We start from the raw sequence: 72,089 nt of genomic DNA, 5'->3' as shown, positions 1-72,089 counted from the left end.
TTACTCATATTGCTTCATTAACTGTTTTCTTATTTCTCGCTAACATTTATGCCCATCACTTTATTCTGAAAACTCGAACAAGGTAATATTTATCCCTTCAAGGCTTCCAGTATCTATCTTTATAGTACTCATATCTAGCTGTACTATTTTAGAGTGCGCCACCTGGGTGTCTCACAAGGAGATCTATTAGCACATCTGAAATATCTTCCAGCAATGTCAACTAACCCAAACAATTCATTCACCATTTTAGGTTACTCTAACCCCAGCTGGATCTTAATGTTCCGTCCTTTTCTTAAATTACACCTGTTAGCCCCCATAGGGAATAATTGAGATGGGTACGGCCAATTATACATACCTTTGTTACTGTCGAATATAACTCAAAAAGTTTATATTCCTCTGCCTGAATTATAAACAGTGTTAACCTTCATTAACTGGGCGCCTCATACTCTTCTTCATCTTGCTTCTTTTGCTTATTGAAACTTGTATTTATCTTCTGAATCTCTCATTGTCCTTCACCATTAAGGTGGATAGGTATCTTGCCTTAAAGCTTCTTATCATGAAGCTTACATCTTTCAGTACGCCCATGATCTACCAAAGACCTCACATTTACTTATCGTAGGCATTATACAAAAATACAATTCCTCTGACTCAGCTCTTCCACAACTATCTCTCTTTCCAACCTTCTTTCTAGATGTAGGTCTCGTCTTATTACGAATAAAATAGAATTTCGGAATTTGAATTCCTATAAGTGAGCTCTACCACACGATCTAGAGTAAGAAGAAAGAGTGACAGTCCTAAATGCCCTGTAGCCTACTGCTTATAAATGTGGTGCACAACACACCCATAAACAAGACTCTACTAGACAAGACTTGTAGACAACCTAGGATAGAACTACTCTGATACCGCTTTTATCACGACCCAAATCGATGGGCCGCGATGGGCACCCGGTACCTTACTCAACCGAGTACCAATATAGCGTATCTTTTCATGTCGTACTATCATAGATAACTGAGCCGGAGTGGTTGTAATGCCGACTTATACATAAGACATATGGGCCTCTAAGACCAAAATAACTACTTGAATACTGAACATAGGCCGACAAGGCCATACAATCTTTTACGTACATGACATCTGTTGATAAACCTCTAAGAATACATAGTTTTCATAATTGACGGGACAGAGTCCCGCCATACCAAACAATACACATCAAACTCATACTAACCAAACAAGCAACTCCGAAGCAAATGGAGTGCGCCAACATCTTCCGCTGAGCTGATAGCCTATTTGGAGGGCTCTCGACCTGTCTATCATGACCTGCGGGCATGAAACGCAGCATCCCCAGACAAAATGGACGTTAGTACAAATAATGTACCGAGTATGTAAGGCACATAAATAAGTACATAACAGACATGGAAGAAAAATAGAGTAATTGACTCACCTATAAGTCTGGAAAACTTTGTAAATCATAAAATACTTATAGTGTCATGCATATGCGTATGAATGTCATGTCGTGCATAGGTACATGTTTCATAACATCATCATCCTCTGAGGGCATCCCATCATATCATCTCGGCCACTATGGGAAAAATCATCAACGTATATCAGCTGATCAGGTGGTGGTGCGTATATAATGCCATAACCTTTCCCATATCTCATATACATATATATACATATATATACACGTATATAACGCCATCTGGTCATGGGTCGTCATATGGTCATGGGTCAATGTACATGAATACAATGCTTGAAAAGTACATTAATAAAATCTTTCAGAATGTCATAAGACCATTTTGCCTTTGAGTATTATCATAAAGTAAACACTTTTCAACTTTCGTATTTTTCTAAGACCCATGAACAGATAATAAAATATTATGGCACATGAAAATTCAAGAACATAGATATCTCTAATACTTCTATGAATAGAGTCATTTATGGAATTTGTGCATTTGCATGTTTCGTTTGTGTCGTATAGATCATGCCAAAAGAAAAAGGATAGCCTTAACATGCCTGGAGTAGGGAAAAATCCATATAATATTCTTGAAAAGGGTCTACCGTACTCCTTTAGAACCACAAATTTTTACGTTTCTAAGGTGCTAATAATTCTTGTTGGAATTTTACATTGTCCTTTATGTTCAAAACGGGCAGAGGTTAGCGTTATAAATAGAGATGCATCACCAGCTCGTTATTTGTACAAGTTTGAATGTTTTTCTGTATCTTCAACGAATGCTATAAACAAATATGAATCAAGTGAGTCTTGCGGCTACAAATGGTACTGCTCATCATTAGCTTCTCAAATTTGTCCAAGCCATATTTTTTGTTGAAAGCTTAGGAAGTCTAATGTTTTGTGTAGTGCTATTGAAAATGAGATTTAGTTGAATCTCATCAGAATGGATAATGTCCCTTTGTCACTTTTGATAGTAATGTTTGATATGGAAAATACTTGTAAGGAAATGAATGTGTAATTGACACATTGTTGCCACCTAATAAAATTATATCAAGAGTCATATAGATAAAGAGTGGCTTGCTGCCACGTTACTCTTTCCCCATTTTTATCCAATTAGTTCTTTAATTGGATAATATCTCATTACCCAATAATTAACTAATTACCCGCAGAATTAAGAATTATCTCAAATTACATAAAATACTACTCACCTTTAACACACCTTATATACCTTACTATCATGGTCATGTAGTACCTTGTATGGCACTAGTCCATAAATACCGGGTATTAACGCTCGGCCCGTATATTACCCCAATATGCCAAACTTGGACGAAAATTTATTTTCTTTGACTTTCTTCCCCTCTCATCTTTAAGAATTTACTCATCACTTGTGAAATAGCATAATCCTTATAAACTCCGAATAATCTTTTCCTTGGACTGATGTCAATTACCTTACGACAAATTCAACGTACAATACTACAGGGTGCAATATCGTCGTAATTTTATACTACAAAGCGTAACATTTCCATAATGTAATACTGCAGGGTGCAATATTGTCGTAACTTATTACTGTGAAGCATAACATCATCGTAATATAATACTACAGGATGTAACATTGTCGTAATATTGCGGGGTGTAACACCCACTTGAAGTCCATATTGATTATTTTCCATTTCGAAGTCGGAATCTCCATAGCCTGTAATAATCCTTCGGGTTTTTGATGCTCAATCTTAACTTGCTGACAGTTAGGACACTGAGCAACAAATTCTGCTATATCCTTTTTTATCCCGTCCCACCAATATACTTCTCTGATATCATGATACATCTTTGTTGCTCCTGGATGGATAGAATAACGAGAATAGTGAGTTTCTCCCATAACCTGCCGATGCAGCCCTCCAACATTAGGTACACATAATCGCCCTTAATATCTGAGGTCTCGATCTTCTGTAATTTCAAATGGTGTCTTCTCCTTCTGAAGGGTGGTATCCCTATAATGAACTAATACAGAATCCTCGTACTAGTGTTCTTTTACTTTAGTTACTAAAGAGGATGTTGTCGTATCTTGAATAGTAATTCCAATATAACCTGAATCCAGTATCCGAAATCCAAGAATAGCTAGCTGATGAACCTCATGAGCTATTCTCCTCTTTTCTGGCTGTAAATACGCCAGGATACCCATAGATCTACGGCTGAGGGCATCGGCTACTACGTTCGCCTTCCCCGGATGGTATAAAATATCAACGTCATAGTCTTTAAGTAGCTCCGACCATCTCCTTTGACGTAGATTCAATCCCTTTTGCTTGAAGATATACTTGAGGCTCTTATGATATAGATATCAACATAAATTCCATACCAGTAGTGCCTCCACATCTTTAGTGCATGAATCACCGCGGCTAACACTAAATCGTGGATCGGGTAGTTCTTCTCGTGCTTTCTTAGTTGTATAGAAGCATAAGCCACAACCTTACCATGCTGCATCAATACACAACCCAATCAAATGCCTGAAGCGTCACAATAGATCACATAACCATTGGTCCCTTCTAGGAGCGTTAGAACCAGTGCTGAAGTTAATCTGTCCACTAATGCCTAGAAACTCTATTCGCAAGCATCAGTCCATTGAAACCTTTCTCCCTTCTGAGTCGACTTTGTTAAAGGTGCTTAAAGGGAAGAAAATACCTTTACAAATCTCCTGTAATAACCTGCCAAACCAAGAAAGCTACAAACCTCTGTCAGTGTTGTAGGTCTAGGCCAAGTCTTTGCTGTCTTAATCTTTTGTGTATCCACCCGGATGCTTTCACCCGAAACCTTATGCCCAAGGAAAGCTACAGAGTTTAACCAGAATCCACATTTAGAGAATTTTGCATACAATTTCCCTTTTTGTAGAGTTTTGAGCACAGTACGCAAATGATCTGCATGTTCAGCCTTTGAACGAGAATACACCAATATATCGTCGATAAATACAATTACGAACAGATCTAAAAAGGGCATGAACACACAGTTCATCAAATCCATGAATACTGCTGGGGCATTTGTCAAACCGAATGACATAACACGAAACTCAAGGTGCCCATATCATGTCCTCAATGCTATCTTCGAAATATCTTCATCCTTAACCCTTACCTGATGGTACCCGGACCTCAAGTCTATTTTTGAAAAACACCTGGCACCTTGCAACTGATCAAATAAATCATCAATCCTTTGGAGCGGGTACTTATTCTTGATCGTTACCTTATTCAGCTGGCTATGATCAATACGCATCCGTAAGGAACCATCTTTCTTCCTCACAAATAACACAGGTGCCCCCCATGGTGAAGTGCTAAGTCTGATAAACCCTTTTTCAAGCAAGTCCTTTAGTTGTTCTTTCAACTCTTTTAGCTCTGTGGGGGCCATTCTGTAGGGAGGCATAGATATTGGGTGAGTATCTGGTAGAAGGTCAATAGCAAACTCAATTTCTCGCTCTGGCGGGAGACCCAAAAGTTCATCGGGAAAAACATCAAGAAACTCATTAACCATTGGGATGGATTGAATGGTTGGTGACTCTAGTTCCATATCCTGAACCCGAACTAAGTAATAAATACAACCCTTATTGATCATCGTCCTTTCCTTGAGATAGGAAATAAATCTACCTCTCGGCGATACCGTATTAGCTTTTCACTCCAAAACAGGCTCCACTGGAAATTGAAATCGGACTATCTTTGATATACAATCAACGTTGGCATGATAGGAAGCCAACTAATGCATACCCATTATAACATCAAATTCTACCATCTAACTCGATTAAGTCTGCTACGGTAGATCGATCATGAACTACTATTATACTACCCCTATATACTTACTTAGCTATCACTGAGTCCCTAACAGGTGTAGACACCTCAAAAAGGTTTAACCAATTCAGGTTTTATTTCAAACTTACTAGCAACCAATGGAGTAACGTATGATAAGGTGGAACCTAGGTCAATCAGTGCATATACATCATATGAGGAGACTCAAAATATACCTGTAGCAACATCAGGCACTGACTCCTGGTCCCGTCGTCCTGCCAATGCATAAATGCAGTTTTGGGGATTGCTCGAATTAGATGCTTTGCCCCTGCGTCTACCACTACTCATTGATGCTTGTAGACCCTGCCTAGGGGGCGTACTGATAATGACGAACCAACTACAAATCCCGTTGGGTGAGCTATACTTGCATCACCTCTCATCGGACAATCCCTCATAACGTGGCCCGGATAACCACAAGTATAACACACATCTAATTCCATACGACACTATCCGGTTTGCTGCTTACCACATTAAGCACATTGTGGCAAGGGCGGCCTTATCTGATTTAACTTACCTCTATACTGAGAACCTAAGGCCCTAAAATTCTGACCAGACCCTGAATAAGAGTAACTATCAAATCTCTTACCGCCAAACTGAGGGGGTGCACTAGCCGATGGATAGGCTGGATACATCGGGTTCTATTGCCTCTGACCATCGTGAAACTTACTAGAAGGACCTGAAGACCTTGCTCTCTTATTCTGGGCCCTATCATGCTCATGATCAACCCTCTATATCTGTTTATGCTCCTCTACACCCTAAGTGTATGCCTGAATACGAGAAATATCCATGTCTTGCTGAAGTGAGGCCGACAAACAATCGTTAAGTAAGTGAGGCTCTAATCCCATCACGAATCAGTGAACCCGATCCTCCATCTTAGATACAATAGTAGGTGTATACCTAACCAACGAATCAAACTGAAAACTGTACTCCCGAACAGTCATGTTACCCTGCCGAAGGGTCAAAAACCTATCAACTTTGGCCCGTCTAAGCTCATGTGGCGGATAATGACGAAGAAAAGCCTCTGTAAACTACTGCCATACCATTGGAGGGGCATCCTCACCTCTGGACAATTCCCAAGACTCATACCTTTTAACTGCAACATCTCGGAGTCTATAGGAGGCTAGCTCAACTGACTCAGTCGCAGTGGCCTTCATTACTCTTAACGTCCTCTACATTCTATCAATAAATACCTGAGGGTCCTCGTTTGGATATGCTCCAATAAATATCGGATGGTCTAAATTAATGAAGTCAGGAACCCTCGCACTGACAGACCTATGTGCATGACCAATACCTATTTCTTGATGTTGATCCTACGCGGATACTAATATTGTTAATATCTTAATAGCATATCTCATCTCCTGACCCAGTGCATCCGGTTGAGGTGGTGAAAGTACAGGGGCGGGCGCTGGAGCTATTACCCCTCAGAGCTCTTCTAGAAAGGGAGGGGTATGTGAAGTCTGAGATGGAACCTTGCCATGAGACTCTCCCCGAGCCCTGGTAACTCGTGGCACTCGACTAGTAGTCTCACCATCTACAGACCTTCCCTTTTGGGCGGCTGTACTCTTCAGAGGCATCACTGAAAATATAACATATCGTTAGGAACATGAATTCTTGTATCGCACGATCTGAGATAAAAAGAGAGGATAACATCCTATATGTCCTGTAGCCTCCTGTTTATAAGTGTGGTGAACAACACACCCATAAACAAGACTCTACTAGACACGGTCTGTAGACAACCCTAGGACAGAACTGCTCTGATACCACTTTTGTCACGACCCAAACCGATAAACCGCGACAGGTGCCTGAGTCCTACCTGTCAAATACCCCTAAGCATGCGTCTAAGATATGAACCTGAATAACATTTGCTGAATTACGAAAATAACATACATGAAGGAGACCTGCCAACAAGGCATATGTACGTATACATGTAGAATACAGTGGGCGAGCCGGCAAGGCTGCTATAGACAACTATACATCCAACACTGAAAGCCGACAAGGCCATATACAACCCAACTAGACATACTGTCTACAGACCTCGAATGGAAACATAATTGTACAAAGACGGGACTGAGCCACATCATATATATATATATATCGTACCAAAATCAAAAGTTGTCCGGATCAAGTGGAGCACGCCAACTCTCGCTGATCAGAGATCCTAAGAAGGGGGACCGTCAACTTGCCTACCTGCACCTGTGGGCATGAACTGCAGGCCCCGTGAAATAGGGCATCAGTATGAAAAATGTACTGAGTATGTAAGGCATGAAAATTAGTACGTAAAAGACATAGATGGAACATGGAATATAGAAACACGTCTTTAAATCCAAATAAATTTGTAAATTCTAAAATATTTATAATTTCATGCACGTGCATATAAATGTCGTGCCATGCATAGGTATGGGCATACATTATATCATCAAGCCACAGAGGGCATCCCATCATATTGTCTCGACCACTGTGAGAAATATAATCAACATATACCAGCTGATCAGGTTGTGGTGCGTATATAACGTTGTAACCTTTTCCCATATCCCATATACATATATTTACATATATACGCGTATATAACTCCATTTGGTTTTGGGTCAATGCACATGTATAAATGGGTGAAATGCATAAAAATACGTAAAAATCACAATATTCCTTTCGGATAAACTTTTTTTAAACTGCATATTATTCTAAGACCCATGAACAGAAGATAATAATAATTCTCATGGGGAATCAAGAATATAGACACCCCAAGTAACTCTATGAATAGAGTAATTTATGGAAATTGTACGTTTGCTCGTTTCTTCAGTATTATTTGGATCATGCCCAAAAAAAATAAGGGGTGGCCTTAACATACCTAGAGTAGGGAAAACTCCGTATAATATTCCGTTGAAAATCTTCATGGATTGAACTTAGAACCCTAAAAATCGGATTAAGCTTCTGCTTTTTGAAATCCTTAAACAAATTTCGTTCCTGCTTCTTTGAACTTTATGATCAAAATTCTACTTTGGATTTTTGAAATTTTGGAACGAACTTGCTTCTGCCTCTAATGTTTTTTGAAGAAATATGATATATCACAAAAATGGGTTATGAGTATTCTTATCCTAACTAGGTAAGACTTATAATCAGGTCTTACTTGGTTAGGTTTTTAATAAACTCTTATGTGGCCACATGGCATAATGACTAAGAGTCATTTTTTGTCATGGTGGCTTTCTGCCACATTTTAGATGGGTATATTTTATAAATTTTTATCCACTTATTAGTTAACTGGGTAATGTTACGGTAATTAAATAATTACCCTCATAATTTAAAAATTGCCACAAATTAGTTAAAATTCTACTTATTTTTAATATACTTTATACATTACACTATCGTGGTCATATGGTACTTTGCATGGTACTAGTTTATAATTATCGGGTATTATCGATCGACCTGTATTTTATCCCAAATTGGCTATTTTCAACGAAACTCGTTTTCTTTAATTCGTGTACCCCTATATCATTCATAACACTTATTTATCGCTTGTTATAAATAACATAAATACGTTAACGTCAAGATGATCTCATCCCCAAGTCTACATTAATTAACTGAAGACGAAACTTTTGATGTACGAAAACGGAGATGTAACACCCAGTTCACTCTTCGCGTTCGCGAGTGTACCTTAGAGAATGAGAAGAAGGAAACACCAGAAACCAGCTGAAGCACAAAAAACCAAAATTTCTAAGTTTCAAAACATCCATCGCCTATCTGAAATTCACTCGAGCCCTCTGGTATCCAAACCAATGATGCACACATGTCCAAAAACCTCATACAAACTCACTCACGCTCACGCGCTCAAAAGACCAAAATAATGCCTCGAACTACGAATCAAACAACAAATCAAATGAAATTTTCAAGAAAACTTTAAAACTTCTATTTTAAAAACTGAACGTCTGAATCACGTCAAACCAACTCTGTTTCTCACCAAGTTTGACAGACAGGTCATAAATAAAGAAATGGACCTGTATCGGGATCCGAAACCAAAATACGGACCCTTCAACAAAATCAAGCATCGGTCAATTCTTAAAAATCATTAAACCTTTAAACTTTCAATCTTTGACAAAAAATTATAACTCAATCTAGGGACCTCCGAATTTGATTCCTGGCATACGCCTAGGTCCGTTATTACGATACGGACCCTCGGGGACCGTCAAAACACGGATCTGGATCTGTTTGCTTAAAATATTGACCGAAGTCAACTCAAATGGATTTTGAAGTAAAATTTCATATTTATTAGTTTTTAACATATACGCTTTTTGAAAAACACCCGGATTGCTCACCCAAATTGAGGAGGGATAAAATGAGGTATTTAAGACTTCGAAACACATAATTAGGTTGTAAAACATAAGATGAACTATCGGTTCATCACATTCTCCACCTCTAAAACAATTGTTCTTCCTCGAACGGACATAAAAAAGTACCTGGACTAGGATCAGAAACATCCAACCTCACAAAATGATTGGAGAAAGCCTGAACATCTAATGCAAGAGGTCTCTTGCCGACTGGAATGTACACAAGGCTTCCCATATTCACTGACTTTCTACTCAAGGCATCGACACCATATTGGCCTTCCCTGGACGACACAAGATGGTGATATCATGGTCTTTGAATAGCTCTAACCACCTCCTTTGCCTCAAATTGAGCTCATTTTGATTAAACAAATACTTCAAGCTCCGATGATTTGTGAATACCTCAACGATACACCGTAAAGATAGTGCCTCCAAATCTTCAGCACATAAATAATGGCTGCCAACTCTAAGTCATGAATAGGGTAATTCTTCTCATGATCCTTTACCTGCCCCGATGTATATGCAATCACCTTGCCATCCTACATCAATACCACACCAAGTCCAATACGATATGCATCACAATATACCCTGTAAGATCCTGAACCTGTAGGCAACACCAACACTGGTGCCATAGTCAAAGCAGTCTTGAGCTTCTAAAAGCTCACCTTACAATCATCTGATCATCGGAACGGGACACCCTTCTAGGTCAACCTGGTCAATGGGGCTGCAATAGAAGAAATCCCCTCCACAAAATAATGGTAATAACCCGCCAAACCCAAGAAACTCAAGATCTCCGTAGCTGAAGTGGGTTTAGGTCAGTTCTGAACTGCCTTATTCTTCCTAGGATCCACCTAAATGCCTCTGCTGCTACAACGTACCCCAAGAAAGCAACTGAGCCCAACCAAAACTCGCATTTTGAAAACTTAGCATATAACTAGCTGTCTCTTAGAGTCTGAAGTACGACCCAAAGATGCTGCTCATGCTCCTCTCAATTGCGGGAGTAGATCAAGATATCATCAATAAAAAAAATCACAAAGGAATCCAAATAGGGCTTGAACACCTGGTTCATCAAATCCATAAATGCTTCTAGGACATTTGTGAGCCCAAATGACATCACTAGAAACTCATAATGCCCATATTGAGTCTGAAAAGCTATCCTAGGGACATCAGATGCCCTAATCCTCAACTGATGGTAGCTAGAACTCAAATCAATCTTCGAAAAGACTTTGCACCCTGAAGCTAATCAAATAAGTCATCAATCCTTGGTAATAGATACTTGTTCTTGATTGTGACTTTGTTCAACTGCCAATAATCTATGCACATCTTCATCGATCCATCCTTCTTCTTCACAAACAACACAGACGCACCCAGGGCGAGACACTGGGTCTAATGAAGCCCTTATCAAGCAAAACTTGCAACTGCTCCTTCAATTATTTCAACTCTGACAGGGCCATACGGTATGGTGAAATAGAAATGGGCACTCAAAGCCAAATTAATACAGAAGTCAATATCTCTATCGGGTGGCAACCCCGGCAGAACTGCATCAAATACCTATGGAAACTCACGAACAACTGGTACTGAATCCATGGAAGGACCTCCACAATAGAATCACAGACATAAGCTAAATAAGCTAGACACCTCTTCTCAACCATATGCCAAGCCTTACATAAGAGATAACACTATTGGTAGAATGGCCAGGAGTCCCTCTCCACTCTAATCGAGGCAATCCTTCCAAGGCTAAGGTCACCGCCTTGGCGTGACAATCCAATATAGTATGATAAGGTGACATCCAATCCATACACAAAATGACATCAAAATCAACCATATCTAGAAGTAAAAGATCTACGCTAGTTTCAAGACTCCCATTTATAAACACTATATGCATGATCTACAACAATAAAATCTCTCATAGGTGTGGACACATACACAATAGCACTCAAAGAATCATGAGGCACAACCATATATGAAGCAAAATAGAATGACACATAGGAATACGTAGAGCCCGAATCAAATAGAACTGAAGCATCTCTATGGAAACTGGTACAATATCTGTGATGACAACATCTGATGACTCAGCCTCAGACTTGGCTGGAAAAGCATAACATCAGGGTTAGGCCCCACCACTGTGCCCCACCACCCTAGACTACATCTCTAGGACGGGCCCTAGCTGGCTAGCCTCCACCTCTAGGAACCTGACCTCCACCTCTAATAGCCTGACCACCACCTCTAGCTTCCTGACCCCTACCTCTAGCTGGCTAAGCGGGCACTGAAGCACCTTGTGCTGGAACCATGGAACGAGAAGCCTGAATCTAAGAACTGCTAGATGCACGAGGGAAAAATCTAGCAATGTGCCTCAGATCGCCACAAGTATAACAAGTCCATCCTGGTGTTATGGCTAGTGAAATTGATACTGACCCAAAAAAGATGGATAACCATGGTAATAACTTTGAATATGAGGTGCATTGATAGGAGCTGGCGGTGCACTATAGGTTGGCTGCCCAAAATGAGGCACATAAGGACCATGACTCCCTGAAGCACTATGGGAGCCTGAAGCACTGATTGATATGGCTTGGGAGGATGGACACTACCAAAAGTACCCTACATCCAGATGAGGCACCACTAAAACCACCGGAATGACGAGGCCTCTTATCAGACCCTTGCACTCTCTCCTTTGAAAGAACATCCTCAATCTGCCTGGCGACATTAGAAACCGTCTAAAAAGAAATCTCACCCCTTGTCTCCATGGACATCTGAAACTTGATAAGGTGAGTGAGTCCCTCAATAAACCTCCTCACCCTCTCTATCTCTCGGTAGGAAATAGAAGAATAACATGACAGGCTAGATCCAAGAAATGGGTCTCATACTGAGTGACTGACGTACTGCCCAGTTGGAGACATGTAAAGTGCCTGCGATAGCTCTCTTAGTGTGATAGTAAGGAACTTCTCAAAAAATAGCTGAGAGAACTGGTCCCAAGTAAGAGCAGGAGACCCTGATGGTCTGGTAGATACATAATCCTTCCAGCATTTCTTGGTGAGACCTGTCATCTGAAACACAGCAAAATTGACCCCATTTGTCTCAACTATACCCATGTTCCGCAGCACCTCATGGAAGCGGTCAAGATAACCTGGGGGTTCCTCTAAAAGTGCTCCACTGAAGTGATCTGGGAAAAGCTTGGCAAACTTTTCCAATCTTAATAAACCCTCAGAACACATGGCATGTCTATCACCAGACTGTGCCGCAACAATTGGCTGAACTACCCCAACTGACGGGGTTACTGGAGTCTAATATTGGGGAGCCATCTGCTCCGGAGTGTGAGTAGCGGGAGTTGGTGATCCTCCCGTAGCCTAGGAGATGGATGGTACCATAAGAAATGTATCGGCCTGGGCCACACTCTCCATAAGGCCCACCAAACTGACCAAAGCATCCTAAAGCACTGGGGGGTGGCGATGAACCCCTCCGGACCTAAGCTGGTCCGACAGGCACAATCTAGGCTGGAACCTACTCAACCAACTCCACCTGAGGCTCCCCCGCTGGCGCTACCGCTCGAGCTTTGGGCTGCGCTCATCCCCTACCTCGGCCTTTGGTGCGACCAAGGCCTCGACCTCTGCCCCTTGTAGGAGCAGTTGTTAGAGGCTCCGGCTGCTGTCCAACTGAAGATATGGTGTGTGTTCTTGCCCTCTACAAAAGAATAAAATAGATGGCTTCAATCCACAATGATAGAATAGAATCGTACGATAGAGAAAAATATAAGTGAAATTGTTCCTAACTCCATAGCCTCTGGATGATAACTACAGACGTCTCCGTAACGATCCTCCAGACTCTACTCAGTTTTCTCGTGACTCGTGAGACCTATGCAACCTAGTGCTCTGATACCAACCTGTCACAACACTAAAATCCCACCGCTAGGATCGTGATGGAGCCTAACATTTTACTTTCTAGGAAAGCCAATGTTAGAACAATCTATTATTTTTTTCACAGTTGAGATTAAATAAAGAGAAAGAACTTAAATAACTGGAGAAATCCAAAAAAATGTAGAAGCTAAACAGCCAAACGTCTGCTAAAATCCTTGGACCCGGTGTCACAAGTGCACGAGCTATTGGAGTAGTACATACAAGGGTTTAAAATAAATATAAAGATACCTGAAGGAATATACACAGTAAAATAAAGGGAGTGGGACTCCAGGAGCTGCAGGCGCTGAGTAGCTGCACCTCAAGTCTCTACAAAGTTGATCAATCCAAGCACGCTAATAGTTGCCACTAGGACCGACTCCAAAATATGCACAAGAAGTGCAGAGTGTAGTATGAGTATAACCGACAACATGTACTCTGTAAGTCCCAAGCCTAACCTTGACAAAGTAGTGATGAGTCTATGGCATGTCACCTATACTACAACCTGCACGTAGTATATAATATGACAGAAATGTAAATATGGAATGAAATAAGATAGTCAACTAATAAAAGTTTCAGCCTTAATAAATAAGTTAGTATCGTTCAAAACTACCAATCCTTAGAGTTCTAGATTAAAATACCGAAAACAAACATAGCTCATGGAATAAAACACATAGGTTATTGCGGCACACAACCCGATCCCACCGTACAACACAGAATCCTTCCTTATTTCATCGTAATAACTTCAATAATGGTGAATAATATATATATGTATGTATGTATTGGGGCACACAACCCCATACCATCATATATCAATATCAGTATCATAATTCACCCTTATTTCACTATATCAATCAACCCTTATTCCACCTATTGCGGTGTGTTGTAACGACCCAACTGGTCATTTTGAGCATTTGCACTTTGCTCGCAAGTTCTCAGGCATGAATATCCATGTGTGATATATTATGACTTATGTAAATTGTCGGTTCTGGTTTTTAGGATAATCGGAATAGATTCAGAAAAACAATTCTCAGTTTGAAGCTTTAAATTTGAAAGGTTTGACCAAGTTTTGACTTCTTAGTATTCGATCCCAGATTCGAATTTTTATAATTTGGTTAGCTATGTCGGTTGATTTTGGACTTAGGAGCACATCTGGAATGTAATTTGGATATCCGTGGATGATTTAGGCTTGAATTGGCAAAATGAGAATTTGGTATTTTCCGGTCAGCAGTTGAAATTTTGGTATCAGGGTCAGAATGGAATTTCGAAAGTTGGAGTAGGTTCATAGTGTCATTTGTGACGTGTGTGCAAATCTTCAGGTCATTTGGATGAAGTTTGATAAGTTTTAGTCGTTTGTGAAATTTGAAAGTTTATAAATCCTTAGGCTTGAATCCAATGGTGATTCGATATTTTGATGTTGTTTTGAGTGTTCTGAGGGTTGGAACAAGTTGGAATGATGTTGCGGGATATGTTGGCATATTTGGTTGAGGTCCCGAGGGCCCCGGGTGTGTTTCAGATGCTCTACGGGACATATTTGGACTTGAAGAGTTAGCAGATTTTTGCTGGTTTTATGTTGCAGAGGATTTGTTCTATGCGATCACCAACTTGGGTCTGCGATCACGGAGGTTTGTTAAGTTGGCTATCGCTAACGCGTGGCTGAGGTCGCATTCGGGTAGTGTTGGGTCTGATCTGAAGTTGATGGTTATCTCTTCATGTTCGCGAGGTTAGTTTCGCGAACGCGTAGTTCATTCAGCAATGTTTAACACGATCGCGAAAGGGATTAAGCGATCGCGTAGGGCATTATTCAGGAGCATCTTTTCTTCCTTTTCGTGATTGCGAAGGTGCTTCCGCAATCGTGATGAATGCGTATCTGGCCAGATTTAAAAGATTCAAATGAGGGTTCCGAGTTCATAACATAAAATGGAAGTGTGAGCTCGGTATAAGGCGATTTTTGAAGGGATTTTAGAGAAATGATTGGGGTAAGTGTTCTTCACTTAATTTTGGTTAAATTCCACGACTGTATCTTGATTTTATCATATAAATTGGAAATTTGGGGTGAAAATTAGAGGAAAAATGGAAGAGAATTGGAGAGATGAATTTGGGGATTTGAATAGGCATTTGATGTCGGATTTTGATGATTTTTGTATGTATAGACTCGTGAGAGGATAAGGATTTTATTGATGTGATTTTTATGGATTCCGAGACGTGGGTCTGGGGGTCGGGTTTGATCAATTTTGAGATTTTTGATATAATTTGATTATTTTCGCGTGGGCTTTGTTCCCTTAGTGTATATTGATGTTATGAATCTGATTTTGGATAGATTCGAGGTGAATTGAGGACGAGTCGAGAGGCAAGGGCACCACAGAGTAGGATTTTCATCCGGTTTGAGGTAAGTAATGATTGTAAATATTGTCTCGAGGGTATGAAACCCCGGATTTTACATTGTTGTGCTACTTTGAGATGACATACACGCTAGATGACAAGCGTGAGTTCGTGCACCATTGGGGATTGTGACTTGGTCCGTCCCGTATGACTATTAAGTCGCATATTTGATTGAAAACTATTTGATGCAATTGTGTTTTGGAAAGTATTATTATATTTTGTGCTGAATGCCATATTAGGGCCTCGTGCCAACTGTTTGGACCCGTATGGGCTTTTTCTACTACTATTCATCACTATTTTGACTTAATATTTGTACTCAGTCATGCTGTATTTTACTAATTCCATAACTCAATGTATTTACTCAGTTTGATACTATAAATGATATTTTGGGCAGAACGCCCTATTTTACTGATAGTTCGAGTGGCTTGTGAGGTTAATGGTGAGAGAGGCCGAGGGCCTGACTATGAGGTTGATGACTGAGAGAGGATGAGGGCCTGATTGTGAGGTTAATGACTGAGAGAGGCCGAGGGCCTGGTTGTGAGGATTTTATATTTATGGATCTGGCTGCACGCCACATCGATATATATGTATGGATCGGGCTGCATGTCGCAGTGAAAGCAGTCGACTATATGTATGGATCGGGCTGCACGCCGCATCGGTTATTATATGGTACCTATTGAGCGTGAGTGCTGAGTGTGAGCACTGATTGATGAGAGTTAAGTCATGAGTGAGGGAGAGGCTTGACCAAGGGGCTATATATATATATAAGTGATGCCTTGTCCGAGGGGCTTGTTTACATGAAATTCCAGGTTTTCACTCCTCTTCATACTGAGCCTCTGTTGATAATGTTGAACAAGTGCTTTTTAAACAACTTTCATTTAAATTGGAGTTTTACGAGACGTTCAGAATTTAATAACTGATTTGGTTTCATTATTTCCACTGAGATTTTTATAGTACGAGATGTTTATGATTCCTGTTTGCCCGAGGGGCTGTATACGAACTATGTTTTGCTCGAGGGGCCGATTATGATTTTTATCACTATTACTACAAATTGTATTGAACCTCAATTGAAACTATTAGAAAGTATCTTCAAATGATTTTTACCAAAAATTGGATTTAAAATGAGACGATTGACTTATATTCTGATTGAAAGCTGGTTGTGCTTACTGAGTTTATCTTGATGTGGATTTATCGTTTCCTACTGCTCGGTCTTTATTTACTTTTATTACTTACTGAGTTAGCCTACTCACATTACCCCCTGCACCTTGTTTGTAGATTCATGTATTTTTGAGCTTTCAGCAGCTTCTGTGTATTTTTCGGAGTTAGCAAGGTAGTTGCACGGCGTTCGCAGCCCTGCCCTTCCCCTTCCTTTCCTAGTACCTTATATTTCGGACTTATTTTGTATTAAGCAGACAGTGTTGAGTTGTACTTAGTGGCTCATGACTAGTGACACCATATTTGGGCTGTGTTGATGTATTTTCGTACTTGTTTCTGCGTATTTCTCTTGATATTTTAAAATGTAGGAATTGAGATTTAATCTGTTTAGAAAAATAAATTTTACAAAAGATCTTTCATATGGTTCGTGTTGTTTCGGCTGGCCTAGTACTGTGATAGGTGCCATCACGACCGGGGTATTTGGGGTCGTGACACATGCAACCCGATCCTACCGTATAGTACAAATCAACCCTTATTCATCATATCAATCCATCCTTATTTCACCTATTGCAGCGTGCAACCCGATCCCAACATATCAGTACGAAATACTTAATGTGCGTAGTCAAATTAACAACTCAAACCATGAAAACCTTTACGATCAATAAATACCAAACTGAACCAAAAAGGAAACCTTGTACAACATAGGAATCTACATAAGTAATACTACACAGCGAGACAAGTCTAGTAATTGATAATTAGAAGGTGCAAGTAAGTCAGTTTAAGCAAATATCAGCGAATCATAAAGCTATGAAAATATCCAATATCATTAATAGGAGAAGACATTGATTAATAGGTAGGAAAAAACATGGAAAGAATTTGGGACATATAACATTTCAGAAAGGGAAGGAGATAATTAAAGAACAACGGGAAATCAGGGAAAACAAGTAATTCGGCGGCGTATAAGCACTCGTCACCTTGCATATACGCCACTCACATGAAATTCACATAGCACATAGTCCGAGGGTTCCTAATTAACTCATGTCAAGGTTAAACTCAACACTTACCTCACTCTGCAGTCCATCCAGAGCTCTACCAGGGCCTTTCCCCTAGAATCCACCTCCAAACCACTCGTATCTAGCCATAATTGACTCAATAATATCAAATATTGCTAAACGAAACAATTACAAGGCATAAATTTAGAATTTTCATACTTTCCCCCAAAAAGTCAAAAAACGAACCCGACCCCACTTGGTCAAAACCCGAGGTTCAGACCAAAATGTCACGACCCTAAAGCCGACCCTATCGTGATAGCGCCTATTGTGAAACTAGGCCAGCCGACACAACTTCCGAATTAACTATTTAATCAATATCAATCATTTTTAAACCTTTAAATAATTAGATATATCATAATGTAAGTCTAAATGAACAATGCGGAATAAATACACAAGTCCGACATCGGGGTGTCATAAGTCACGAGCATCTACTAAGGTCTGAATACAATAAAGAGTCTAAAAATGTACTAGATACAGTCTAAGGAAGACAAGAGGGAGAAAAGCAATGCTGCGAACGGCGGGCAGCTACTTCACCAACTCTGATGACTCCTCCACTAAGCAATCAACGCCAGCTACCAGGTTCAGAAATGCCTAAATCTGCGCACAAGGTGCAGGGAGTAATGTGAATACACCAACTCAGTAAGTAATAAAAGTAAATGAAAGCTGAGTAGTAAGAAAACACGTAAAACACAGCATAACGCTACAGCAAATGCAGTACCTTTCCAAAACAGTACAGAAATCGTTTTCTTCGTAAATCAAGCTTAGTTTCAGTTAAACCTTTTTTTAAACAAATTTCAATAGTTTCAAACGAGTGATAAAAATTATGAGTAAAACGATAGAAACATAAACAGCCCCTCGAGCAAAATATGTACCATAAACTGCCCCTCGGGCATAATATCAATAGAACCAGCCCCTTGGGCTACCTCACAATCACTCGTAATTAGCCCCTCGGGCATAACATGAATCAATAACCGACCTTCTGGCAAACATGGAACAAGAACAGCCCCTCGGGCATCAATATGAAATAACAACAGACCATTGGGCATCAATATGAAACAACAACAGCCCCTCAAGCTACGACATATCACTCAAACTGGGTACCCGCGCTCACTGGGGTTGTACAGACTCCGGGAGGGGCCCCTTACAGCCCAAGCGCAATAACAAGCCATCTCGTGGCATAATCAAACAGGCTCTCGGCCTCATATCAAGCCACTTCGTGGCATAACAAATTAGGCCCTTCGCCTCATAATCATAAATCAGTACTACATTGCCCCGACGTGCAGCCTGATCCCATAATATCCTCACAACACAGGCCCTTGGCCTCACTTAGTCAGAAATCTCTCATGTCATTCGGGCAACAGTAAAACATGATGCTCAGCCCAAAATATAATTTAAAATATCAAAATGGAGTAAATGTGGTTGAGTTATGAAAACAGTAGAATATAGCATAACTGAGTACAAATATGAAGTAAAAATAGTGAGAAATAGTAGTACAAATCCCCTAAGGGTCCAAAACAATTGGCACGAAGCCCAAATATGGCATTCAGCCCAAAACATGGTAATAATTTCCAAACACAATGATATCAAACAATTTTCCAAATACGTGACTTAACAGTCATACGGGATAGACTAAGTTACAATCCACAACGGTGCATGACCCCACGCTCGTCATCTAGCATGTGCATCACCTCATAGCAGCACAATGATGTGAAATCCAAGATTTCATACCCTCAGGACAAACATTTACAATCATTACTTACCTCTATCCGGTCCAAAATCTAGCCCGCGATGCCTTTGCCTCTCGAATTAGCCTCCAAATGCTCCAAATTTAACCAAAATCAGTATATTATCATCAATATACGCTAAAGGAACAAAGCTCAAGCGAAAATAATCAAATTAGCTCAAAAATCTCGAAATTGGCTCAAACCCGGCCCCCAAGCCCACGTCTCGAAATCCGATAAAAATCACAAAACTGGAAAACCCATTCTCTCACGAGTCTACCCATATCAAATTCACCAAACTCCGACATCAAATGGCCATCCAAATCCCTAAAATCAACTCTCCAAACCTTCTTCCATTATTCCCAATTTTCACCACAAATTCCCAAATTAAATGATAAGAATCAAGACATAATCATGAGATTTAACCAAATTTGAGTGAAGAACCCTTACCCTAATCAATCCTATGAAAATCCCTTCAAAAATCGCCTCAATCCGAGCTCCATAGCTCCAAAAATACAAAATTGGCCGAAATCCTCGAAATAGAGTACTTTATAATCTTCCCAGGCATTTACCCTATGATATCGCGGACAAACTAATCCAATAGCAAAGTACAAAATTGTTCATCCCTTCTTTTACCCTATGCAATCGCGGCCATTCCCCCGCGATCGCGTAGAACAAAATTTTCCAATAACCTTCTCCAACTCTTCCAAATAACCTCTAGTATGATAGTCATAATTTTTTGTACAAACCTCCAAAATACAATTGGTTTAACTTTCTGAAAACTAGACATCAAGGGCTACAACTTTTATTTTTGGATCTTCTTTAAATTCCTTATAGATTGTGAGATATAAGCTTCCAAAGTTGGGTTAGTGCAGCAGAGATTTTACTCTATGCAATCGCGGGACGACTTACGTGATCGCATAGCACAACTCCATTTTTCCAAATTTTCTCTATGCTAACGCGATCAGATATATGCTAACGCACTGTACACCCCTGAAGCCAAAAACCAGCAACTACAAATGCCGTAGAAATGGTCCGAAACTACCCTGAAACACACCTGAGGCCCTCGGGACCTCAACCAAACATGCCAACACATCCCATAATATCATTAAATCTTGTTCCAACCGTCCTAACGCTCAAAACAACAACAAAACATCTAATCACCCTTGGATTCAAGCATAAGTATTCCAAAATTTCCGAATTCTGAATTCGATCAAATGGTCTATCAAACCTCATCCGAATGACCTGAAATTTTGCACACACATCAAAAATGACACAATGGATCTACTCCAATTTCCGGAATTTCATTCCGACCTCGATAAAATTTCCACTGTCGACCGAAAAATGCCAAATTTCCAATATCGCCAATTCAAGCCTAAATCTACCACGGACTTCCATAATACATTTCGGACGTGTTCCCAAGTCAAAAATCACATAACGGAGCTAACCAAATCATAAAAATCCAAATCTGAGATTGAATACAAAAAAGTCAAAACTTGGTCAAACCTTTCAAATTTAAAGCTTTAAATTGAGAATTGTTCTTCCAAATCTATTCTGATTATCCTGAAAACCAAAACCGATGATTTACATAAGTCATAATACAACACACGGGGCTAGTCATGCCCGAGAATTGGCAGCAAAATGCAAAAGCTCAAAACGACAGGTCGGGTCGTTACTTCCTCCCCCACTTAAACATATGTTCGTACGCGAACGTGCCTATAGTTGTTCCTAAAACCATTAAATCACTGTGAAACCTTACCATGCACATACTCGGGGGTGATCCCACGTCACCCTATCTCATATAGGTCCGATAACACAATGTAATTGAAATTTCGCAATCCAACCTAGCCCATAAACCTTGAAACCACATTTCCACTTCTGAAATCATCTACAAGATCAGAATCTCACATCTATACTATGAATAAGTCCGAACCAGCTGAAACAAACTATACCTGCAGCCTCAAATGCAATTACATGATATACCAGATAGCTCAAACTCTCGTAGCGATAACTTCTGATCACAACAGTTGCTCAGAACAACCGAATATCAATAATAAACCTCTTATAAAATAAAACATCATTCCAACACTTCCGTATACTTCTAATGATAAATGAAACACGTAGAAAGTCATAACCATTCCTCAGATCAACCATTCGTGAAGCCACTTCTCCTTTGGCAAGGACCATAGCAAATTTCTGAGCTGAACATCGATATTATCCTTCCAACACACTGATACCAAATCTGTTCGTATTTTCTCTAGATCCCAACTATTTCATATAATCCCACACAACTACTCTGGTGACATGACACATCAATACAATCTAAAGCCACAACTCGCGCAATCCGCGCACCAATAAGCAACAATCCGATCATACTCAAATCATGAAAATGACTCAAATGAGAGATATGTACCGCAAGCTCACCAGTACCACCACATACAATGTTGAGAAACCGTCACACATCGTAGAAACAGAACATACAAATCTAACCCGAGGGATCATTCCTCTACATAACTTTGCTGCAATGCGCGACCCTATCCAAATACTGGTCCACATGAAATACCTCAAGTCATTATGCTCAAAATCGACAACCACACGCAATTTGATGTCTAGAACCAAAGCAAATCATCATAACCACGGCGAAGCAATTGACATAAAATTACACAAACCCGAAAGGACACAAACGATACGCCACCCGCCGAGCAATACCCAATACTCTTCCCGCTCGAATTCCACTGAGAGACCCTAATTAAAACCGCAACACATGTGCCTATAACCAACAAATCCCAACCCCTCGCAAGATGTAAAGGTAACTCATAGATCTCCACAGGTCACTAATAAGCTCAACAACAATCGAATCAACACATCCCTCAACAATACAACTCAGAGTCAACTAAGCCGACTCAAGTTAGAACAGATATCCACATTAGCTTACCAATGAACCCCTTATCAAGGAGTCCCTGAAGTTTCTCATTTAACTCCTTTAACTCTGCCGGTGCCATTCGATACGGTGCCCGACACCCAATCAATACCAAAATCAACAACCCTGTCTGGCAACATGCCCGATAGTAGGAAACACGTCCGGAAGAATCCCTCATCACCGGAATTGAATCAATGGTATAAGTCTCTGCAGTGACATCCATCACGAAGGCCAGATAAGAAAAACAACCCTTTCCAGCCATTCGCTGGGTCCTCAAAAATGAAACCATCATACTAAAAACATAATCCGTCGAATATCGCCACCCAATCCATGGCATTCCCAGCATAGCCAACGTTGCCACCCTAACGCAACAACCCAGAATAACACAACACTGAGACAACTAGTCTATACCCAATATCACACCAAAATCTAGCATACTAAGCAACAAGGATCCACTCGGGCCTCCAAACCTCTAATAGTTACCACACAAGACCGATATACGTGGTCCACAACCATGACCTAACCTGTTTATGAGAACTCTCAGTCTCCAAATCCATACCGCACGCGAATCACCATATCCGATCCCAACTCCACCGTCCGAATATATAACACACCTCTAATATCCAATCATCCCACGAGAGGTACTCCTACAATTCTTATGTGCCACCAAGCAAACTGGAATATCAGCAGTCGATCCAATAAGAGAGTGCCGCAATACTAATGAAGTATCATTAACTCAATCACGTTGGCCTTTTTCTGAGACATATACCCTCATCAAGCCACACCAATTAGTAATATCATTTCCAAACCATCTAAAGCTGCCCGTGCCACCTAAGAATTTTATGACCCTCCTTTCAGAACTAAACCGTGACCTTACACATGCAAATCTCAATCTTACACAACATACCACATATACCATACCATCATAGGATAGACATGAGAACTTCATATCCTTTCTGAGCCACAAGCAACTACATACTCAACTAGCCAAGAACTTTCCATTGATCCCACTAGAAGAAAATCGCTATACATCCCAGGCTCCCCACGCTCGTAGAAAATATACATCTATAACTGTGGTAGAAACCATTAGGAACTCTCCAAATTCTATTTGCACAAAACTAAACCGTTAGGACTAAGTCCTTCTAACTCAACCAAGCTACGCAGGCCACTAAAACCCAAGAGCATTGCCGCGAAACACCTGCAAAAACTCATTACATCGTAATCATCCAAAGACCTAATCATATCATTACCATGCCGATCCGGCCAACTACCAAGCTATCCTATTAATCCTAGTTCCTTCTAAATTACCTTCAAATTGATACTTCTCCTTGCCATAATACTGCAATTCCTCAACCCAGACTCATCACACGAGAACCAAGCATAAAACCACACCGTCTAAGGCTCACAAGCCACTGAATACACTCTCAAATATCCCCAAAAGCACCACATTTGAAATGCTTACCTTGAAGAGACTTCATGAAATCTAAAGCCATTGCCTTCACCTTCCTGATACCGATGTGTAGAATCCATGATGATATAGAAATTCCACAAGCCTTATCACCCTCCAATGTAAACCCCCGTTCCTAGCCAAATATATATCCTGAAGATTCCAAATTACTACATGTATATCTTGAATCCTTCAAAACCATTCTCGAGAGTCATCCACTCTGCTCAAACCTCAATTATACTAACCAAATGAACCGGTCAATCTGTGCATCATTAGTGTAGTAACACCTAAATAAGTAACCCCACTATAATGCAACCAAACAAATTTCTGCTCTATGCACCGTACATCCTTTACCAATAACAACTCAAGTCATTCCATGATTCTCATACACCCATAAAGCATAACATAACCTTTATTGAAATTTCCTTTACTCGAGCCATCCCCGGTCTCAACCTCCATAAGCCATAACTGATTCAACCGTACGCCTCAAACTGGAACCAACATAGAACATAACCATGCAATCAACTAATCAATAGTAGACTCCCCCACTTGGCTCAAAGCCATAGATCAAAACACACAATAACTCATAATGCATATACTATATTATTGTCATAATACCATAGTGAGATTAAACTCAATCCTTCATAAGCGCATGCAACACAGACCATCTGATACTTCAAATCTTCTGCAAATCTCGCGTTCACCCTTGTAACAGTCAAACCCACTCTCTTAAGCGACCTAAATTTAAATTGCAACATATATATTTCACTTGTAAAAGAGATCTTCCAACAGACAACATAAGGATCGCACAAAGTTCAGAACACCCGAAAGAGATAACCCACCTGCTTCTCCTCAAACTAACATCTCTTTATACCCATCCACCATCATAAACATTACACGGTCACTTAAAATTCCTGAGTCTGAACTCATATCGCAACATGAAATTTACTTCGCTCCCCAACTAGAAAACATGAAAAGATTCTTCGCACTCCCATAACTCGGGGCTATACATCAAATCAAGATGGAAACAAGCACCAAATAATTCTTTCTATCCTCAGACAGACCTTTCTCGTCTCATTCAATTCATATGAACACATCTAGCAGTCATATCAGACTCATCACGTAGCTATCTGGTCATCACTCCCACTAATAGGGACACTATCGGACATATAGATCCAAAAGCATATGCTAACACGATCAACGCCTCAAAGCTCAAACTATAGGCAAAATCCATCCTCAAGTCCTCTAGACTGGCCCAACATCACGACACCGAGATCACATCTCACCCCTCGATAAAGGAATCACAAGACGTTAATGCACAACTAATACCGAGTGCTCATGCGTGCATACGAACGCATGGAAGGAATTCAAAGAGTTATATGTCAAGCTGAATTAAGGACGCACGATAAGAATTCAAGAAGGTAAAGTTTTTCCTAAGGGTTGTGCAGCCTCCCGAGGATAAGTACAGACATCACCGTACCGATCCGCAAGACTCTACTAAACCTGCTCATGACCCGTGAGATGTATGTAACCTAGACTTTGATACCAACTTGTCACGATCCTAAAATTGACCCGGTCGTGATGGCGCCTATTATGAAACTAGGCCAGCCGACAAAACTTCTAAATTAACCATTTAATCAATAACAATCACTTTTAAGCCTTTTATTAATCAGATATATGATAATGTAAGTTTAAATGAACAATGCAGAATAAATACACAAGCCCCACATCGGGGTGTCACAAGTCACGAGCATCTACTAAAGTCTGAATACAACAAAGAGTCTAAAAATGTACTAGATACAGTCTAAGAAAGACAAGAGGGAGAAAAGCAGTGCTGCGAACGTCGGGTAGCTACCTCGCCAACTCTGATGACTCTGCCACTGAGCAATCAACACCCGTTACCGGGTTTAGGAATGCCTAAATCTACACACAAGGTGCAGGGATTAATGTGAGTACGCCAACTCAGTAAGTAATAAAGTAAATGAAAGCTGAGCAGTAAGAAAACACGTAAAACACAGCATAACGCTACAGCAAATGCATTACCTTTCCAAAACAGTACAAAAATCATTTTCTTCGTAAATCAAGCTCAGTTTCAGTAAAACCCTTTTTAAACAAATTTCAATAGTGTCAAATGAGTGATAAAAATCATGAGTAAAAATGATAGAAACGTAAACAACCCCTCGGGCAAAATATGTACCATAAACTACCCCTCAAGCATAATATCAACGGAACCAGCCCCTCGGGCTACCTCACAATCAATCGTAATCAGCCCTTCGGGCATAACATGAATTAAGTATCGCCCCTCGGGCAAACATAGATCAAGAATAGCCCCTCAAGCTTCAATATGAAACAACAAATTCCCCTCGGGCATCAATATCAAATAACAACAGCCCCTTGGGCTACAACATATCACTCACACTAGGTACTCGCGCTCACTGGGGGTGTACAGACTCCGGGAGGGGCCCCTTACGGCCCAAGTGCAATAACAAGTCATCTCGTGGCATAATCAAACAGGCTCTCAGGTTCATATCAAGTCAACTCGTGGCGTAACAAATCAGACCCTCTGTCTCATAATCATAAATCAGTATCACACTACTGCGGCGCATAGCCCGATCCCATAATATCCTCACAACATAGGCCCTCGGCCTCACACAGTCAGAAATCTCTCATGTCACTCGGGCAATAGTAAAACATGATGCTCAGCGCAAAATATCATTTAAAATATCAAAATGGAGTAAATATGGGTGAGTTATGAAAATAGTAGAAGACAGCACGACTGAGTACAAATATGAAGTAAAAACAATGAGGAATAGAAGTAAACAATTGGCACAAATCCCAAATATGGCATTCAACCCAAAACATGGTAATAATTTCCAAACACAATGATATCAAACAATTTTCCAAATACGTGACTTAACAGTCATACGGGACGGACTAAGTCACAATCCTCAACGGTGCACGACCTTACACTCATCATCTAGCGTGTGTGTCACCTCATAACAGCACAACGATGTGAAATCCGGGGTGTCATACCCTCAGGAAAAAAATTAACAATCATTACTTACCTCTATCCGGTCCAAACTCTAGCATGTGATGCATCTGCCTCTCGAATCAGCCTCCAAATGCTCCAAATCTAACCATAATCAGTTTATTATCATCAATATATGCTAAAGAAACAAAGCTCAAGCAAAAATAATCCAATTAACTCAAAATTCCCGAAATTGGCTCAAACCCGGCCCCCAAGCGCACATCTCGGAATCTAATAAAAATTACAAAACTGAAAAACCCATTCGCTCACGAGTCTACCCATATCAAATTCACCAAAATCCGACATCAAATCGCCATCCAAATCCCTAAAATCAACTCTCCAAACCTTCTTCTATTTTTTCCAATTTTCACCCCAAATTCCCAAATTAAATGATAAGAATCAAGACATAATCATGAGATTTAACCAAATTTGAGTGAAGAACACTTACCCCAATCAATCCTCTGAAAATTCCTTCAAAATCGCCTCAATCCGAGCTCCATAGCTCCAAAAATGAAAAATGGCCGAAATCCTCGAAATAAAGTACTTTATAATTTGCCCAGGCATTTAACCTATACTATCGCGGACAAACTAATGCGATAGCAAAGCATAAAAATTTTCAGCCCTTCTTTTACCTTATGCGATCGCTGCCATTCCCCTATGATCGCGTAGAACAAATTTTTCCAACAGCCTTCTCCAACTCTTCCGGACAACCTCTAGTATAATAGTCATAACTTTTTGTACAAAACTACAAATTACAGTTGGTTTAACTTTCTGAAAACTAGACATCAAGCGCTACAACTTTCATTTGTGGATCATCTTCAAATTCCCTATAGATTGTGAGATATAAGCTTCCAAAGTCAGGTCAGTGCAGCAGAGATTTTACTCTATGCGATCGTGGGACAACTTATGCGATCGCACAGCACAACTCCATTTTTCCAATTTTTTTCTATGCTAACGCACTGTACACCCCTGAAGACAAAAACCAGCAAGTAGAAATGGCCTAGAAATGGTCCGAAACCACCCCAAAACTCACCCGAGGCCCTCGGCACCTCAACCAAACATGCCAACACATCCCATAACATCATTCAAACTTGTTCCATCCTTCGGAACGCTCAAAACAACATCAAAACATCGAATTACCCATGGATTCAAGCATAAGAATTCCAAAACTTTCGAATTCTGAATTCGATCAAAAAGTCTATCAAACCTCGTCCGAATGACTTGAAATTTTGTACACACGTCACAAATGACACAACGGACCTACTCCAATTTTCGGACTTTCATTCCAACCCCGATATCAAAATTTCCACTACCGACCGGAAAATGCCAAATTTCTAATTTCGCCAATTCAAGCCTAAATCTACCACGGACCTTCAAAATACATTCTGGACGCGCTCCCAAGTCCAAAATCACCTAACGGAGCTAACCAAATCATAAAAATCTAAATCTGAGATAGAATACTAAAAAGTCAAAATTTGGTCAAACCTCTCATATTTAAAGCTTCAAACTGAGAATTGTTCTTCCAAATCTATTCTGATTATCCTGAAAACCAAAACTCGTGATTTACATAAGTCATAATATAACACACAGAGCTAGTCATGCCCGAGAATTGGCGAGCAAAATGTAAAAGCTCAAAACGACCGGTCGGGTCGTTACACAAAATCTATTTACCCATTCACCCGCGAGCCCAATTATGTAATTTATTTCGATATCCGACCTCAAATTGATGTCTAAATCCCCAATTTGCAAAACCCACCCCCAACCCCCCCAATTATTCCTAAATCCATTATTTTCTACCATGGAAGAATAAAGATTTGGGCTAGGAATTATTGGGTGATGTTAGAAATAGAAGAAAATGAGTTTAAGTGTACCAACCTATGAATTGATGTTGAGTTTTCTCTCCAAAATCGCTCCTAGGCTGAGCTCTAATGGAAGGGTTATGAAAAATGGGAGGAATCCCGTTTTTGAAAATGTTTTAAGGTCTGGGAGTCAGGTTTTCTTTGCGTTAGTGAAGGGCCTGCCGCGTTCGCGATATGCAGCAACCCTTGTGGCTTTCACGTTCGCGAGTCCTTCTTCGCATTCTTTAAGGCCCCTATTGCTTCGCGTTCGCGTGCGTTCGAAAATTCACCAAGCTCCAGTGAATTCTTCGCTTTCGCGAGAGTACCTTCGTGAATGCAAAGAAAGAAACACCAGAAACCGGTTGTAGCACAAAAAAGAAAAAGATTTTCTAAGTTTCAAAACATTCGTAGCCTATCCGAAATTCACTCGATCTCTCGGGACACCAAACCAATTATGCACACAACTGCAAAAATCTCATACAAACTTGCTAAAGCAATAAAAATAAAAAAATAACGCCTAGAACTACGAATCAAACCCTAAATCAAGTGAAATTTTTAAGAAAACTTTAAAACTTCTATTTTAACTGTCAAAGTTCTGAATCACGTCAAACCAACTCTGTTTCTCACCTAATTTGACAAACATGTCATAAATATAATAATGGATCTATAACGGGCTCCGAAACCAAAATACGAACCCGATATCACCAAAATCAAACATCGGTCAATTCTTAAAAACATTAAACCTTTAAAGATTCAATTTTTCACAAAAAATAATATATCGAGCTAGGGACCTCCGAATTCGATTCCGGCCAAATGCCCAGGTCCTAATTACAATACAGACCAACCGAGACCGTCAAAATACAGATCCGAGTCCGTTTGCTCAATGTGGACCGAAGTCAACTAAAATAGATTTTTGTAGCAAAGTTTTATATTTTATCAGTTTTAACATAAAAGCTTTCTGGAAAAACATGTGAACTGCACATGCAAATCGAGGAGGGGTAAAACGAGGTATTTGAGTCTTTGAAACATAGAATTAAGTTCTAAAACATAAAATGACCTATCGGTCATCTCAGTCTTGATCCTAGGATCTTGTTTCCCTAGGTATAGCTATAAACAGCAGGCTTAGCAGCCATTGAAACAGACAAGAATCTTGGAAAAACATTTGTTGTATTTCATTTTTGCTTTCAATTAAACAACTTTATTTGCTCATTTACGTTGCTCTTATTTCTGTCCTCGGAGACACTACTTTCGGAGCTAGGTTTGTCATCTTGTTCAATTTGAATTGCTATGTCTTACTTTTAATCTTATGTCCATATCATTTTGGATCAAATCATTTTGCTTATCAATAAAACCACGTAATAAACTCAACTCTATTGTTTTACGAATAAGCACCATCCTACATTTAGCTGCATGCATAAATATGATCTACAACTGATACAGATGATTGTGGTTCAACTAATTGTGGTAATTTTATGAATGATTTACTTCGTACTTTATTTCATTTGATTTTGGAATGAATGTTATGTTAGTAAGACACATTGTGATATTTTATTCACTACTAGAAAATGTCAGATTTTTTACCGAAATTTTCCTTCCGACTGAAAATTATAGATGGAAATTTCCGACCGCTTCGGCCGAAATATCAAAAAAAATAATGTAAAATAATTTTTTTTTCATATTTTGACCATGTTCCGAAAAGTTAGTCACAAGATTTTGACAGAAAAACTAAGAAAAATTATTTGAATTCGATTCAATAAGTACTTGAAAGTCAATGGTATTGCCCTTGACTACTTTTCGTTTTTTGACGAAAATGGTCAAAAAATATAAAATTATATTAATTTTTTTAAAAATTTACCGACCGATTTGGTCGAAAAAATGCGCATTTTTGAAATCTAATTTTGTTTTAGACCGAATCGTTCGAAAATGTTATTTATATCCTAGCCCCGACCCCTTTCTTCTTTTTTTATTCTCTTTCTCTTTTCTTTCTCTTATCTTAGCCCCCTTCACTCTCTTTGCCCACTTGTTCATCCCACGTCGTCGTTGCCGAATTGCCCGACGGTATATATCTCTTTTTCCCTTCCTCCCTCTCCGCCTCATCTCTGTCAAGGCCAACTCCCCTTCTAACCCCTCTTTTTTTCTTTTTCAGGTAGTGTTTATATCTTTTCCGGCAACGTGAGTCTTCTCCGGCAGCATGCATCTTCTCTGGCGAGGTAAGTCCTTCCATCATCTTTCTCTGGACTTGAATGTTAATATATTTGTTCTTTTTATTTGTATTGCTATTAAAATTTGAATTGTAGATTTTTTTGTTTGATATGATTAGAATTGAAATTAGAGTTGAAATGAAGAATAATTTAATTTTGACTTTGAATAACTATTGTTTAGATCCTTGAGTAACATTAAAAGTAATCTTCTTTTGAATAAAAAAATTAGAAGTGAATTAACCTTGAGTAACATTAAAATTAATCTTCTTTTGAAAGTTGAGATATATATTCTTCTTCAATAGGAGTAATCTTCGAAAGGTATGGTAAATTATATATGTTATAAAATTAGGAATAAAACTATTCAATTTTGACTTTATTTTCACATTGTAATGTATATATGTTATTCAGTTACCATTAAGTAGTGTGTTGAATAATTATAGCATTAATTTTGATTCATCTTTCAAAGGGATTTAATTGTATTTTATATTATTTATGTTATGTAGCTTCTATACTTTAAACAATAGTGAAGTAAATATACAAAATAATTGTAAGATTAAAGTTTATTAAATATAATAATCTCATTGGTTTGAAATTGTATTAAGCTAAGGTTTTTTGAATATAATGTTTAACGCTTGTTGTTGCTTTTGAGTTTACCAATGAGTATGGATGAATGCAAAAACCTTTTTAGCTTGAATAAATTCATTGGCTTGAAATATCAAATTACACTAAAATATATAATTAAACTATTTAGATAAGTAACCTTTGAAGAATAAAATTTATTGATTAAGGCAAATAACATAAATATTTCAATTTCTAATTTTCTTCTATGTGTAGATGGAATTTACACATCGTAGATGGTTGTACAATAGGAATCATGCGAATCGTAACGGTTTGCGGGAAGAATTTATAGAAGTGGTTGCTGGCTTTATTGGTAAAGAAAAGACATTTGATGATTTCCTTATTGAAGGGACGATTAGGTGTCCTTGTGTGAAATGCAAGTGAGTTAAGTTATTGGCTTCCGACATTATTACTGTTCATCTATATAAGAAGGGGTGTATGGTAAATTATTATGAGTGGACTATTTATGAGCAGAGTCATGCTAGTGTAAATGATATTGATTTTCAAAATTCTTTTGGTGGAGAAGACGATAGTCCCATAGCGGGGAATAATAATGTAAAAAAATTTCGATTCAATGAAATGATGAGGGATGCTTTTGAGATGTTCCCAGGGGCTCAATCTAAACCAAATGATGAGGCTAAGAGCTTCTTCAAGTAGTTAGAGGAAGCTAGTTGTCCTCTTTATGAAGGCGCAATGTATTCCAAATTGTTTGTTGCAGTTAGATTACTAAGTATTAAATCAGATAATTCTATTTCTCAAGTGACATGGATTCTATCATTGGCCTTATGAATGAACTTAATCCGACAAAGATTTACCTGCCCAAAGATTTTTACACGGCAAAGAAATTAGTTTCCAAGTTGAGTCTTTCATCGAAGAGGATTGATTGTTGTAATAAAGGTTGCATGTTATTCTATAAGGATGATGAAGCTTTAGAAAATAATACATTTTTTAACCTGCCTTATTTCAATGATGTCACAAATGCTAAATAGAAGAAGGTTCCATTGAAGTTGATGCACTACTTACCCCTTATACTAAGGTTAAAGAGGTATTATACATCAATGAGTTCCGCTCCTCATATGAGATAGCGCTATGAATATAGAAGGCTAGATGGTGTGCTGCACCAGCCGTCTGATGGAGAAGCACAGAAGCATTTTGATAGATTGTTCCAAGACTTTGCCAGTGAAACTGTCATGACCCTAGTTCATCCTCCATGAACTTTCGTGACGGCACCTAGTCTCTACAACTAGGTAAGCCTAACAAATTTTGAAAAAAGGAAATGAAATACAAAACTGGCAAGTTACGAGTAAAAACATAAGTAAAGAGTTTGAAAATGCCGCTCGGTATATACAATACGTTATCTCAAAACCGAATCAAAATCCCAAAACCCGGAATCTCATGAAATCACAAGCTGTAGAAAAACTATATAGTGTTCTAACTCCAGAATATCTAATCAAAAGTAAATACAGAATGTCTAAAGCTAGAGGGGAGAATAGAGATGGACTTCTGGATCTGCGGATGCGGCAGATATGCCTTGAAATCTCTGATATCGCTTGCCTCACTAGTAGAACGGCTGAGCAGAAGAACCTGGATCTGCACACAAAAAATATGTGGAGGAAAGGGCATGAGTACACTACAACGATACACACTAAGTGTCAAGCCTAACCTCGGTCGAGTAGTGACGAGGAAGGTCAGGGCCCTATTGGTTATATACATATAAAACAAGGTAAAATAGTATGAAGTGCTACGGTATAATTAAAAATACTAACAATTGATAAAGAGTAAAATCACAGACATAATATACTCAGTACATAGAGATAGCAACAAGGGATCTCCGAGGATATCGTCCCATAATTCCTAATGTAATTGTGTAGAGGATCTCCTATGATATCGTCTCGTAGCCCGAATCATAAATATGTAGGAGAATCTCCCGGAATACCAATCCGTAGGCCCAAAGTAAATATCTAGTACAGGAGAATCTTCCGGGTATTGTCCCGTAGTCCCAAATGTAAACGTGCAGGGGGATCTCTCAGAATACCGATCTGTAGTCCCAAAGTAAACATGCAGGGGCATCTCCCGGGATATCGTCCCGTAGTCCCAAAGTAAACAAACAACAGTCTCAAGAAAGAACCTACAATTCTATTCGAAAATAAATAGGAATTCTACTCTAAACATGTTTCACAAAATACAAGTAAGCAGATAAAGCAAGTAAGACAATTAGATCACATGAGCATGCTTTTCCTAAACTAAACAAGAGGCTTCAAGTACAAGAATTTCTCAATTAGAAGAAAACGCAGATATTTACTTAATGAAAATGGAGTTTTTCAACAATTAGCACGTTTACACACTCGTCACCTCACGTATACGACACTCATATAACAACAATACCAAAATTCTAAGGAGAGTCACCCCACACAAGGTTAGGCAAACCACTTACCTCGAACCAACTCAAAATAAATCTGAAATCACGCTCTTGCAACGATTATCCAACTCTTAGTGGGCCAAATCTAATTAAATAAATTTAATAATGTAAATATAACAAACAACAAATTTAGCTAAAGGAATCGAAGCTAAGGTAAGGAAATAGAAAAACGCCCGACAATCCTCCCCAGGCCCAAGCCTCGGAATCGGGTAAAAGTCAGAAATTATGAACACCCATTCACTCACGAGCACACTCAAACAAAAATCATCAAAATCCGACTCCAAATCTTACTCAAAACTCGAATTTTCAATTGGGGAACTTGTCCCCCAAATCCCCATTCTTCCACTCAAATTCTTAGATTAAATGTGTAAAACAACAATAGATTGATAAAATATAAACGAAATAGGGTTAGGAATCGTTACCCACTGATTTCCTCTTCAAAACCCTCTCAAAATCGCCTTCTCCCGAGCTAAAATCAAATTTAATGTTATGAACTTCAAACTCTCAAAAGTTCTATATCTGCCGAGCGATTACCGCATATGCGTCAGGGGGGACGCACCTGCGGAAAAGGCATCGCAGGTGCGAAATTCACTTAACCGGGCTGGGGACGCATTTGCGGTCACTTGGCCGCATCTGTGGTTCCGCATTTGCGGTCAGCCAGCCGCACCTGCGATTCCTGAAGCCCTAGCCTAAATCTGCTTCTACGATCATCAAGCCGCTTCTGCAGTCCCGCACTTGCCGTCCCACATACGCAGGTGCGGTTATGATAGATTCAGCAATATCAGAAAATGCCTAAGTCCAAATCTAATTCCATTAAACACCCGAAACTCACGTGAGGCCCTTGGGACCTCAACCAAACATGCCAACCAATCCTAAAACATCATACAAATTTAATCCAACCTCAGATCACATCAAACAACGCTAAAACCATGATTCACCCTCCAATCCATGCCTAATGAACTTGAAATCTCAAGAATTCTACAACCGATGCTGAAACCAACTAAACCATGTCTGATTGACCCCAAATTTTGCACACAAGTCACATTCAACACTACAGAGCTATTCCAACTTTCGGAATTGGATTCTGACCCCGATATAAAAATCTCACTATCAATCTGAATACTTCAAAAATTCAACTTTCAGCATTTCAAGCCTAAATAAGCCACAGACCTCCAAAACACAATCCGAACACGCCCTTAATCCCGAAATCACTTAACGAAGCTAACAGAATCTACGAATTCCACTTCGAGGACGTCGTCACACTGCTCCGACTACGGTCCAAATTCTAAAGCTTAAGATCTCATTGAGGGACTACGTGTCCCAAAACACTTCGAAACTCAAAACTTCCCGGCAACTCACAATAGCAACAATAAACCCGGGGAAAGCAGTTAATAGGGGATCAAGGCGTTAATTCTCAAAAAAACTGGCCGGATCGTTACATCCTCCCCCGCTTAAAACATTCGTTCGTACTCGAACGAGCATAGAAACATATCTGAAGTAGTGAAAAGAAGAGGGTAATGACTGCGCTATCCCGTTCGGTCTCCCAAGTCGCCTAATCGACCGGCTGACCCCGCCACTGAACCTTCATTGATGCAATGTTCTTTGACCTCAACTTTCGATCTTGCCTACCCAATATCGCCACTGGATCCTCCACATAAGATAAATCCTTGTCCAACTGGAATGAACTGAAATCCAACACATGTGACGGATCACCGTGATACTTTCTAAGCATCGAAATATGAAATATCGGATGAACTCCTGCCAAGCTGGGAGGTAAGGCAAGCTCATAAGAAACCTCCCCAACACGTCATAATACCTCAAAAGGACAAATAAAAGCCGGACTCAATTTCCCCATCTTCCCAAATATCATGACGCCCTTCATAGGCGAAACCCGAAGCAAGACCTGCTCTCCAACCATATAGGAAACATCACGAACCTTCTGGTCCGCATAACTCTTCTATCTGGACCGGGATGTGCGAAGTCTATCCTATATCACCTTAACCTTCTCCAAGGCGTCTTGAACCAAGTATGTGCCTAATAATCTAGCCTCACCTGGCTCAAACCAACCCGCCGGGGATCTAGACCGCCTACCATACAAGGCCTCATACGGTGCCATCTGAATGTTGGACTAATAACAGTTTTTGTAGGCAAACTCCACTAGTGGCAAGAACTGATCCCAAGAACCTCCAAACTCCATCACACACGCACGACGCATACCCTTAAAAATCTGAATTGTGCGCTCGGACTGTCAGTCTGTCTGGGGGTGAAATGCTATGCTCAACTCCACCGAAGTATCCAATTCATGTTGTACGGCCCTCCAGAACCGTGATGTAAACTAAGTACCTCTATCTAAAATGATGGAAACTGGAATACCATGCAGACAAATAGCCTTCTGGATATAAATCACCGCCAACCGTTCCGAAGAGTAGGTGGTACACAAAGGATGAAATGCACAAACTTGGTCAGCCGATCCATAATCACCCAAATGGCATCGAACTTTCTCAAAGTTTGTGAGAGTCCAACTACGAAATCCGTGGTGATCCGCTGCCACTTCCACTCCAGAATATCTATCTGCTGAAGCAAACCACCTGGTCTCTGGTGCTCATACTTTACCTGATGACAATTGAGGCACCTAGCTACAAATCCAATTATATCATTCTTTATCCGCCTCCACCAATAGTGATGTCTCAAATTTTGGTACATCTTTGCGGCACCCAGATGGATGGAATACCGCAAACAGTGGGCTTCCTCTAGAATCAACTCTTGAAGCCCATCAACATTGGGTGCACATACTCGACCTTGCATCTTCAATACACCATCATCACCAATGGTCACATCTCTAGCATCACCATGCAGAACCTTGTCTATGAGGATAAGCAAATGAGGGTCATCATACTGAAGTTGTCTTGAGCTTCTGGAAGATCTCCTCACACTCTTCCGTCCACTGGAACGGAGCACCCTTCTGGGTCAGTTTGGTCATAGGTGCTACAATAGATGAAAATCCCTAAACAAATCGATGGTAATAACCCGCCAAGCCAAGAAAACTACGGATCTCTATAGTTGAGGATGGTCTGGGCCAACTCTATACCGCCTCCACCTTCTTTGTATCCACCTTGATCCCTTCATTCGATACCACGTGATCGAAGAATTTCGCGGAATCCAACTAAAACTTACATTTTGAGAAATTTGCATATAATTTCTTTTCTCTCAAAGTCTGAAGCGTTGTCCTCAGGTGCTGCTCATGATCCTCCCGACTCTAGGAGTATACCAGAATGTCATCAATAAAGACAATGATGAACGAGTCAAGATATGGCAGAAAATGTTGTGTATCAAATGCATAAAGGCTGCTGGGGCATTGGTCAGCCCAAATGACATAACAAGGAACTCGTAATGACCATACCGAGTCTTGAAAGCAGTCTTCGGGATATCTGGCTCTCGAATCTTCAACTAATGATAACCTGAACGCAAGTCAATCTTATAAAACACTCGAGCACCTTATAACTGGTCAAACAAATCATCAATACGAGTCAAAGGATACTGGTTCTTCACTGTAACTTTGTTCAACTGGCGATAATCAATGCACATACGCATAGAACCATCCTTTTTCTTCACAAACAAGACAAGAGCACCCCAAGGTGACTGGGCTGAATAAAACACTTATCGAGCAATTCCTGTAACTTATCCTTCAACTCCTTTAACTCAGGAGGGGCCATATGATAAGGAGGAATGAAAATAGGCTGAGTGACCGACAACAAATCAATGCCGAAATCAATATCGCTGTCGGGTGGCATACCCGGAAGATCAGTTGGAAACACATCAAGGAAATCCCATACTACTGGGACTCAATCAACTATAGGGGTATAAATACTGATATCTGTCACGTAAGCTAGATATGCGCCACAACCCTTGTCAACCATTCGCTGAGACTTAAGGAATGAAAAAACTCTACTGGGAGTGTGATCTAAGGTACCCCTTGACTCTACTCGCAGTACATTTGGCATAGCCAATGTCAAGGTTTTGGCGAGACAAGCAAGAATAGCATAATAGGGTGACAACCGGTCCATGCCCTAGATAACATCTAAATCTACCATGGTGAGCAATAATAGATCGGCTCTAGTCTCAAAACCACTAAGAGCAATCGAACATGACTGATAAACGTGGTCCTCAATAAGAGAATCTCCCACGGGAGTAGAAACATAAACAGGGGAACTCAAAAAATTCCGAGGTACGCCCAAATACGAGGCAAAATAAGAGGACACATAAGAATAAGTGGAGCCTAGATCGAATAAAACTGATGCATCTATATGATAAACCAGTACAATACATGTGATGACAGAATTGGAGGCGACAACCTCAGTATGGGCAGGAATGGCATAATATCTAGCTTGGCCTCCCCCTCTAGGGAGACCTCTACCTCCCCGACCTCCCCTCTATCTGGTTGGGTAGGTGGGGCAACAACTAGTGCTGTAATCATAGCATGAGAACTCTACGAAGCATGTTATGGCTCAGAAGTCTGTGGAGGTGCACCCCTCCTAAGTCTGGGGCAATCTCTCACCTTATGGTGTGTGTCACCACACTCAAAACAAGCTCTGGGAGGAAGTGGCGGCTGTGACTGGCTCGCTCAAGTTCTGCTGGACTAACCACTGAAAGCACCCCATGTAGGAGGCCTAGATACTGGAGGTTCATAATAAGGCTCTTTGGGTCTAGGAGGAGCTGGAATACCACTGGCTGCTAGAAGAGCTGAATAAACAGGGCGACTCATATAACCCCTACCATGATGAACTGCAACTGGGGCACGGGCACCAGAATAATGACCCGACCCTCGAGACCTCTTGGCTTCCCTATCCTCTCTATCCCAAGCATGCATACCCTCTACTCTCCTAGAAATGCTCACCACCTGCTGATAAGAGATATCTATCTCCAACTTCCGAGCCATGCTAGACTTGATGCTAGGAATGAGCCCCTCAATAAACCGGTGAACTCTCTCACGAACTGTAGAAACCAAGGCTTTTGCATGCCTAGCCAAGTCAGTGAAATGGACAGCATGCTCCGAAACTATCATAGCACCTTGGCGCAAATGCTCAAACTTAGCGCGTCATGCATCCCTAAGGCTTTGAGGAACATACTCCCTCAAAATATATCTGAAAACTAGGTCCATATAAGGGAAGGTGCCTCAGCTGGTCTTTCCAACTCATAAGTACGCCGCCATTGGTACGCTGCTCCTCGAAGATGGAAGGTACTGAAGTAAACCCCACTCGATCCTGATATACCCATAGTGCGGAGGATACGTTAGAACTTGTCCAGAAATACCAGAGCATCATCTTATGCTAGACCACTGAATATAGGAGGCTTGTACTTCTTGAACATCTAAAGCCTCCGCTGCTCATCCTCCGAAGCTGCTGCCCTATCCTCGGGCTTAACTGGGGCTGCAGACGGTACCGGTATAACCTCTGGGATCTAATTAACCAGGACTCGCTGCTCTGGGGTATGGGAGGCGGGAGTCTAGGCTCCTCCCTTTCCTGGGATGTGGCTGCAGCAAGGGGAATTAACCCTGCCTGAGCTAGAGTGGTGTACATGCTCACGAACTGTGCAAAGGTCTCCTGAAGAGCTGGAGTAGTAGTAGTAGCAGTAGGCGTGTCAGGTGCTTGGGCTCCGGCTGGAGTTGCTAGTGGCTCCTCTATGGCAGCTCGCGAGGGTGCTCTGGCTGCACCACGTGCACGTCCTTGGCCTCTACCCCAGCCCCGACCACTGATGGATCTAGTAGGGGGTGCGGGTTCCTGTTCATCTCCGGTAGCACGTGTCCTCGCCATCTGTGAGAGAATAGAAGATAGAGGTTTAGAATTTTGATATCAAAACTCTTACATAACAAGGAAATCAAATGAAGTGGAATTTTCCTAATAGTTACATAGCCTCTCATAGATAAGTACAGACGTCTCTGTACCGATCTGCGAGAGTCTAATAAATCGGCTTGCGATTCATGACATTCTATGAACCTAGATCTCTGATACTAACTTTTCAAGACCCTAGTTCTCCCTCCGTGAACTGTCGTGACTATACCTAGTCTCTACAACTAGGTAAGCCTAACAAATTGCGGAAAAAGGAAATGAAATACGAAACTGGCAAGTTACGAGTAAAAATATAAGTAAAGAGTTTGGAAATGCCGCTCGGCATATACAATACATACTCTCAAAATTGAATCAAACTCCCAAAACCCAGAATCTCATGAAATCACAAACTGTAGAAAAACTATATAGTGTTCTAACTCTAGAATGTCTAATCAAAAGTAAGTACAGGAAGTCTAAAGCTAGAGGGGAGAATAGAGAGGGACTTCTAGATTTGCGGACGCGACATATATACCTCGAAGTCTCTGGTATCGCCCGCCTCACTGGATAATATGGCTGGGCCAAAAACCCGGATCTGCACACAAAAAATATGCATAGGAAAGGGAATGAGTACACCACAGCGGTACCCAGTAAGTGCCAAACCTAACCTCGGTCGAGTAGTGACGAGGAAGGTCAGGGCCCTACTGGTTATATACATAAAACGAGGTAAGACAGTATAAAATGTAATAGTATAATTAAAGCACTAACAGTTGATAGAGAATAAAATCACAGGGAGAAATTAACTCAGTACACAGAAATAGCAACAAGGGATCTCCCGGGATAACGTTTCGTAGTCCCAAACGTAAACATGTAGAGGATCTCCCGGAATACCAATCTGTAGTCCCAAATATGTAGGGGAATCTGCTGCAATACCAATCCGTAGTTTCAAAGTAAATATCCAGTACATGGGAATCTCCCAAGTGTGGTCCCGTAGTCCCAAATGTAAATGTGCAGGGGGATCTCCCAGAATACCGATCCGTAGTCCCAAAGTAAACATGCAGGGGGGTCGCCCGGGATATCTGTATGGGTCCAAAATTGAACAACCATGGCCGTTGATGAGTACGACGAACGATGGGATGCTCGTAGCTCGACATCTTGTAGAGGGCGACCTTAAGGCAAACAAGAGATTGTGCGACCCTTGCAGTAGTGCAGGCCCATTAAGGGACATTAGGAATATTCTTTCGAATATTCCCTATAACTTGTCTTTTAGAGCTCAGAAAGGTTGGGTTCCTTATATATATATATATATATATATAGCATGAAACAACTTTGTAAAAGAAGACTTTTTTGCTAACCCATAATACTTACCGTAAACTTGCTTACATAAAAGATTGAGAAGATTATTGTTGAAGGTCTTTTGGTCTGGATGGGATAAAGAATTCTTATCATCCGTATTCCCCTTATCTATCTTTCTTTCTAGAGATTATTATACATAGATAAGATTTACCCCTTCATTTTCTTTGATTGATTTATTCAAAAAGATTTCGATATCTTTTGAGTCAAACAATGTGGCGCCGTCTGTGGGGATTTCTATAGCTGAGATCTTAGTTTTGTCTAGATTCTTGAAAGAAATAATAACCTCTTTTTAGTCTTACAAAGGCTAACAATTGCAGGAAAGGGAGAAACAAGGCTAAATGCAATAGTAGGTGTCACGAACAACCTCCTGAATTCCCTCAATGATGCCAATGGAGAAGACAACAAAAACGCAACATCAAGTGCTACACCTGAGGGAGAGATCTCACACCCCCCCAAGAGGGTTTAACTGTCTCGCGCGAGAGGGAAACCTTAACATCCACAGCAAGAGAAGTACCACCAGCCGTGAAAAGGCTATTAGAAGAATGGCTGACAAATATCTTGAGCAACATACTCGAGAAACCCGTATAGAGGGATATCGAAGACACATTACCCGCAGAAACCGCAACTGTCGTCGATGAGCCAGAAATTACACGAACAAGTAACGCCCATACGGTCGCTGATGCAAGCAACAATGCACTTGCGACCATCTTAATGAAAATGGAAGAGATGGAAAATGAGAACAAAACACTCTACGACAGATGAAAGAGCATCAGGAAAGGGTTGATAAAATATCGGGCGCTCCGAAGTTGCTACCAAAACGTGACGTGGGCCGATTCGTCGAACAACCATATAGTGAAGGGGCAGCTTCCCACTCTATTCTAAAAACCTTCAAAATGCTGCCATATCTAAAAATATATGATGCCACCACAGACCCGGAGGATCACTTAATCCATTACGTTACTATAGTAAAAGGTAACGATCTATCAAAAGAACAGGTGCCGTCAGTACTGCTGAAAAGTTTGGCAAAACTCTGAAAAGAGGAGCGTTGATATGGTATTCCCAACTACCAGCACGATCGATATGAACGTTCGAAGAAATGGCAGATAAGTTAGTCACCGCTCACGCAGGAGCGAAAAAGGCAGAGGCCAGGGTAAATGATATCTTCGTTGTCAGGTAAACGACAGATGAAGGACTTCGGGATTTCCTAGCCCGATTCAACAGGGTAAGGATGAGCATACCAAACGTGTCAGAAAGTATGGCGGTAGCAGCCTTTCAAAATGGGTTAAATAGAAATGGGTCAAAAGCAACCAAAAAGCTGCTAAGTAGACTCATGAAGTACCCCCCACCACGTGGGAAGAGATCCATAATGCCTATTGAGCCGAAGTGAGGGCAGATGAGGATGGCCTGAACGGTCCGATCCAATGACTAACCTCGGTCCAGACAGAGACAAGGAGAGATCACCGCAATGACGGCTGAAGGGACCAACTACCACGTTTCAATTGAGAAAGGCACCAGCCCTATATCCGAAAATCCAACCCACCTCCTCCACGACATATAGATGGTGCGCCTCGACACATCGCACCACCCTGAAATGAAAGAGGTATGCCTCCACTATTATCTACTCATAACTTTTGTATTTCTCCTTCAGAAATAGTGTACGCACTGGAAAAGCTCGCCACAAAGGTGTAGTGGCCGCACAAGATGAAGTCGAATCCGAGCACGAGGAGATCGAATGTTCTATGTAAATTCCATCATAAAAGGGGACACAAGACCGAGGACTGCATATGTTTGCGACAGAAAGTGGTAAGAATGTTAAACAAGTGATACCTGAAAGAACTGCTGAGCAATCGAGGATGGGCCAACTTTTCTCGTGGACGCGATCAACCTTAGGGACCTCTAAAACCACTATCACCATCTCGTACTATACAAATGATCATTGGTGGGAGTGAAGATACGTTAATCAACCATGTGAAATTCACCACCACACACAAACTCAAATGGACAGTCGCTCACGAATGGTATTGTTACACCCCATATTTTCGTACGTAAGAGAACGTCATAAGTCAATTAATGTAAGCTCAAAAAGGGAATCATCTTTGAAAAGTTTATAAAGTTAGTTCATCATGTTAACGTGGAGGTTACAAATATCTAAGATATTTAATACCAAGTAGCAAGAGGGTTTAAAGGCTAAGAAGCTAAACAAATTGAAGAAAATAAGTTTCGTCAAAAGTCGACAAGTTGGAATATTTTTCCATGTACTTTTGGGGTAAAACTAGGGTTATTAACATTATAAGGAGATTATAATATGAGTTATTTTAGTCGTATGATAGTTGGTGTTATGTTTTGAAGTCAAGCGAGTTATGAAACAAAAGTTGGAAAAGATCATCACAAGTTTCATTCATAAATGTGCTGAAAATTAGGTCAAATGTAACTGAGCTTTTTCCCCAATATACTTGGAATTAGGGGATGATCTACATACCAAATTAAATATCTATGATTCTAGTATCTAAAGCATTAAATTGTTTGTTGATACGAAGTCGGAGTAGAGAGATACTCGTATTTTTGCGAGACTGCGCAGGATGGTAGGTGACAAGTAGGTGCATCACCTACTTGCCAAAATGAGAGGACTCAATTAAAAGCCTCAAAGTCGGCCAAGAGGGGTCTTTTAAGGGACTATCAACTCAGTTATTTCACCTATCTTTAAGAACAAGAAAACCTAATTGAATCCTTGCAACTCCTCCCCAAAAATCCTACACAAACCCTAGGATATTCCGGGTGTTACGACACAATTCTAGTGCTGAAAAGTCCAGACAGCTTGCTAGTTTCTCTTTCTCCTTCTTGTAGCCGTGTTGAGGAACTTATTTTTGATGAAGACAGACCAGGTTTCGTGGGTTATACTCAGTACAAGGTAATTTTATGCTTCTCCTTCCATTATCTATGCGTTTGTGAGTTGTAACTCGATCGTAAATAATAAACCTAGCTAGTTTCGAAAGAATGGTATGTTGTTTATTCTTGTGTAATGGTTGGCTGATTGTGAACTTATTTTTAAGTTGAATTCATGGTTGTTTTATTGGATAATAGGTATAACTATGTACTTTTGGTTGTTTTTCTCAATTGAGAGAAAAGACAAGTCGAAAGGTGTTTAAGTAAACTGAAAAATTACTTTGGAGTTGATAAACTTAGGGGACTGTTCTGTGGGTTGTTTCATGTTGGTATTGGGTTGTCTCTTTTGCTACTTTTTTTTGGAGTTGAGAGGAGGAATAATGTAGAGAAACACCACATAATGGCAAGGTTGTTTGTTGGTCGTTCGTCGTAATATTTTCGGATTATTTAATACTATTATGGTTGTCGTGTTGTGTGTGAAGTGATAGAGATATGTTGGGCTGTTTCTGATTTTTTTGACTTGTGTGAAGTTATATATATAGGGGAGGTGCTTTCCATTTCATTGTGAAATAGGTTGTGGCCGATACATAATAATTACGATGCTAAAACGATAACGATAGTGTCATTTCTTTTATTGTAGACTAAGAAATCATGACATTTGCATAGCTTGAGGTTGGGCAGTACATATACAAGGTATGTGAGGCTATCCTTTTCCTTCTTTTGCATGACTCCGATTGTACGTAATGTAATGAACGATCTTCCAAAGATACTCTACTCTTAGAAGCTAGCAGTACTTAAATTGTTTCCCCTCTTATGGAACAATTGATGTTGATGTTGCTTCTCTTATTCTTATGTTATCAATGTTGTTGATACTTCCTGATTCTTATAAGGTTCATAGTGAAGAGTTAGTCCTGATAATGTGTACAGAGGATACTGACCATACATCACTCTAAAAGGTTTAGAGCATGATTCCATGAGTCGAGCATGCATTATATATATGTATCTATTTTACTCTACCGAGGTGCGCTATAGTCAGCCGAGTACGACACCTATTGTGCAACAACTAATCGGTTGGGATTACCGAGCTCCACGTGGCCGGGTCCGATTCTACTGAGCCTTATGATGGCCGGGTACGTTTTTTTTACCAGGTCCTCTTTGAGGCCGGGTACGATGTGATGATGATGATGCCCACAAAGACGTATGCTTTTAAAAAGTTTATGTATATATATGTATTATGCATTTCATGTCAGTAGCCCCTAGAGGCACTCAGATGTTACAGGTTGTATCTCCTCTATCTCTCTTTACATTACTGTTCTTATTTATGTTTTCCTGCCTTACATACTCGGTACTTTATTTATACTGATGTCCCTTTTGCCTGGGGACACTGTATTTCATGCTACAGGTCCCGATAGATAGGTTGACATCCTAGTAGGCTATTAGCTCAACAGAAGGTGTTGGTGCACAACACTTTCTCCGGAGTTGCCTATTTGGTCAATATGATTTGGACATGTATTCATTGGTATGGCAGGGTCCTGCCCCGACCTTATAATATGTGTGTGCTCTTAGAGGCTTGTAGACAGATGTCATGCATATGAAAGATTGTATGGCCTTGTCAACATATGTTCAATGTACGAGTGTTCATTTTGGTCTTATAGGCATGTCACGTGTATAAGGTTGTATATCATGTTGGGTCATCCTATGTTGAGTATTCCCTTATGTTTCATTCTGGTTATATCATGACGACCCTTCCATCCTATTTACCCATAATGGTATGATAAGAAAGAATACGTTATGTTGGTACTCGGTTGGGTAAGGCACCGGATGCCCATTGCGGCCCTCCAATTTGGGTCGTGACAGAAGTGGTATCAGAGCAGTTCTGTTCTAGGGAGTCTACAAGCCGTGTCTAGTAGAGTCTTATTTATGGGTGTGTAGTGCACTACACTTATAAGTAGGAGGCTGCAGGGCATTTATTACTGTCACTCTTTCTTCTTACTCTAGATCGTGTGGTAGAGCACAATTGTAAGAATTCAAACTTGTAAATTCTATTTTATTTGTAACACAATGATTCCTCATCCAAACAGATAGTAGGTAAGAGAAACTTTGTTATGGAAGAGTTGAGTCAATGAAACATAAATTTGTATCATGCTTATGATGAGTAAATGTAAGGTCTTCAGTAGATTATATGTGTACTAAAGCGTGAAAGTTTATTGATAAGCAGGCGTAAGGCGTGAATATCTATCCACCCATATGGTTTAAAAATCAACAAGAGAATCAGAAGGTAGATACAAGTTTCAACAAATAAAAGAAGCAAGGTGACAAAGATTACGAGGTACCAGTTAGTGAAGGTTTTGAGTTTTACAATTCAGGCAGAGAAATATATGTATTATGAGTTACATTCAACAGCAACAGAGGTATGTACAATTGGCCACGCCCATCGAAATTATGCCCTATGGGAGCTAACAAATATAGTTTAAAAGAAGAATGGGATATTAGGATCCAGCTGGGGTTAGAGTAGCCCAAATTTGTAGATGGATTGTTATCATTAGCTAACATTTTTGACGGATAGTGAAAACGTGGTAACAGATCTCCTTGTGAGACACCCAGATGGTGCACCATAGTATAGTACAATCATATATGAATACATGAATGTTCAGAAATTTTAGAAGATTGGCACTGAAATCCTAGAAGGGATAAATATTTACCTTTGTATGGCTCCCGTTCCTAGTAAAGAGAGAATGCTAGGTGACCTAAAGAGCCAGTGAGATGAAGCAAGGGGAGCTAAAAGTGAAAGAATGATTTGTTGAAGTTATCAGAATAAAGTGATAGACAGAAATATTAGCCGGAGAATAAGAAGAGAGTAAATAAAGCATTATGAGTAAGATGTAATAAATGGGTGATAACAGTAAATCAAAATACGACATGATGATAAAGTTTATAGTCAAGTGAAGGAAGATATAAGAGGTGACAGGACTTAAGACAATAAAAGAGTATAAGACATAAAGTCATATTCCCATTTCGAGAAATGATTTGGTGACTCTAACGTGATTACCATAAGGAAAGATTAGACCCCGGAGTAATAGAAATCAGTATGGGATGGAGAATAAGATAAACTGAACATGAATTAGGGATCGAAGTATTTGGTAATAGTCAGCCTCATAAGAATTTCGGAGATCGTGTTCCAACAATAATAAAATGGACAATAGAAGAATAACCTTTAAAGGTCATTCAGGAAGAGGTTTCCCTAAAGCGAGCAATGTGAGCAAAGTTAAGCTTAAGGGACTAAATGTGCCAATTACACTAGGTGTCACCTTCTGCATAAGAAATTTAGTTATCCCTGGTACAAAAAATTACCATAAGGCGATTAAGGTTCATTTATAATGTGAAAAGACGCCAAAGATGAAGAGGTAAAACATCTATAGCTAGATCATCATAGTACTAAATCTTAGTACTCCCCTAAAGGAGGGAATGTGGTATGATATGGTATTAAGTCGGAGTTAAGCGGTCTAGGTAACTATGGAATGGTAAAGGAAGAATGTGGTGAAAAGGAGAAAGGGATGATGTTGCATTTATTCAGTTCCTACAGATATGTTGTGACTCCAGAACTTTATACAAGCACGATACCGGGGAAAGGTAGTAAAAGTTTTCAGCCAGGATGTTATTGATAAATAAGTGTGAATGGACACTTGAAACATCAGGAGCTAGTGGCGAGAGGTAAGTTAAGACAAAGGATATATCCCAAGAGAGCTTATGCGAAATATATATATGAGAATGGACCAACGAGTAATTAGTAGTTGATTCAGGAAGAGCCCGGTTATGGCTAAACAAGAGGTCACAGATAAATTAAAAGATCATGCAATATAAATGTATTGAACCACATCATAGGGAATTTAGTCTCATAGATATGAGATCACAATCATCTAAAAAAATTTAGATAGGAGTTGAGGCAGTTAAAGGTACCGTTTAAGTTTTATGAAAATAAGAGAGAGTACCACTAAAGAGACAATGAAAATTTGAGCTTAGAAGTAACCCTACGAGCACAAGGGCACAAAGTTATTTAACTAAGGATTATTATAGGCGAGTAAGAACAACGAAAATTTCCTTCAGGTGTACGATATATCAAGCTCGCAACTTTACAAGATCCAGAAAGTCTCCTAAGTACTACCACGAAAGACTAGCTCAGGAAATAAGGAAAAGGGCTTCAACCTAAGCATATTAACTTGAAGAAGAATTGGTCTGGTAACAATAGTCTCACTACAACATTGGATGCACTCCATAAGAAAGTGGTGCCTATAATGGCTAATGAATGGGAAAACAAATCAAAGGTGATGTTTGAGATCATATGAGGTACATGAAATTATAGTATTCGTGGGCAATAAGACAAGCCAAGTATTCATGCAACAAATGGCAGAACGGCCAGGAAAAGTAATTGCTTACATTTAAAGACAACTGAGAAGGCACAAAAGGAAATCTGTGGTGCTAGCAAGTTAAAGGAAGGATGTGAGTATTACAAATAGATATATGTAGGTCGCAAGCTAAAGTATGGCAGAGTGACAAGACTTTAGGTATATGGGAGTAAGGATAAGAAAAGCTAAGTTAGGAGTTGACAAGAATAGGTAAGACCTTGGTATTAAGCCCATCAAACAAGAGAGATGATGGTTTATGTATGTTATAAAAAGCTCAGTATAGCTTGAATTAACACGGAGGATTCTAAGACTAGGAGCATTTAGAAGAGATAGAATGCTTCCCTAGTCGTAATGTAAGGGTGTAATTGTGGTAAATAATAAAAGGATGATATTTAGGCCTTCAATTGAGTAATGATTCAAAGAGAAGAGATTTCATGGATGGCACAGGATTAGAATATAAGACGAATCACATTGGGATGCTATAAAATAAGGTTATTGAAGTATGGTATTGTCCCTAGGTGGATAAGGAAAGCCACTTCAGATGTTCCTCGATGAGACGTGAGCCCTAGTGACAATGTATTACGTAAGAGGTTTCAAGTTATTAGTGGTGGATTATAGATCAACATTAAGGTGAATCAATAATAGATGGATAAGAGTTCCAAAATATGAGAGGAGATTATGATGCCATTATTTAGATGAACATTAATAAGGAAGCATTAAATGACTTAGATTTATACATATAGGATAAGTAGCGAGAGAATAACCTGGAGTTGGGTAGCAAACCTCGATAAAAATAAACAAAAGTAAGTGTTATGGTATAGTATAACCTACCTAGATGTAGAAAAGCCATAAGGATAGATATACAAGGCTATGAAACAAGATATAGCAATAGTCGTAAGTTCGATAAAGTACCAAGCGAAGAACTTTAGTACACCTATATATGCCTTGAGGGACATCTTGTCATAGTTCTGTATATGTTCATAAAGTGAGGCCTAGAGATTGGCTAAAAGTTGGAGGAAAAAGGAGAGAAGAGTCGCATAGGCACACATACAAGTACACAACTGTACATGATGCATGTCAGAAGGTAACAATATTTATGAGATTGGAAAAATTCCGACCACAAGTTGTGGTATGAGAAAGAGGCCTAAAGGGGGGAATACCCTGGCCTTTGGATTTATTTACAGAACAGTTTCCTAGATGTCAAAGACAATATTAAAGTATTCTTAAGAGCTACGGGTTATGAGACTGATAAGCGCATTAGTCAACATTCGAGGACGAGTATTCCAAAGGGGGGAATGATGTTACACCATATGTTTTCGTACATAAGAGTACGGCATAAGTCAATTAATGTAAGCTCAGAAAGGGAATCATCTTTGAAAAGTTTACAAATTTAGTTCATCATGTTAACACGGATGTTACAAATATTTAAGATCATTAATCCCAAGTAGCAAGAGGGTTTAAAGGCTTAGAAGCTAAACAAATTGAAGAAAATAAGTTTCGTCGAAAGTCAACAAGTTGGAATGTTTTACCATGTACTTTTGGGATGAAACTAGGGTTATTAACATTATAAGGAGATTATAATATGAGTTATTTTAGTCGTATGATAGTTGGTGTTATGTTTTGATGTCAAGCGAGTTATGGAACAAAAGTTGGAAAAGGTCATCACAAGTTCTATTCATAAATGTGCTGAAAATTAGGTCAAATGTAACTGAGCTTTTCTCCTAATATACTTGGAATTAGGGGATGATCTACCAACAAAATTAAAGATCTATGCATCTAGTTTTCTAAAGCATTAAATTGTTTGTCGATACAGAGTCAGAGTAGAGAGATACTCGTACTTTTGCGAGAATGCGCAGGCTGGTAGGTAACTAGTAGGTGCATCACCTACTTGCCAAAATGAGAGGACTCAATTAAAAACCCCAAAGTCGGCCAAGAGGGGTCATTTAAGGAACTATCAACACAGTTATTTCACCTATCTTTCAGACCAAGAAAACCTAATTGAGCCCCTGCAACTCCTACCCAAAAATCCCACACAAACCCTAGGGTACTCCGGGTGTTACGATGCGATTCTAGTGCTGAAAAGTCCGAACAGCTTGCTAGTTTCTCTTTCTCCTTCTTGTAGCCATGTTGAGGAACTTATTTTTGATGAAGAAGGACCAGGTTTCGTTGATTATAGTCAGTACAAGGTTCGTTTATGCTTATCCTTCCATTATCTATGCGTTTGCGAGTTGTAACTCGATCATACAGAATAGACCTAGCTAGTTTCGAAAGAATGGTATGTTGTTTGTTCTTGTGTAATGGTTGGCTGGTTGTGAACTTATTTTTAAGTTGAATTCATGGCTGGTTTATTGGATAAGAGGTATAATTATGTACTTTTGGTTGTGTTTCTCAATTGAGAGAAAAGACAAGTCGAAACGTGTTTAAGTAAACTGAAAAATTACTTTTGAGCTGATGAACTTGTGGGACTATTTTGTAGGCGGTTTTGTGTTGGTATTGGTTTGTCTCTTTTGCTATTGTTTTCATAGAGTTGAGAGGAGGAAGGGTGTAGAGAAACACCACATAATGGCAAGGTTGTTTGTTGGTCGTTCGTCGTAACATTTTCGGATTATTTGATACTATTATGGTTGTCGTGTTGTGTATGAAGTGATAGAGATATGTTGGGTTGTTTGTGATTGTTTTGACTTGTGTGAAGTTATATATATAGGGGAGGTGCTTTCCATTTCATTGTGAAATAGGTTGTGGCCGATACATAATAATTACGATGCTAAAACGATAACGATAGTGTCATTTCTCTTATTGTAGACTAAGGAGTCATGACATTTGCATAGCTTGAGGTTGGGCAGTACATATACAAGGTATGTGAGGCTATCCTTTTCCTTCTTTTGCATGACTCCGATTGTATGTAATGTAATGAACGATCTTCCAAAGATACTCTACTCTTAGAAGCTAGCAGTACTTAAATTGTTTCCCCTCTTATGGAACAATTGATGTTGATGTTGCTTCTCTCATTCTTATGTTATCAATGTTTTTGATACTTCCTAATTCTTATAAGGTTCATAGTGAAGAGTTAGTCCTGATAATGTGTACAGAGGATACTGACCTTACATTATTCTGAAAGGTTTAGAGCATGATTCCATGAGTTGAGCATGCATTATATATATGTATCTATTTTACTTTACCGAGGCGCGTTATAGTCAGCCGAGTACGACACCTATTGTGCAACAACTAATCAGTTGGGTTTACCGAGCTCCACGTGGTCGGGTCCGATTCTACCGAGCCTTATGATGGTCGAGTACATTTTTTTTACCGGGTCCTCTTTGAGGCCGGGTACGATATGATGATGATGATGCCCATAGATGCGTATGATTTTAAAAAGTTTATGTATATATATGTATTATGCATTTCATGTCAGTAGCCCCCAGAGGCACTCAGATGTTACAGGTTGTATCTCCTCTATCTCTCTTTACATTACTGTTCTTATTTACATTTTCCTGCCTTACATATTCGGTACTTTATTCGTACTGATGTCCCTTTTGCCTGGGGACACTGCATTTCATGCTGCAGGTCCCGATAGATAGGTTGACATTCCTCCTAGTAGGCTATCAGCTCAACGGAAGGTGTTGGTGCACTCCACTTGCTCCAGAGTTACCTATTTGGTCAATATGATTTGGACATGTACTGATTGGTATGGTGGGGTCCTGTCCTAACCTTATGATATGTATGTGCTCTTAGAGGATTGTAGACAGATGTCATGCATATGAAAGATTGTATGGCCTTGTCGGCCTATGTTCAGTGTACGAGTGTTCATTTTGGTCTTATAGGCATGTCACATGTATAAGTTTGTATATCATGTTGGGTCATCCTATGTTGAGTATTCCCTTATGTCTCATTCTGGTTATATCATGACAGCCCTTCCGTCCCATTTACCCATGATGGTATGATAAGAAAGAATACGTCACGTTAGTACTCTGTTGGGTAAGGTACCAGGTGCCCGTTGCGGCCTCCAATTTGGGTCGTGACAGGTATGACGACCTTGAAGACAGTATCATCTTCGATAAGTTGGATACAACCGGTTTGTCTTTCCCTCACTATGATGCTTTGGTTATAACTTTACGCATCGCGGATACCGACGTAAAAAGAATAATGGTGGATGACAGAAGCGGCGCATGTATTGTTCACCTATAAGTTCTCATACAGATGAGGCTCAAGGATAAAATAATACCGTGTTGCATAACACTGACGGATTTTAATAATGCACTGGAACGAACCTCTAGAGAGATAGTGCTACCCGTCCTAGCAGGAGAAGTCACCCTGGGGACGACGTTCCACGTCATGTACTAGGAAACGGCCTACAACGCCATCATAGGGCGTCAATGGATGCATGCCATGCGAGCCATCCCGTCAAGTTTCTATCAACTAATTAAATTTCCTACCCCGTGGGGGATATTCAGCATCTGAGGCGAGCAACGCACCGCCAAAGAATGCTACCGGATCGCCCAAGATTGCAAACACACCAAACAACTAAAAGGGGCAAGTGCGGAAGCATAGCAATCAGTCATATCGTGAACCAAATCCGACGTACAAATAGAGGCCACCAAGGACCCGGATGTCGTAGAAGCTTGCAAGGCAACCTTAGAAGACCTCGACCCCGTCCAACTGGACAACGCCAATAGCATGAAAGTGGCTTATATCGGACACAACCTCTCAAAACCAGGTAAATATTGTGAGTTTGTAACTAACAATGTCGATTTGTTTGCCTTTTTCCATTTAGATATGCAAGTAATCCCAAGGGATATCGCCACACACAGGTTACGGCAAATGAGGAGAAAGTTCAATGCCGTCATCAATGAGGCGGTCAGCGAAGAGGTTGATAAATTACTCACCAATGGTTCCATTCGAGAATCGAAATATCCCCAATGGGTAGCCAATGTGGTCATGGTGAAAAAGAAGAATGAGAAATGGCAGATGTGTGTCGACTTCACCGACCTAAACAAAGCATGCTCGAAAGATTCCTTTCTGTTACCATACATCGACCAGCTCATCAACGCAATGGCGGGACACGAACTACTCAGGTTCTTAGACACCTATTCTGGTTACAACCAAATTTTAATGGCTGAAGAAGACCAAGAAAAGACCACTTTCATCACTCACTGAGGAACGTACTGTTACAAGGTAATGCCATTCCGACTCAAGAATGCAGGGGCGACGTATCAAAGGTTAGTCACCAAGATGTTCAAAGAACAACTCGGTAAGACCATGGAGATTTACATCGATGACATGTTAGTAAAGTCGAAAAAGAAAGAGGATTACATTGGCCATCTGAAGGAAGACTTCAAGATATTGAGGTAATATGGAATGAAATTGAATCCCGAAAAATGCGCCTTCGGCGTAACTTCAGGAAACTTCCTTGGTTTTCTGGTGTCACAAAGGGGTATCGAGGTCAACCTGGATCAGATCAGGGCCATCGAAGGAATGCCGGAGACATTGAACAACAAGAAGCAGGTGCAGAAATTAACCGGACGAATAGCCGCCCTGTCGAGGTTCATTTCACGATCATCGAACAGATGCCATAAATTCTTCAATGTGCTAAGGAAAGACCATAGACTGCAGTGGAAAGCAGAATGCGTCGACGCCCTGAGAAAGCTGAAAGTTTATCTATCCTCGCCACCACTACTCGTCAAGGCAAACCCGGGTGAATGCCTACTGGTGTACCTACCAGTCTTAGAAGTCGCGGTAAGTACAGTCTTGATCCGCGAAAACAAAGGTACGCAATCTCCAATTTACTATGTCAGCAAAACCTTAATTGATGCCGAATCAAGGTACCCTCACCTTGAAAAACTAGCTTTGGCATTAGTCGTAGCTTCACGAAAGCTTAGACCATATTTTCAATGTCACCCCGTAAAAGTGGTGACAACCTTCCCCCTGAGGGGTATCCTACACAAACCCGAATTATCGGGTAGATTGGCCAAATTGGGCCATAGAATTAAGCGAGCACGACATAATATACCAACTGCGAACTGCCATTAAGTCTCAGGTGCTCGCCGATTTCGTTGCTGATTTCAGTGCAGAAATATTGCCTGAAGTAGAGCAGGAGGCACTCCGCACTTCCGCACATTCCGACCTCTTGGTCTTCTACACTGACGGTGCATCTAATGCATCGGGATCAGGACTGGGACTTGTCCTCAAAGTTCCTATGTGTGAAGTAATTCGCTAGTCCATACGATGCCCCAAGATGACTAACAACGAGGCCGAGTATGAAGCTATGATTGCAGGATTGAAATTAGCCCTCAAATATGGCGCTCGACGACTCGTCCTCCATTGCGACTCTTAACTCGTGGTGAACCAAGTCACCAGGACTTTCCAAATCAAAGAATAAAGACTACAAAAGTACCAGTCAGAAATTCACAAACTGCTGCCAGAGTTCGATGAATGCCGCCTTGACCAAATACCTAGGGCGCAGAATATCAAAGCAGACGGCCTCGCCAAGCTAGCGGCAGCCACCAAAAATATCAACAAGGAAAACGTGGTCACCCTTCTCCATTCCGCAATAGACCAAGTCGAGGTACATTCTGTAAACCTAACTTAGGGCTGGCACAACCGTCTCGTGACATATTTGCAGGATGGAACGCTCCCACAAGATAAAAAAAAAGCCAAAAATCTCTGAATACAGACAGCCAGATACAGCCTCGTAAACTGTGATCTTTACAAGAGAACGTTCGGCGGCCCCTTGGAAAAATGTCTTGGGCCAAATCAAACAAGGCGAGTACTAAAAGAAATACATGAAGGGCGTTGTGGTGCCTACACGGGTAACCGCGCCCTCATGCGATGCCTCATCCGCGCCAGATATTACTAGTCCACCATGAGAAAAGAGGTCGCGGAGTACGTTAGGAAGTGTGAACAATGTCAAAAGTACACCCCTATGATACACCTAGCAGGGGAACTCCTACATTCCTTCACTTTGCCATGGTCATTCATAATGTGGGGGATGGATAGCATCAGACCCCTCCCAGCAGGACGAGGTAAGGTACGTTTCCTTTTGGTTTTAACTTATTACTTTTCTAAATGGGTGGAAGCAGGTGCATACACTCAAATACGTGAGCAACAGGTTATCGTGTTCATATGGAAAAATATAATATGTCACTTCGGCATCCCCAAAGAAATCAGCTATGACAACGGACCTCAGTTTGTCGGAAAGAAAACGACTGAGTTTTTCGAAAAATGGCACATCAAATGAATACTCTCCACACCATACCATCCCGCTGGCAATGGTCAAGCAAAATCCTCCAATAAAGTAATACTGCATATATTGAAAAACAAGCTCAAAGACGCCAAAGGGCTATGGCCTGAACTACTACCAGAAGTATTATAGGCATACCATACTACACCAAAAACCAGCACAGGCGAGATGCCATATTCACTAGTCTATGGGACTAACGCATTTATACTCGTCCAGGTCAGAGAGCCTAGCTTGAGATACTCCAACAAGAGCAGACCAAACAATGTCGAAAGTAGGCTACAAGATCTGGATGAAGTCGAAGAACGAAGAGACATAGCCCACATAAGATGGTAGCCCAAAAACAAAAAGTAGAAAGGTATTACAACAAGAAGAACAAAGTGCGACCGCTCAAGGTCGGAGATTACGTCCTCAAAGCTAAAACACAAGCAGCAAAAGACCCTAATGAGGTAAAACTAGAAACAAACTTTAACTGACCATACAAAATCACGGCGACAACAAACAAAGGAGAATTCCAGTTAGAGACAATGGAGGGAAAATTACTCCAAAATAATTGGAATGTCGCCCATCTCAAATACTTCCACTTCTGAAAGGAGGCGCCACCTAAGTCGTACTTTTTTTCCCTTATCCGGGGTTTTTTCCCAATCGGGTTTTCTCGGTGAGGTTTTTAATAAGGCGTCAAGGGGGGTGTCTCGAGATTCGAAGTATTGTTCATTACCCCACCCATCGACGTGTTCTCCAGACCGAGTAATGAATGGACTAGATATAGATAATCAAATCTCCATTGTATGTACAGAGTCGACATGTGATTCTTACAAGAATATAATTAAATGGCCATTGTATGAATAAAGTCAACATGTATTTTCCTATGGGAATATGATCAAACCTCCAATGTAAACATCCCAATGGCCAAGGACATCGACAAAAATATGAGTTCGACCTTGTTCGAACAACGACAGGATCCTACTTCGACGACAGCTCGAAGCAACATTCCAATGGCCAAGGCCATCGACGAAAATGTGAGTTCGACCTTGCTCGAACTACGACAGGGTCCTACTTTGACGACAACTCGAAGCAACATCCCATTGGACAAGGCCATCGATAAAAATATGAGTTTGACCTCGTTCGAACTACGACGGGATCCTACTTCGACGACAGTTTGAACCAACATCCCAATGGCCAAGGCCATCAACAAAAATATGAGTTCAACCTCGTTAGAACTACAACAGGATCCTACTTCGACGACAGTTCGAAGCAATATCCCAATGGCCAAGGCCATCGACGAAAATATGTGTTCGACCTCGCTCGAACTACGAGAAGATCTTACTTCGATGATAGTTCCAAGCAACATCCCAATGGCCAAGGCCGTCGACGAAAATATGAGTTCAACCTCGTTCGAACTACGACGGGATCCTACTTCGATGACAGTTCGAAGCAATATCTCGATGGCCAAGGCCATCAACAAAAATATGTGTTCGACCTCGCTCGAACTACGACGGGATCCTACATTGATGACAGCTCGAAGCAACATCCCATTGGCCAAGGCCATCGACCAAAATATGAGTTCGACCTTGTTCGAACTACGACGGGATCCTACTTCCACGACAACTCGATGCAACATCCCAATGGCCAAGGCCATCGACGAAAATATGAGTTCGACCTCGATCGAACTACGATGGGATTCCACTTTGACGATCGTTCGAAAATAGCATCACAGAGGCTAAAGCCATCGCCAAAAGAAAAGGAATCAACCTCACCCAAAAGCTAAATCGGCTTAACAATTCAACAAGTACCCCGGATGCCATAGATATTGTAAAGATCACCACCAAATCGACAAAACAAATTCTACATTACATCAAAATGTTACTTACACCTATCTTTACAACGAGCTCAAGCAATCCCCTTACAGAAGTCCCAAAACAAAAAGTAAGTACAAGCAAAAGATTACACGTTACCCCAGGTTGGGTACGCATCTTCGTACCAAGAGTTAGAAGTAAGACGATTCACATCATCAAAGTTGATGTCATCCCCGTCATGAGTAAGAGGGTCGTACCCGCATGCCTCCCGAGCTGCCCGAGCTTCAATATGCACGACCTAAAGCTCTAGTTTAGTTACCCTTCCCTCGGCATGAAGAGCCTTGTACACATCAAGTCAGGACTCAACATGGACCCACAACTCATATAAGCAACGAGGCACGACCGGATCGGTCGAGGAATGAGATGTAGAAGGTTGTGAGCTTTGACATGCATCCTTCGCTCTCAGTGAGGCCACTTGTCCATTCAACACAGATAGCTCCGCCTCCAAATCCTTAACACACCCTTCAAGCCCCGCAACCTTAAGCTTAGAGGCCTCCTTCTCCTCGGTCAGCTCTGACCTACAAACACGAAGGGTATCCTCTAAGGACGTTGTTTTCAGAAATAGCTGTCGCCAGCTTATCATCACCGACGTTCAGTTCGCCCTTAGGCCCCTCATTCTCCACCGCCTTCATACTCAACTCAGCAGTCAAACTGGCCACCTTTGCTTGTAAGTCGGCATTCTCGGCCATCACCCCCTGCTTAACTCAAGCTCATCCTCCTTCACCTTATGGGAGGCCTCAAGTTCACTATTGCAGGCGACACCCTTCATAATCTCCTTATCTCGCTCCCTTAGCTCTTTGACCTTACGCGCCAGTTGGTCCTCCCTCTGATTGAGTCCTTCACAGAACAACTGAAAATCAGGGTGCTGATTATAAATATCTGCCATTGTGCGATGCTTAGCACGATTCTCTTGGTATTTGGAAGACATCTTCCCGTAAATGGCCTTCCTCTTCCTTTCCCGACGCTCGCGCTCGGTCTCCATGATAAGGGTTTAGCACAAAAAAAGAGAAAATGAGTAGTTAAAGACAAAAACATAGGTCGACAATCACAACGTAAGACCAACAACGAAAAGGAAAAGAAAGACACCTACTTGTAAGGCCATGCCGACGACAAGACAACTCCATGTCTCTCATTGCCATAAGCACCTCGCACTTAGGGGAAACACATAGAGGAGCTAAAACAGACGCCACTTGATCGCAGTTCAACAACAAATTGTAGTCCCCCGGAAAAACTATGTGACAACCAGATCTTTCCACTCTGACCTCCACGTGAGTATGGCGACCTACAAACTCGCGAATATCCTCCGGGTCGACATCTAAACCTGATCCTTCGCCCTCGACACGACGACCCCCTCCAACGTTGGATGACGCGCAACCCTTAGTGGAGCGCACGGAGCTGGCCCCTGGGTAAATTCCATCCGTTTGGGGAGACCTCGCCGCTAAAATGGTGTTGGCCATAAAGGTGGGAACATGTGCCGTATGCAATGCCCTACTTCTACCAGCGTCCACGGCCACATCCTTCCCAAGCTCCATTCTCCTCCTTTTTCTCGACGACTCATCCCCGTAAGAAGATTCATCCAAAAGATGCAGGGCCGGTATTGTAGAAGCCTCCTCCCTCACGACCATGTCCCGAGAGGAACCTTATACTTGAATCGGTTGAGCATGACCCCTCGAACAGACTCAGTCAAAGCAAACTGCATTCATGCGGCAGCGATGGCCTGTCGGAATGCAGGGACTGGTGCCCTCCGCCTGGAAGCTCCTCGACCTGTTGTCATGGAAAGTCGTATCAATAGATGACGACATATAACTAACAAAGCGATAAGGGGGAAACATTTACCGGATGGCACTCTCGGGCCATAAGGTATTATGAAGGCGGGCCAATCTAGGGTTTCCGCTGCATGGGGCAACAGACAGGCTACCCAATCCCTAATATCGGCAATAGGGCGGGGCTGACGTCTCATAGCTGCAAACAAGAAACAAACAAACCCTATAATGAATATAGATGAAGGAACAGCAAAATGAGTGGCGACACTTACGAGTCTCGTTCCACCGCTCCGGGAACCTGGCGGAGTCAGAAACAATGTGTTGAGTTTTGACAAAGAAATACTTATGCCAAAACTTGTGACTTGCTCGGTCATCGGTCCCAACCACCAATCCTTTTGTGCCACGATGCCTCAAATGCACCATAGTACCCCTATGGAAGCTGGGCGAGAACAGGAGCAAGAGGTGATGGATATAAACATCGCATTCCGCCAACTCCGCATACTTGGTCAACATCAGAAGTATCTTGAGCGTGTATGGAGAAAGTTGTGCCGGGCAAATTTGGTAGAACCTACAGAACTCTTCTACTAATGGGAGGAGGGGAAAAGAGTATCCAATCACGAAAGGGTACTCGTAGAAATCACAATACCCAGGTTTGTGAACCTCTACGAAATCCCTTCCCGCTGGAACCATGTCAACATGAGCGGGAATGACATACTTTGCACGAAGGGCGCCTATGTGAACTTGTTCCGTCTCAGAGAATATGGGGGTAGGAGTAGAAGGGGGATCTTTGAGGAAGTCACTTCGAGACATGGGGTGTCTCGGCAGTAACTCTTCTACCATATGAAGACTATCACCTTCTTCTACTGTCATATCCTCACTACCTGAAGGAGGCGCCATGGACAACAGGGCGGCCTCGAAAACCCCTTCATGAGATCGATGTGATCTTGGCATGCTTTCGTTAAAAAGGTAGTGACACAGCAAAAAGAGAGGAAGAAGAAGAGGTTGTGAACGAAGAGTGTGAGAAGAAGAAGCAGAAGGGTGTTAAGACAAACTCGGAGAAATAAGGAGGGATAATCAGAAATGAAATAGCCATGAATTTTTGAAAAAACAAACTCTCCACCTATTTATAGGAATGGGTGGTGCCATAATCGAAGCGGAAGGACACAGAGTTGCACCAAAATCGAAGCGACAAGCCATCAATCCCCCATCTTGGAAAAACGCATAATGATGACCCACGTAAAGATGATGTCATTTCCCGGTAAAATGCATTACTTGGTGTCTTGCTAAGCACGCTGACCGCCTACCATTGGCCAGGCCGTAACACCTCGTAGGGTCAAATTTCTCCGTAAGAGCGCATGGTGTCCGCTCATCGAGGACGCACCGAGTTGCAACCCTAACAAGTGGAGGGACTAACTGTATGGGTCCAAATTTGAACAACCACGACCGTTGATGAGTACGACGAATGACGGGATCCTCGCAGCTCGATGTCTTGCAAAGGGCGACCTTAAGGCAAACAAGAGATTGTACGACCCTTGCAGTAGTGCAGGCCCATTAGGGGACATTAGGAATATTCTTTTGAATATTCCCTATAACTTGTCTTAGAGCTCAAAAAGGTTGGCTTCCTTATATATATAGCGTGCAACAACTTTGTAAGGGCGGACACTTTTGCCAATCCATAATACTTGCTTACATAAAGGATTGAGGATATTATTGTAGAAGGTCTTTTGGTCTAGATGAGATAAAGAATTCTTATCATCCATATTCCCCTTATCTATCTTTCGTTCTAGAGATTATTATACTTAGTGTAGACATGTAATTTTTGACTATCCCCAAGATTTTTTATATTTTAGCACGTAAATATTTAATTTAGGCCTAATAAAGCTATTTCAACTCATTTTTACTCTTTTACTTTTATTTTATAACAAGAAAACAAAAATTACAAAAAATAGGCTCATTAATATTTTGTAGTCATTTTTAATCTTGAAAAATACCAAAAAAATAGTTTTGTTTTAATGGTCAGTCTTATTTTAATATTTATTTTTGCATAAGTAGAACTAATTAATATTTTAAAAAATACTTTTAGTTAATTAAGCTAATTTTAAACATAGCTAGTCATAAAGGCCCAAGTTTCTAGCTCATTCTTTAAGCTCAATGTCCAATACCCATTAAGCTAATCCTAGAGACCCTTCTAGAATCTTTTTTGGAACAAAAAATAAATAAAAAGACCCTAAGGACTTAACACAAAAAGACCTATAGACTAAATGACAAAATACACATAAATACACATTAGACCTAGACTCTACGGTGAGAGGGGGACAAAATAACGCAGGGGATATACACTAAAGGAGCTATCAGCGTTTTGTTTAGGAAATGGAACAGACCCATCAGCTTCTTCTTGAACAGAAATGAGAGCAAAAAAAAATTACAAAGAGCTGAAGCAGTCGTTACACATACGGGGACCGTCTCTCTCTCTCGATTGAACAGAGCCAACGACCCTTAGCTTCTCCTTTTGGAACCCTTCGATCTTCTTCTCCATACATACCCTAAACAGCCCCCCACCTGATCACCATAGCCAACCTTCACCACCCCTCTAAAATCGGCAGCATCACACACACACACATATGGACGGAGAACAAAGGGAATAGAATGTAATGGAGACAGAATCTTAAGAGAAAAACTCGACGGAAATTGGGGGTTATATTCTTGTGGTAGTGTGGAATCGTGTTTCAGAAGGAAAAAATTCAAAAATAGATCTCTGTCTCTTCTTTTCAATATCAATTTTGATTGCAAATTGGAAGTTGCTTACGGTGTTCAGGCTCGAGTTTTGAGGTGTCGATCGAGGTTCAAGTTCCGGATCCTTTGTCTAGTTTAGCCGCTGCATTAGTTCCATTCCAATACGACGCTGAATTTTCCTCGCTTGTACATTCGAAGTCGAATTTATCCGACAATTCCTGTTCAGGCTCATCTCTTTCCCTTTCCACTTTTGTTTTGGTGCTGATTTAACGCACGATGAGAGCCGGGGTTTGATTGGCTTATAGATTGTTTGATCCGCTGCTATTTTTGAGATTAACAAATGAAACTTGGATCTGTTTTGCGACTGTTAATGAGAGTGTGTGATCGTCATATGGTTGCTCAACTTTCATGAATATTTCTGCTTGTTTGGTTGAGTTCAACACATGTATGAACTTGTAGCTTTATGGCTTTTGTGTTGAATCTAATTTTTGAGTTTTGAAAGTTTTATAGCTGACATACAGTATACTTCATGCTCATCTTGAGTAGATAAATAGATCTTTAATGGGTTTTCTTCAATTTCTTAGATTGCTAAAGGAATGAGATTTTATATGTTTATTGAAGAACTACGAGCTACTGTGTAGATTTTCTATTTGAACAAGTGTTTTGAAGTAGATTCTATGTTTATTAATTAGGAGTCCACTAATATTTTTGTCACTAACTAGGTTTAGACTTCTATTTGATATACCTGAGAGTATAAGTTCTAAATTTGCGTTTGGAGAGATCCTTCAAAGTTTGATATAAATATTTGAGAAGTTGTCTTTGGTCCATTTTAAGATTTCCATTTCTTACTTCTTTTTGGACGTGCCATCATAGAGGCAGGAAAGAAACGCAACTATGTTTTCATCCTTTAGAGTTGATTGGTTTTGAGAACTACTTCCATAACAATATGCTTTAGGAGCTTCAACTTTGTCATTTGAAATCCACTTCTTCTGTTTAACTCAATTTCTTCATTATCCGTTGTTTAATATTATGCCTTCGTGGTGTTACTGGATCGAGCTTGTCGTATAGATTTGGTATGTTGCTAGAAATAAAAATCAGTTGTTTGAAGGGGTCATAGGGGTGACATTGAACATGTAAACAAATTGGGTTTTAAATGTTTTGTTACTTCTATTCTAGTTTTATGGCTTTCGCTGTTAGTAGTATGTTTAAGCCGTTAATATTCACTAACACATAGTTGCTTTAGGCGCGTTATTTTAATAATATTACATTCCTAAACTCGGGTGCGCATTTCATGTGACCCAAATCCAAATCTTAACAACGTCAAATAGAACATGTCTCAAACTGCGGGTGCATTTCATGTGGCGCAGTCAAAAGACGTGTTTTGGCTAACGTTGAAATCTTCCTTAAAATAATTCAAAGCGGTTTAAAGTTAAAATTGAACCATAGACTAAAACATTTTAAAATCAGATAATAGGTCAATTATAACAGTTTAACGACTGTGCTAGAACCACGGAACTCGGGAATGCCTAACACCTTTTTCCGGGGTAACAAAATTCCTTACCCGGATTTCTGTGCTCGCGGACTGTAAAACAGAGTCAATCTTTTCCTCAATCCGGGATTTGAACCGGTGACATGGGACACCATAAAATTATCCCAAGTGGCGACTCTGAATTTTTCATAAAATGATCCCGTTTCGATTGTCACTTAAATTGGAAAAAACTCCCTTATGTTTTGGTGCTGATTTAAAGCATGATGAGAGCCAGGGTTTGATTGGCTTATAGATTGTTTGATCCGCTACTATTTTTGAGATTAACAAATGAAACTCGGATCTGTTTCGCGATTGTTAATAAGAGTGTGTGATCGTCATATGGTTGCTCGCAACTTTCATGAATATTTCTGCTTGTTTGGTTGAGTTCAACACATGTATGAACTTGTAGCTTTATGGCTTTTGTGTTGAATCTAATTTTTGAGTTTTGAAAGTATTATAGCTGACATACAGTATACTTCATGCTCATCTTGAGTAGATAAATAGATCTTTAATGGGTTTTCTTCAATTTCTTAGATTGCTAAAGGAATGAGATTTTATATGTTTATTGAAGAACTACGAGCTACTGTGTAGATTTTCTATTTGAACAAGTGTTTTGAAGCAGATTCTAAGTTTATTAATTAGGAGTCCACTAATATATTTGTCACTAACTAGGTTTAGACTTCTATTTGATATACCTGAGAGTATAAGTTCTAAATTTGCATTTGGAAAGATCCTTCAAAGTTTGATATAAATATTTGAGAAGTTGTCTTTGGTCCATTTTAAGATTTCCTTTTCTTCCTTCTTTTTGGACGTGCCATCATAGAGGCAGGAAAGAAAGGCAACTATGTTTTCATCCTTTAGAGTTGATTGATTTTGAGAACTACTTCCATAACAATATGCTTTAGGAGCTTCAACTTTGTCATTTGAAATCCACTTCTTCTGCTTAACTCAATTTCTTCATTATCCGTTGTTTAATATTATGCCTTCGTGGTGTTACTGGATCAAGCTTGTCGTATAGATTTGGTATGTTGCTAGAAATAAAAATCAGTTGTTTGATGGGGTCATAGGGGTGACATTGAACATGTAATCAAATTGGGTTTTAAATGTTTTGTTACTTCTATTCTAGTTTTATGGCTTTCGCTGTTAGTAGTATGCTTAAGCCATTAATATTCACTAACGCGTAGTTGCTTTAGGCACGTTATTTTAATAATATTACATTCCTAAACTCGGGTGCGCTTTTCATGTGACCCAAATCCAAATCTTAACAACGTCAAATAGAACATGTCTCAGACTGCGGGTGCATTTGATGTGTCGCGGTCAAAAGACGTGTTGTGGCTAACGTTGAAATCTTCCTTAAAATAATTCAAAGCGGTTTAAAGTTAAAATTGAACCATAGGCTAAAAAATTTTAAAATCAGATAATAGGCCAATTATAACAGTTGAACGACCGTGCTAGAACCACGGAACTCGGGAATGTCTAACACCTTCTCCCGGGTTAACAGAATTCCTTACCCGGATTTCTGTGCTTGCGGACTGTAAAACAGAGTCAATCTTTCCCTCGATTCGGGATTTGAACCGGTGACTTGGGACATCATAAAATTATCCCAAGTGGCGACTCTGAATTTTTAATAAAATGATCCCGTTTCGATTGTCACTTAAATTGAAAAAAACTCCCTTATACCCTTCTCGGGGGTGTAGGTAAAAAGGAGGTGTGACACTTAGCTAAGATTTACTCCTTCATTTTCTTTGATTGATTTATTCAAAATGATTCTGATATCTTTTGAGTCAAACAATATCGTCATGTAGTCCCAAAGTAAACACACAACAGTTTCAAGAAAGAATCTACAGTTCTATTCGAAAATAAACATGAATTCTACTCTAAACATGTTGCACAGAATACAAGTATGTCGTTAAAGTAGGTAAGACAATTAAATAACATAAGCATGCTTTTCCTAAACTAAACAAGAGGCTTCAAGTACAGTATTGCTCAATTACAAGAAAACATAGATCTTTACTTAATGAAAATGGGGGTTTTCAACAATTAGCACGTGTACGCACTCGTCACCTCACGTACACGACACTCATATAACAACAGTACCAAAATCCTAAGGGGATTTCCCCACACAAGGTTAGGCAAGCCACTTACCTCGAACCAGGTCAAAATCAATCCGAAATCACGCTCTTTCCATGAGTATCCAGCTCCGAGTGGCCCAAATCTAATCAAATAAATTTCCTAATGTAATTATAACTACAAACAACGAATTTAGCTAAAGGAATCGAAGCTAAGGTAAGAAAATAGAAAATACCCGAAAATCCTCCCCTGGCCCACATTTCGGAATCGGGTAAAAGTCACAAATTATGAACATCCATTCACTCACGAGCACACTCGAACAAAAATCATCAAAATCCGACTCCAAAATCTTACTCAAAACTCGGATTTTCAATTGGGGAACTTGTCTCCCAAATCCCCATTCTTCCACTCAAATTCTTAGATAAAATGTGTAAAACAACAATAGATTGATGAAATATAAACGAAATAGGGTTAGGAATCATTACCCACTGATTTCCTCTTCAAAACCCTCTCAAACAATCACCTTCTCCAGAGCTAAAAATCAAATTTGATGTTATGAACTTCAAACCCTCGAAATTTCTATATCTGCCGAGTGATTACCGCATCTGCGGTCAGGGGGGACGCACCTACGGTCCCACATACACAGGTGCAGTCATGACAGTTTCAGCAATATTAGAAAATGCCTAAGTCCAAATCCAATTTCGTTAAACACCCGAGACTGAACCGAGGCCCTCGGGACCTCGACCAAACATGACAACCATTCCTAAAATATCATACGAACTTAGTCCAACCCTCGGATCACATCAATAAATGCTAAAACCATGATTCACCCTCCACTCCAAACCTAATGAACTTGAATCTCAAGAATTCTACAACCGATGCCGAAACCAACCAAACCATGTCCGATTGATCCCAAATTTTGCACACTAATCACATTCAATTCTACGGAGCTATTCCAACTTTCGGAATTGGATTCCGACACTAATAGCAAAATATCACTATCGATCAGGAAACTTCAAAAATTCAACTTTCAGCATTTCAAGCCTAAATAAGTTACAGATCTCCAAAACACAATCCGAACACGCCCCTAATCCCGAAATCACTCAACGAAGCTAACGTTATTGACGGAATTCCATTTCGAGGCCATCTTCATACTGCTCCGACTAAGTGTCCCAATACACTTCGAAACTCAAATCGAATCTTCCCGGCAACTCGCAATAGCAATAACAAATAGAAAGCAATTAATAGAGGATCGAGGCATTAATTCTCAAAACAACTAGCCGGGTCGTTATAGAAACGAGAAATATTAGGTTGGGATTATGTGCTGATGGATTCACTCTATTTGCAGTGTTTGTTGCACCATATTCATGTTGGCCAGTGTTTTTTATGCCGTAAAATCTACCACCTGAATTGTGTATAACAAGTCAATATTTGTTTCAAACTTGTATTGTTCAAGGTCCACGAAACCTAATACATTTGATTAATGTATACATGCAGCCCCTAGTTGACGAGTTGAAGTTATTGTGGCATCAAGGTTTGGAAACATATGATGTATCGACTAAACAAAACTTCAGACTCCGTGCTGCTTTGATGTGGACTATAAATTATTTTCCTGCTTATGAAATGATGTCTGGGTAGTCAACTATCGGAAAGATAGCTTGCCCGACTTGTATGGAAGACGCAAATGCATTTACTTTGAAACATGGATCCAAGAACACATGGTTTGACTGTCATTGCGCCTTTTGCCTAGGATGATGAGTTTAGGAGAATTACAAGTGTATTTAGGAAGAATAAAATTTATTATAAGGAGCCACTGCATGTCTTGTCACCTGAAAAGATTTGGAACAGAGTTAGGAATCTAGCTAAGGTTACAAAGTATCCATTGGTTAATAAGATACCGAGGTATGGTGTACCACACAACTGAACAAAACAAACATATTTTGGGAGTTACCTTATTGGAAGCACAATCTTCTTCGGCATAATGTTGATGTCATGCTTATCGAGAAGAAATTTTTTAATAACTTGTTTAATAATGTAGAAGACGTCCGCAATAAAAAAAAAGATAATTTGAAGACCAGGATGGATTTGAAAGAATATTGTAGGCGAAGTGAGCGGTACTTGACATACTTGAACAATAACATTCAGAAGCCTAAGACCAATTACACATTCACTTTCGATAAGAGAAGAGAGATTTGCGATTGGATTATTAATTTGAGGATGCCTGATAAATATGCATCAAAATTATCTAGGTGTGTTGACATGAAATAAGGAAAGTTGATGTCTATAAAAATCCACGATTGACTGTCACAAACCCAGTTTCCCATTCTTTGGATGTCATGATGACACCTAGTCTCCAAGACTAGGTAAGCCTAACAAACAAGAGAAATGACAAGAATAAAGACTGAAATTAAGATATAAACTAATAAGTCTCTTAAATAACTCAAACCTAAATCACAGCTACAGTGCTCCCAAAACTCGATGAGACTGGGTTATAAACTCTACAAAAAGTACAAAATATCAATATGCATCACTGTCTGAATAAGGATAAACATTAATAAGATATAGCATAGGGTAACTCATAGCCCTGCGGACGTTGGGAAGGTGTACCTTGAAGTCTCCAAGGATAGAAAATCAATCGCTAGCGTCTCGCACGGGCATATGTACATGGTTTTGCACAAAAGACGTGTAGAAGTATAGTATGAATACACCACAACGGTATCCAGTAACTATCAAGACTAACCTCGGTAGAGTAGTGAGGAGGCCAGGTCAAGACACCTATTAGGATAAGATAAATTGAAAAAAAATATAATAACTAGAAGTAAACAAAAGCGGAGAAATGAATTATAACAAAATAGCTTAACAATGTAAACAAATAACAGAATTTGTAAGCATAAAGTCAACAAGTAGGGAGCAAATAAGGGAAACCACAATTAATCAAATATAGACAAATATAGTAAGATAAAGGAAAATAAAAGCAACAAGAACTATTCAACCAATAACTATTTTCATATGAAATGCATAACAAGAATCACAACCGAGGTACCCGCCTTGTATTCACATTTCTCAATCTTAATTACAATCTTTCCCTATATTACTGGGGGAGCCTTGCATTTAATCATTTTTTCCCGAAATAGCTACCCGCATTTTATCCCACCTTATGACACCACGTGGCTTCAAGTAGTTCCCCTACTAGCAACACATGTATCATGCCCACCTTGTCTCACCGCATGCGTTTCAACCCCTAGTCTTATACTACCACATGCGTATTATCTTTTAACAACTTTACCTCAATGGCTCAGCCACAATGTGTATAAGAATCTCAACAATAACAAAATAAAAGTGAATAGTTCAACAAGAAAGATTTCTCAACAATTAACGACTTTTCCTCAATGTGATAATAACTATTACAACTTCAATACCAATAACTCAACAAGAATATATTCCAGGAAACAACAACTTCAAGTATGGTAGTTGAACAATTAATGAAGTAACAAGACAATAAGGAAAACAATAACTTCAACTAAAGCATATAAGAACGAAATAACAAGAGTTGGAACAAGTGATACAACGTCAAATAACCATGTGAGAGTAGATAAAAAATGTTTGAGTGGATTAACAACGAAGGGGGTGACATATTATAACAATTCAACTAAAGACATAGAAAAAAGTGTAAATAGTCTAAATCGGTCCAATATAACATATAGCCTGTGTACCTACTCGTAACTTTGCGTACACGACTTTCACATAACACAAATAGCAAAATCAACCCAAATCCTAAGGGGTAATTTTTCTCACACAAAGTTAGGCAAAATACTTACCTCAAACAAACTAACTCAACTCACTAGTAAACCTTTCACGTGAATATCCAACTTCGGAAGGCTCTAATCTTGCCGAAATAACTTAATATCATAAATACAACGGCAAAGGGCCAAATACACCCCTATACTTTTGAAAATTGTGTAAGAATACCCCTCGTTATACTATTGGGTTATCTATACCCCTATCGTCATACTTTTGAATAAAATACCCTTATTTTGGATGGATTGCCATGTGGTAGCACCAGATGAAAATGACCCATTTCTTTTTTTTTACCCGATCTGTTTTAAAAAACCTACCACCCGACCTAATTTTCACCCAAGGCTAAACTTAGCATCTTTTGTTCTAAAACATTTTTTTTGTAAAAACTGAAAAAAAAATTCAACAAAATATTTTCGTTTTTTAAACTAATGCACCTGTAGTCCACTGCTTTAGAAAAGTCATTTTTTTAGTTTTTATAACAAAAAAAGAAATGCTTTGAAAAAAATGAATTTTTTTTTTTTTGTAAAAACTGAAAAAAAAAAAAGACTTTCCTAAAGAACTACAGGTGCATTGGTTTTTTAAAAAATGAAAATAGTTTTCAAAATCTTTTTACAAAAAAAAAATTTTAAAAACTATGTAGACACCTGATTTTTGACCCTCCCCGAGAATTTTCACATTTTTAGCGTGAATATGTGAAATTGGGTCTAATATAGCCATTTTAACTATTTTTACTTTATTTCGTTGCAAAAAGAAAAATTACAAAATATATATGTATAAATTTTAGTTTATGTATTTCTCATAAACTCGAAAAATACGAAAATTGCACTCTATTTTTGTACATTATATAATTTCGAAAATAACCAAAAATATAGTTCTATTATTGTTTTGTAGTCATTTTAATTTTTGAAAAATACAAAAAAATATTACTTTATATTTTTATCCTTATATAAAAATGAAAATTACAAAAAAATAGTTTTATTAATATTTTGTAGCTATTTTAAATCTTGAAAAAATGTATTAAAAAAAGATATAGTTTTGTTTAAATATTAGTCTTATTTTTTGTAGTTATTTTGCTTACATAGGATTAGTCGAACAACGTTGTGTTCTTAATCGGGTCCGGGCAAAAGGATAATATTCGGGTTCAAATTACCCGCTTTTAGGCCTAATTTCGGACCTAGCCCATAATAATCCGAGTCCACCACACATGAGGGGACACGCGTGGGGAACACGGACGGAATCCCATACACGGGGAACCCCACCGCGCATGGGGGACATGAATCTTGGACCCCTACACACGTGGGGTCCGTTGTCTTGGCCAAAGCTACAAAGGCACGCGGGGGGATTTTTAAAAAGGGAACTGGGGAAAGAAAGTGGGGGACGACTGTACAATCTTCTTCTTAAAAAGGGAAGAAGAACGAAAGCAAAGAAAAACCCTAACGCTCCCTCCATTGAAACCAGCCCGGTTTCCTCCATCGCCACCATCGTTACACCCTCAACCTTAACCCAAAACCACCACGAAAACAACCAGTCCTACACCCAAAACCACCATCAACCTCCAGCTTCCCCCCCTCGTCGTCACTGTCCAACCAACGACCAAACGACCACTCCGTCACCTTCCCTCCGTCGACCTACTGTCACAACCAAACAGGCCCGTCACCTTCCCCCAGCACCATGACCAACAGCAACAACCTAACCTCCCGTCAAAACCACCATCTCCTCACGTCCAAACACCAACACCAAACAGGCCCGTCACCGCCCCCTCGACCTTACCGTCGCCACCAGCTTCGTCGTCACCCTTCTCGCTTCCAGGCCTCCATAACCCTTGGCCCTACTGTCAAAAACCAGTTGCATCACTACTCCCTCACGGCGTCACTACCCCGACGACCACTGTTGTTCGTCGTCCCCATGTCCAGCGACGCCTCCAGCCACTAAACACTGCCCGTCGACCCCACAGTCGTCGACCAAACAGTCCGTCAGCTTCACGCCAAGCAGCCCTGCGGCTGTTTCCCCTATCCTCACGCCACTAGTTGAACCGGAGTTCATGGAGGTGAGTTGCTCGACCTTGTGTTGAAGTCGAGTTCCAGTCCAAAGTCCAAAAGCTGAGTCGAGGTCCGGTTCGTCGAGTTTGTTCTGAGGTTTCGTCGTTGTTCCTCGTCGAGCGAGGTCAGGTTCGAGTTCCGCAGGAGACACTGTTTGTCGTCCTGAGTTTGCCGAGGTTCAAAGGTTAGTAAACCTCAAGTATTAGATAAGGAAATGTTACGTTAAATGTTCGAAGATGCAATATAGAAATTGGTATGATAATTTTCTGCTTATGTTTTCATTTTTTCTCATTTTGCGTTATGTGATTTTTGTTTATCCGATGTCATTTAATTAAATTGGACTAGTTGTTCTATG

At 40.2% G+C, this 72,089-nt stretch overlaps 1 long non-coding RNA gene across 2 annotated transcripts; it reads left to right on the top strand.

Moving 5' to 3' along the window:
* Positions 1-30,933: 30,933 nt before the first annotated feature.
* On the top strand, positions 30,934-67,870 carry LOC107767289 (uncharacterized). 2 transcript variants are annotated; one of them, XR_012705456.1, is made up of 5 exons: positions 30,934-31,069; positions 31,158-31,221; positions 44,951-45,003; positions 51,516-51,568; positions 67,395-67,870. It is a non-coding gene; the product is annotated as an uncharacterized LOC107767289 (long non-coding RNA). The 2 variants fall into 2 exon arrangements; XR_001643879.2 differs by lacking the exon at positions 67,395-67,870 and adding an exon at positions 52,278-52,602.
* The last annotated feature ends 4,219 nt before the right edge of the window (positions 67,871-72,089 follow it).

The sequence above is a fragment of the Nicotiana tabacum genome, chromosome 22 (genome assembly GCF_000715075.1).
Source record: "Nicotiana tabacum cultivar K326 chromosome 22, ASM71507v2, whole genome shotgun sequence".
NCBI classification, from domain to species: Eukaryota; Viridiplantae; Streptophyta; class Magnoliopsida; order Solanales; family Solanaceae; genus Nicotiana; species Nicotiana tabacum.
This window is presented reverse-complemented; position numbering and strand designations above follow the sequence as displayed.